Below are 70,631 nucleotides of genomic sequence, written 5' to 3' on the forward strand. Positions count from 1 at the left end.
TATCATGTAGCCGAATACAAGATGGGGAGGTATAAATGGAAGGAGTGAAGTACTCCTTTAACATCTTGGGTTGTTCTTCAGCCATCTTGTCAGGTGGAGCAGATCCTATAGTTCTATAGGTGCGGATTTCGACTCGAAGGGCCCTAATAGAACGCTCTATTTCAGGATCAAAAGGCACTAGTTCAGGAGATCTATAACGACATCCTTGCATACACTAAAACTCTTCTGATTAATTGAGTGCAATCAAGCATGCAATAAAAACACATCAAATCTTTGTGTCTGCCTCCTAACTAGTTTGAAGAGGGCACCTAAGCCTCCAATCAGGTCTAATGAATTAAGTTGACCAGGTAAGCTCCCAGATAAGTGGGGGGTCACGATGTGTTCGCAAAGGTCCCACTTAAAAACCACTTGCCTCGAACAGATGAATTGTCTCCCTTAGAGGGACAAAGCTTGCCTAGACATCAATTGAGCCATAGAGCGAAATTGGTGCAACTTTCGGTGATCTTCGTCCTATTGAGCTCGAATATCCCCAGGGGCCAACGTCTAATTGATTTTAATTAAAGTGATAGCTATGTGAGAATTGGTTCACCTAATTTGGGCAAGAATCTGGTGATGAAATCCAGTTCTTATCTTGTTGGGGTGATTGCCCTTACTATGTGCGTGATATATTAAGTGATATGTCAAGCAATCATACATGCCTTGCTCAAATTAAATCAAAGAATCACAACAAATATTCAAATGCATGAGCAACCTAAATAATATCTATTCGAGCACTCGTAGTTTAAAAGGGACGACAGACTAGACACACATATGCCGAGATGTATGTGCCGAGCTTTCCCACTACGTTTGCAAGTTGATGCACGAAAAATAGAGTCAAGGGAGGTTTAGAGGTTACCAAGCAAAAATTTCAGCAAGCTAATTGATCAAACCTCTTCAGTACTTGTCCTCTAGTCGTCCCGAATTCTTTCCTTCTTTCTTTTCTTTTTTCTGTTTTCGATAATCCTAACAAAACAAATAATGATTAGTAGATGTATCCAATCACTAAAAAGAAAGTAGATCTCAAAAATATGGCAATATAAGAAAGTAGATGTATCCAATCACTAAAAAGAAACAAATAAAAATAAATTAAAAAAAACAACCATGCTAGCAATCTCCGGCAACGGCGCCAAAAATTGATAATCAGTTTTAAGACCGCGCAATAGCACGTATCTTGTAGGACAGTGATTACGGGTATCGATCCACAAGGATTGGGGTACAATTGTTTTCGTAAAAATATTCGAAAAAGAAAGTTTGTGAAGACTATTGAACTAAATAATTTAAAAAAAATGCAATTAAAATGATATCAGTTGAGAGAGCCTAGGACAAGGAATTCACCACTAATATAGGAACAAAGATTAATTGTATTTTGATTTATTCTTGGATTAACATGCAAATTGGCTACAAGCCTAACAAGCATTCAAATAAAATTTCACAAAAGTAATTTAGGAACATCCATGTTCGGTTGGCATGAAATGTCTACCCTAAACTATTGTGGCAGGACACCGTATCTTCCCTAAGCATGGATGATCTTATGTTAACTTAGTGATCATGAAGAACAGTTGTATAAACGTCATACTTAAAATCACAGAAATTAAATATGAGATGAGAGGGATATTCATTAAAAACAATAAGTTCATACAACTTCAAGAATAGAAAATTAAATATACAAAACCCTTGTCCCTTTGTTAGGGCTGCATCCAGCCCTAGTGAAGAGCTTAGCCTTCCATACAGACGTGAACTGCTGCACTGCAGGGGGACTTCATGACGATTGGCTCTCCCTCCTTTCTCCCATCGTCTCTCTCTCCCTCTTCAAGTAGTATATTCCAAAGAGTTGCCTGGAAGGAAGCGGATCCGAAGAGAAGTGTCCCCCTCTATTTCACGCCTAGGTCTTTTATAGGCTGCAACCTCTCTCTCCTCTTCCCTATTCACATCGAGATAAGGATGGATCGAAGCTGGATGAAGCTGAGAGATTATTGCTTGATCTTCGGATGCATTGTAGATGCTGGCTGGGAGGAAATGATCTTGAAGAAGGGGAATTCGTCCACCGATCCATGAAGTTCGGGGTGCATGCGGAAATGATACTTGATCTGATCCACAGATGCAGGGACGAAGCTTGGACGGCTGGGAGCGAGCGGAAGAAGGGAAGGATCACATGCGGACGGTGGACGCGTTCTAGAAGAGGCTGACGCTGTTTCAACGTGGAGGAGACGTGGATGTAGGGGATTCATCCGTGGATGATGGAGTTAATCCGAATGGGAGGAAATCTGGAAGAAAATCTTGGAGGAGATCAAATCTGGAAGATGGTTTGATGCCATTTCACCACACAGAAGAGGCTAGAACTTATCTAAATGAGGGGAGTTTGGATTTGGCTAATGGCTGATCCGTAAGATAAGGATAAACTCGGAACAGGGGAACTGGGACGGCTGGGAAAATCTGGAAGGAGGTTGTTCGGGAGGAAACATACGCAAGAGAGGATGATGACGCTGGGTTCATGCAGACGGGAGGAATCCTGACGAAGAAGATCACGAACATGGTTGAGTGGATGTGATCGGCTGGGATCAAACGCGGATGGCCGAATCGTGGGATGCTGGGCGGAATCCGTGGACAATAGAATTCTGCTGAGATTTGGAATTAATCTGGAAGCTGATCTTGCGAACGAAAAGAAGCTTGGGGTTGGTTGGCAACGGGATAAGGATGATTACGAGCGGAATGAACGTGAAACAGGAGAGACATTGTGAGACTTTACATGTGGATGGTTGAATCACGGCATATCCGAACGCGAACGGGATGAAGGCTGAGATCAATTGGGATGAGGGAGTTGTTCGGTTTGAAGTTTTGAATTTGATTCAGCTGGGAAGAGGGCAACGGCTCTGTTCTTTGGACATGGGAGGATGTGGTCGTGGAAATGGGAATGGGGCTCACGGCTATGTGGGATGTCGAAAGATGGATGAATTTGGGATGGCCGCATGTTAGAGAAAAGAAATTGGAAAGTTTGGACACGTGGACAGACTTGTTCTTGATGGGTGAACGTGTGAAGAAAGGAAAAGAAATTGATGGAATGCAGTGTGGGTTTAAGCATTATTTAATTGGGTTTGACTCGACCTGCATATATAAGGCTCAATCAATAAATAATCAAATAATACTCGAATTACCTTTAATAATTTATTAAAATGCAATGATGAAGGTAACACATCTTTTATGGTTAAATTTACAAAATATGTGAATTAAAGGAATGATAAGTACTATGAGAAAGAGGTTAATTTATGTATTATTTAGCACTTATCAGTCTTTGGGTCTACTTTCGAGCTCCGAGACGGCTACTTATCAGATTTTAGGCTTCCGGGCTAGACCTTTCATTTTGTGGAATTTTCAAAATTTGTTCATCATCTAGGCAATATAATTCTTAAGAGGTTTACATGTGATATACCAAGCTAACCTGGACATCACTTCCGCATTTTCACAGGTATAATTGTCATGCAATTCAGAAGCACCCGCGTTTAAGCACAATGGTGCAATAAAAAATTCTAAATATGATGCACTACAAGCAATTAAGCCCATTTCACTTCAACTTTGCCTATGTTTTACTCTTATAATTTGTAGGACCGTAGCCCCTATTAGCAAGAAAAGCATGAGAAATAGATTTGGTTTTGAAGGTAGAACCAAGAATTAGCCATTAACATCTCCTTTACAAATTAGCCATGCAGCATCGCTCGCCAAAGTTTAGTTATGATCAGATTTCGAAAAACATGCCGACTGTAAAAGAGTTGGTTGATGCATTATGTAGCAAATATCTTAAGCATGAGGAGAGGAGAGGATGGTGGCCAGTGGAGATTTTTCATCGGAGGGCAAATTGATGGGCAAACAAGAGGAGAGGAGAGGATGGATTCTTTTTGTCCGATGGTGGGCAGATGAGAGAAGGCAAGAAGCTAATAACCGATGAGAGGTTGTTATGTTAACAGGTACGGGCCTCATTAGTGGAGGGTGGCCGATGGCCTAGTAAGGTGGAGAGTTGTCGGATTTAGGTGAGGAGGAGGAGCTAACCCTAAATGTTGGTATCTCCTTTCCTTAATTAGCAGTGAAATAAACTAGAAGTCTTTAAAAGTACTTAAGAGATATCAAGCAGCTCGATCTAATTCAAAAATTTTACTTAATTGGGCACGTCTAACATGGATCATCATAACTATATATAAATTATATATATATATATAATTGTTGCCCAGAAAGACAACCCAAGAGGGGGGTGAATTGGGTTTTAAAATAATTTTGCAATTAAAATGTTTGTGGATGACTAATTAATACTTTTGCAAGATGATTAATTAGTTGCTATGTGCTGTGAGTGAAATGAGAGTGAGAGAGAGAGACACAAGCAATCACAAACACAATGTTTATAGTGGTTCGGAGCTATCCCTTGCTCCTACGTCCACTCCCCAAGTCTCACTTGAGAATTCACTATAACCCCTTGGATTACAGCCGGTTGTTTTATAAGCTCACAACCCCACTTGTTGTTTTACGAGCTCACAACGAACTCGGTCGGTTTTTCCAGGTTCACCGACTAGAACCACCCCGATTGTTTTTCCAGGATCACAATCGAACCCTTACACGTTGGTTTTACCCTCGGCTCACCAACCAACCTCTACACTCTTGATTCAATCCCCTGATTGAATCAAGCAATGACAAGATGGAAAGAACAAAGACAAATAGAAAAACAGAGCTTCTAAAAAGCAGATATACGGCAATATAAACTAGAGAGAAGTTAAGAGCCCTCAAACACGTTTGAGTTGGAGTAGAGTAGGGCTTCTTGAACTGTGAGTCTCCTCTTGAATGTCTGGTCGACTTGAAGGCAGGAGGAGACTTCTTTAAATGCTGGGAAGAGGTAGCTGGATGGAGTTAATGGCGCTCTTCCTTCTTTTCTGTTGAAAACCAGTTGGCCGAGATAGGATGCTTGATTTCTTTGAGTGGAATGGTGCTTCTCTACCTTGCTACAGTCCTCTGTGGCTATTTAAGCTATCCCCCACGGAAACTAGCCGTTAGACACTTTTTTCTGCCCGTTCTGCACACTCTGCACATCCTGACAATATGTCCGTTGGGGTCGGAGTCAACTCGCGCGATCTGGAGTCGACTCGGCTGTAGCGGGAGTCGACTCATGCTTTTCTGGAGTCGGCTCGGCAACTGTTCCGGATTTGAATTAAAGTGACCTCCGCGACTGGGAGTCGACTCGACTTAACCCGGAGTCGACTCGCCAACTTCTGGAGCTGACTTGCCATTTTCGGAGTCGGCTCATCCCATGAAGTCCATGGAGCTAATTTTTCAACTTGGCCCACTCGAGTCGGCTCGACAATCCTGGGAGTCGACTCGGCGCTCAGAGCCCGAACTCCCGATCTTCTGTCTTTTGGCTCGTCCAGTCTTGGAGTCGACTCGAACTGTTCCGGAGTCGACTCGGCTCTCAGTTTTCGAAACACAGCCTTCTGCCTTTTTGATGTAGCGCTGCCTTGGAGTCGACTCGAGCTGTCTGGGAGTCGACTCGGCTCTCAGAGACAATAATTCGGTCTTCTGTCTTTTTGGGGTCGCGCTGTCTCGGAGTCGACTCGCGCATTGCGGGAGTCGACTCGGATCTCAGAGTCCGAAAACTGCTCTCTGACTTTTGCCTTGTGTACCACTGAGAGTCGACTCTACGCTTTCTTTGGAGTCGACCTGCCAACCATCGGAGTCGACTCGCGTTCCACAGGAGTCGACTCAAATCTCAGGGTCGAAAATCGCTCTCTGACTTTTCTGTCTGTAACTCCTTGGAGTCGACTCATACTACTCCGGAGTCGACTCGGTAATCATCGGAGTCGACTCGCGCACTTCAGGAGTCGACTCGCTGACAGGTTTTGAGTTGAGTCTTTCTGTTCGTCTGTCAGTTCTCAGTCGGAGTCGACTCGTAATGATCCGGAGTCGACTCGAGCCCGTGCCAGTGATTCTGATACGCTTGGAGTCGACTCGTAATATCCCGGAGTCGACTCGAGTCTCAGACTTTGGTTCAAACTGACTTCTTAACTTATCCAAAATATCTTGAACCAAGTCTAGAAATACTTAGACAAGATTTTCACTAAAACACTCAATTGAATTCATTAGTAAACAAAAGATATACTCAAATGCTTTGAGCTCATCAAAATCAAATAGGGTTTTAATCAATCACTCCACAATCTCCCTCTTTTTGATGATGACAAAATATTGAGTATATGTAAAGTGAATTGCTCAATAAACAAGAAAATGAAATCTATAAATGAATTCAAGTGTTTGTTTTTTTTAATTTATCCAAACTTGAAAGGTGTGAAACAATAAATTTTGGAATTAAAGCTCTCCCTTTCATTTGGAATTATATAAGCCTTCATGTCATGCACTCAATTGTTTGGCTTATATATATTTAATGATTTGACTTTCTTAAAAATTCAGATTCTCCCCCTCAACATATGCATTCTACTTTGTTTTGATTCTCTGAATTTCCTTTTAATGCATTGAAGTTTTTGAACTGAAATTTTTGGTTTTTAGAGGAAAAATCTGTCAATTTGTTCTTGAGTAGGATTCAACTAATCTCCGAATATCCCTTGAATAGATTCTGGAGATTACTCCATTAGGAGCCCCAACAGAGAGATAATGAGCCTCGAGGTATCAAATCCACTAAGAACAAATTATTGTGTGTTTTAAAAGTTTTTTTTTTATTGATTTTTATTTATTCCTTTTACATATCTATTACATATTTCTCCCCCTTTTTGTCATCGTATCAAAAAGGAAGTGAATAGAACACACAAGCAAGCAGAGATCAATTGGCACAGTATTGAAATGAATATGTCTACTCATTGTATTGATGTATATATAAATACATTTGTGAATACAATAAGTAAAGCAAAAGATACATGTCAAAATAAAACAAAAGCAGCTAGGGTCTCCTCGAGGATGTGGCTCCTCCTCTCAATCTGTTCTGTTCCATGAGGAGAGTGACCCCGTCTGTGACATTCCCAAGCTGGGAGATAATGGCCGAAGTGGCCCTGCTGTGTGTGGTAGAGAGCTCGGTCAGGGTCTCCTGCAGTGTGTCCAACTTGGCGATCAGTACATTAGCCAAGCGCTCTGCCCCCTGGGTAGTGGTGCCCATATCCTGTCGGACGTTATCGCGCATCTTCCGAGTAGTGCTCGTGACTTCGCTCATGCTGTGGAACTGGGCTTAGATCAGGAACCTTACATTGTCGATCTCTTCCCGCACATGGGCCGTCATCTCAGCCACGGCGGACAGGGAAGGGACCAACGCTGAAGAAGGTGCAGGAGAAGGAGCAGGCACTGAACCCCGGAGCTCCCTAAGTAGGTCGTCCCGGAGATCTCTAACTATCTCCTGCCGCAACTCCCGGAGCTGCTCAGGAGCGATCCGGACCTCTATGGGCTGAGTAGGTGGAGCTGAGGAGGAGGGTCCGGCTGAGGTGGTGGGAGCAGAAGTGGAGGGAAAGGTAGGATAGTCTGAGTCTGGGTCAGGACTGGGGGAATGTCTGGTGGTATGTGTGGAGGTGGATGATTTCCTAACCCAGGTTTCCTCGACCTTCCGAAACCCCATCCTGTGTAGGGTTCCCGGACGCATGCGATCTGTCCATCGCAATGCGCGAGAGGGTTCCCCCTCAGGAATGAGAATCTCGGCCTCCCTAAACAGAAGAGTGAACATCATGCCATAGGGGAGGGGGAGCCTAGGTCTATCTAGTGGCTCACATAGGTATCTATACATCATCTTGGGAAAGTTGATTGGGGTGTCCTAGAGGATGTAGAACATAAGAGCTAGGTCTCTCTCAGATACAAAATCGAAGCGGCCAGTCTTCGGGAAGAGGGACCTAGAGATGATACTCAAGAGGAGCCGCATCTCAACAGAAAGTGAGCTAGCGGACACCTCATCTAAGGGGGACTGAGGTGGATGTCCTAGAATGGCCGTAAGGGCCTCAGTCCTATCCTCGGGGTGTGTGGGAGCTACCCCTACTTGTGGAAGGTGGAGGATTTGGGCTATGAAATCCTCGGAAATAAACAATGGAACACCGGCTACAGTTCCCTCTATTCCTCCATTGCCCCTATGGACAGTACCATAAAACTCTCTAACTAGGCCAGGGTATGTGGGGAGATCTAAGGAACAAAAATACTCTAAACCCTGGGCCCGCAATCTCTCTCCTATGGTAAAGCCCTCCCGGGAGAGATAGTCAAAATCGACGTATCTCCCGGTGGAGACTGCCTTCCCGGCGCACGGCCTCGAGGGAACCTCCCTTGGCGGGGAACGAGCCGGAGGTTGTGGCCTCACGGGATCGTTCCGAGCTTTGGACCGTCGCTCGGTGCCGCTCGCGGGTTGGGGCCTCTTCCGGCTTGGGACAACGGCTTTACGAGGCATGGTCGACCTAGAATGGGGTAGAACGCTAATGGACGGAGGAAGGTCGACGGAAAAAGTCCTAAGGACGGTCGGAGACGATCTAGGAGACGGCTCTAGGGTTTTTTGAACAGTGGCGGCGGTGAATAGAAGTGTTGATAAAACGCTTGGATTAGGGTTAAAAACCCGGATCCCGACCTCGAGTCGACTCCACTGAGTCGCGAGTCGACTCGACCTCGAGTCGACTCCAAAGTATGCGCGAGTCGACTCCCCCTCATGAGCCATCGACTTAGAGTCGACTCCCGTCAATGTGCGAGTCGACTCCTCTTATGCTTCATCTTCCTCGAGTCGACTCCCGTCTGTGTGCGAGTCGACTCCTTCTTATGAGCCGACTCCGAAACTTACTCGAGTCGACTCAAACTCTGGCACGCACCTAAAAGTTATGCTATTTTCGTACCAAACCAGGGACACTCACTAAGTTATGATCTAATTTGATGATCATAGTTGAGAAACTCTATTTTTAATCATCAAAATCAATGAACTAGTGGAAAATACCACTAAGATGGATCAATCACTCCTAATCCCCTCCTAAGCACACTAAATCTCTCTTCACTTAAGGGTTTTGTAAAAATGTCAGCTAATTGATCATCAGTGCAAACAAATTGAAGTGTCACATCACCATTCAGTACATGATCTCTTATGAAGTGATGTCTTATCTCAATATGTTTAGTTCTTGAATGCTGAATTGGATTTTTAGTTAGGTTAATGGCACTTGTATTATCACAATTAATGGGAATTTTATCTTGTTTAATGCCATAATCTTCCAATTGTTGTTTGATCCACAAGATTTGAGCACAACAACTCCCGGCTGCAACATATTCAGCTTCAGCAGTAGATAATGCAACCGAGTTTTGTTTCTTGCTAAACCATGAGATTAAGTTTTCTCCTAGGAATTGACATGACCCGCTGGTGCTTTTTCTATCAAGTTTACATCCAGCAAAGTCTGAATCTGTGTATCCTATTAAGTTTAGGCTAGATTCTTTAGAATACCATAACCCTATATTCTTTGTTCCTATTAGGTATTTAAAGATTATCTTGACTGCAATTAGATGAGATTCCTTAGGATTAGACTGATATCTAGCACACATGCAAACACTAAACATGATATCAGGTCTACTTACAGTAAGATATAATAAAGATCCTATCATACCTCTATATAATTTCTGATCTACAGATTTACCTGATTCATCTTGGTCTAATTTGCATAATGAGCTCATGGGGGTGCTGATTGACTTGTTCCCCTCCATATCAAACTTCTTAAGCATCTCCTTGATGTACTTAGCTTGATTGATGAAGATGCCTTCTTCAGATTGTTTGATTTGAAGCCCGAGGAAATAATTCAGCTCTCCCATCATGCTCATTTCAAATTCACTCTGCATCAAGTCAGCAAATTCTTCGCAGAGGCGATTGTTAGTAGCACCGAAAATAATATCATCAACATAAATCTGTACTAACAACATATCTTTGTTTTTCTTCTTTAGAAACAATGTTGTATCTACATTACCCCTAGAAAACTCATGTTCTAATAGGAATTTGCTAAGCCTCTCATACCATGCTCTAGGTGCTTGTTTCAAACTATAAAGTGCCTTGTTCAATTTATATACATGATTAGGGTATTGATGATTTTCAAAACCAGGAGGTTGTTCTACATATACCTCCTCATTAATATACCCATTTAAGAATACACTTTTTACATCAATTTGAAATAATTTGAAGTCCTTAGAGCATGCAAATGCTAGTAAAAGTCTAATTGCTTCAAGTCTAGCTACAGGAGCAAAGGTTTCATCAAAATCTTCTTGATTATAACCCTTTGCTACTAGTCTAGCCTTATTCCTTATTACAATTCCATTTTCATCAAGTTTATTTTTATAGATCCATTTGGTACCTATAATTGAATATTCAGTAGGTCTTTCAACTAGATTCCATACTTTATTTCTAGTAAATTGGTTTAATTCTTCTTGCATTGCATTTATCCAATTTACATCTTTTTCAGCTTCTTCTATGTGTTTGGGCTCAAAATGTGAAACGAAAGCTAGATGATTGTTTAAGTTCCTAAGAGATGCTCTAGTCCTAACAGGTTGAGATGGATCATCTAGAATTAATTTCTTAGGATGCCCGTGAGCAAACCTCCAAGCCTTAGTCAGCCCATGATCCATAATAGCCTCTTGGCTTGATGATGCATTTCCAATTAATTTTTGATTATCATCTTGTAATGTCATCTCATCTATCTTCTCTTCAAGAATTTCACCATCATCATCAAAATTAACTCTCTTGCTAGAAGAGATATCACTAAAATCATCAAAAACAACATGTATGGATTCTTCTATAACTAGGGTTCTTTTATTAAAGATTCTATAGGCTTTACTAGTTGTGGAGTACCCCAAGAATATACCCTCATCAGATTTAGAGTCAAATTTTCCTAGATTATCTTTCCCATTATTATGAACAAAACACCTACATCCAAAAATATGAAAATAGTTCACTTTTGGTTTTCTGTTTTTCCAAAGTTCATAAGGTGTTTTCTTTATGATGGGTCTTAATAAAACTCTATTTAATATATGACAAGAAGTATTGACAGCTTCTCCCCAAAAGTACTTAGGGAGGTTACTTTCACACAACATAGTTCTAGCCATTTCCTCTAGAGTTCTATTTTTCCTCTCCACAACTCCATTTTGTTGTGGTGTCCTAGGTGCAGAAAAATTGTGTGTTATTCCCTTTTTACTACAAAACTCATCAAATAAATGATTTTCAAATTCGGTACCATGGTCACTTCTAATAGCTATTACAGAAGTATCTCTAGCATTTGTTACTTCTTTATGAAATTTCTTGAAAATTGAAAATGCTTGATCCTTATGGCCTAAGAACATGACCCAAGTATATCTAGAATAATCATCTACGATAACTAGACCATATTTATTTCCACCTAGACTTGTGGTTCTAGTTGGTCCGAATAGGTCCATGTGTAGTAGTTCTAGAGGTCTAGAGGTAGAGACACAATTTATAGATTTAAAGGAGTTCCTTGATCGTTTGCCAAATTGACATGCTTCACATATTTTATTCTTTTCAAACTTTAATTTTGGCAAACCTATCACAGAATCTCTTTTAACTAGTTTAGATATGGTGTCCATGCTTGCATGACCTAACTTACGGTGCCATAACCAACTAGCATCATTATCCTTAGTTTCATTAACAACTAAACATGGGTTGTGTTTGGCAAGATCCTCAAGGTCTACAACATACACATTTCCACGTCTTATTCCTTTAAAAACTAAACTATTGTCATTTGGGTTTGTTATGATGCATAGTGATGGTTTAAACATAACATTATAACCTCTATCACATAATTGACTAATGCTTAATAAATTATGCTTAAGACCATCAACATATCGAACATTATCAATAAAAGTTGAAGGAGTAATTTGTACTTTACCTATACCAATGATGTGACCTTGGTTATTATCTCCAAAAGTCACAACACTTCCCTTCTTAGCTTCAAGGGTGAAGAATTGATCCTTGTCACCCGTCATGTGTCTTGAGCAGCCACTATCCAAGTACCTAACAATTTTTGTCGACCTTGGCTGCAAGACACTCCTACACAAGCAAATCATATAATCTTAGGTACCCAAGTTTTCTTGGGTCCTTCATGGTTAGTAATGTTGGTTCCTTTTGGAACCCAAACCCTCTTAATTTTTCTTTTAGTTTTTCCTTTCCTATACTTACACACATTTGCTTTATGTCCTAAAATTCCACAACAAAAGCAGGTTATTTTCTTAGTTTTACTTTTTCCTGCTTTAACAAAGAAGTTACTAAGAAGTTTTTGCTTATGTTTAGGTTTATACCCTAAACCCGCTCTATTGAATACCGCTCGTTGACTATTAAGTATCATATTCAATTTTTCAGAACTATATGTAAATTTTTCAACCAAGAGTTTGTATTTTTCAAGTTCTTTAGTTAGTGTTTGTTTTTCTGCTTTTAGATCATTTAGTTCTTTTGTGAGACTCTCATTTATATGTTTATTGTTTTTGGGTTCTAATGTTTCTTTGTTCAGCCTTTCATTTTCTTTAGTTAAGGTATTATTCTTTTGTATCAAGATTTGGTTACTTGTTTTAAGTTCTGCATTTTCTTTGATAAGAACATCTTTATCCTTAACTAATGATCATACTTACGGAGATGAGTTTGGTTAGTTACTTTTAGTTCTTTGTTTTTAACGTTTATTGTTTTGTATTCATCCATTAATTCATTGAAAGTATCATATAATTCATCGAAAGTAAAATCTAAATGTGATGCGAATGTTACCTCATTTTCATTGGCCATGAAGCAGAAATTGGCCTTTTCTCCTTGTTCCTCATCCGATGATGATGATGATGTGTCGGAGTCTGATAGGGTGGTGACAAGGGCTTTCTTCTTCTTGTACTTGCTCCCCTTCTTCAGTAAAGGACACTCAGCTCTGATGTGTCCCGGCTTCTTGCACTCATAACATCCAATCCCCTCATTTTCCCTTTCCTTACCTTTATCCTTTCGATAGAAATTTGAGGGGCCTCTCCTTTGATGAAAGGACTTCTTTTGGTTGATGAATCTTCTGAACTTACGTACGAGAAGAGCCTCATCATCCTCTCCCTCGTGATCTTCTTCTTCACTGCTGCTACTGCAAAACAAGTCTTTGTTAGATGATGTAGATTTGAGAGCTATTACCTTTTTCTTATGGGAGGACTCTTCTTCGCTGTGTTGCTTCATTATTAGCTCGTGCGTCATTAGGGATCCAAGAAGCTCCTCAAGTGGTAGCTTGTTCAAGTCCTTGGCTTCTTGGATTGCCGTCATCTTGGCTTCTCATGACCTTGGTAGACAGCGAAGAATCTTCCTGACAAGATCACTGTTAGTATAGTTTTTGCCAAGGCTTTTTAGGCCGTTGACAATGTCAGTAAATCTAGTGAACATGCAAGTGATTGTTTCATTAGAATCCATCTTAAATAGTTCATACTTATGAACCAATATGTTTATTTTGGATTCTTTGACTTGATTCGTGCCCTCATGGGTCACTTCAAGTCTATCCCAAATCTCTTTTGCAGAATTGTAAGTAGAGACTCTATTGAATTCATTCCTATCTAATACACAGTAAAGCACATTCATTGCTTTGGAATTGAGTTGTGCCTTTCTCATGTCATGGTCATCCCAATCCTTTTCGAGTTTGGGTACAGTGACACCCTCTACATAGATGGATGGGATGTATGGTCCATTTACTACAATGGTCCACATCTCATAGTCTTGGGCTTGGATAAATATTCTCATCCTAGCCTTCCAATATGAGTAGTCGGATCCATTAAAGAATGGGGGTCTTTGGGTGGACTGACCCTCAATGTGGGAAGATCCAAATGGGGTTGTCATTTTGATCTTTTACTCTTAGGGTAGAAGAGTTTAGGCTCTGATACCACTTGTTGCCCAGAAAGACAACCCAAGAGGGGGGTGAATTGGGTTTTAAAATAATTTTGCAATTAAAACGTTTGTGGATGACTAATTAATACTTTTGCAAGATGATTAATTAGTTGCTATGTGCTGTGAGTGAAATGAGAGTGAGAGAGAGAGACACAAGCAATCACAAACACAATGTTTATAGTGATTCGGAGCTATCCCTTGCTCCTACGTCCACTCCCCAAGTCTCACTTGGGAATTCACTATAACTCCTTGGATTACAGCCGGTTGTTTTACAAGCTCACAACCCGATTTGTTATTTTACGAGCTCACAACAAACTCGGTCGGTTTTCCCAGGCTCACCGACTAGAACCACCCCGATTGTTTTTCCGGGATCACAATCGAACCCTTACACGTTGGTTTTACCCTCGGCTCACCAACCAACCTCTACACTCTTGATTCAATCCCCTGATTGAATCAAGCAACGACAAGATGGAAAGAACAAAGACAAATAGAAAAACAGAGCTTCTAAAAAGCAGATATACAGCAATATAAACTAGAGAGAAGTTAAGAGCCCTCAAACACGTTTGAGTTGGAGTAGAGTAGGGCTTCTTGAACTGTGAGTCTCCTCTTGAATGTCTGGTCGACTTGAAGGTAGGAGGAGACTTCTTTAAATGCTGGGAAGAGGTAGCTGGATGGAGTTAATGGCGCTCTTCCTTCTTTTCTGTTGAAAACCAGTTGGCCGAGATAGGATGCTTGATTTCTTTGAGTGGAATGGTGCTTCTCTACCTTGCTACAGTCCTCTGTGGCTATTTAAGCCATCCCCCACGGAAACTAGCCGTTAGACACTTTTTTCTGCCCGTTCTGCACACTCTGCACATCCTGACAATATGTCCGTTGGGGTCGGAGTCGACTCGCGCGATCTGGAGTCGACTCGGCTGTAGCGGGAGTCGACTCATGCTTTTCTGGAGTCGGCTCGGCAACTGTTCCGGATTTGAATTAAAGTGACCTCCGCGACTGGGAGTCGACTCGACTTAACCCGGAGTCGACTCGCCAACTTCTGGAGCTGACTTGCCATTTTCGGAGTCGGCTCATCCCATGAAGTCCATGGAGCTAATTTTTCAACTTGGCCCACTCGAGTCGACTCGACAATCCTGGGAGTCGACTCGGCGCTCAGAGCCCGAACTCCCGATCTTCTGTCTTTTGGCTCGTCCAGTCTTGGAGTCGACTCGAACTGTTCCGAAGTCGACTCGGCTCTCAGTTTCCGAAACACAGCCTTCTGTCTTTTTGATGTAGCGCTGCCTTGGAGTCGACTCGAGCTGTCTGGGAGTCGACTCGGCTCTCAGAGACAATAATTCGGTCTTCTGTCTTTTTGGGGTCGCGCTGTCTCGGAGTCGACTCGCGCATTGCGGGAGTCGACTCGGATCTCGGAGTCCGAAAACTGCTCTCTGACTTTTGCCTTGTGTACCACTGAGAGTCGACTCTACGCTTTCTTTGGAGTCGACCTGCCAACCATCGGAGTCGACTCGCGTTCCATAGGAGTCGACTCGAATCTCAGGGTCGAAAATCGCTCTCTGACTTTTCTGTCTGTAACTCCTTGGAGTCGACTCATACTACTCCGGAGTCGACTCGGTAATCATCGGAGTTGACTCGCGCACTTCAGGAGTCGACTCGCTGACAGGTTTTGAGTTGAGTCTTTCTGTTTGTCTGTCAGTTCTCAGTCGGAGTCGACTCATAATGATCCGAAGTCGACTCGAGCCCGTGCCAGTGATTCTGATATGCTTGGAGTCGACTCGTAATATCCCGGAGTCGACTCGAGTCTCAGACTTTGGTTCAAACTGACTTCTTAACTTATCCAAAATATCTTGAACCAAGTCTAGAAACACTTAGACAAGATTTTCACTGAAACACTCAATTGAATTCATTAGTAAACAAAAGATATACTCAAATGCTTTGAGCTCATCAAAATCAAATAGGGTTTTAATCAATCACTCCACAATAATTTATTAATTTAAAGAATTGGGGCTTCGGCCGGGTCAACGCAAACTCGAGCTTGAGATGAGCATAAATTTCTAACCCGGTCCGACCCACCAAGCTGAAAAATGAGGCCCAAACCAATCCAAAATTCATCTGGCTTGGATGGGCTGCCTCGTAGTTGGGCAGGTCTAAAGTTCCAGCACAATGATATTTCAGGCGAAAGCAGTCATAATTGGGTGGTGTTAAGGTGTTGGAGGGAGCGGGTGTGTGCGGGTGTGTGCTTTAAGATTCGTGATCCTAGCTGGAGCCACAGGGACGTTTTGTCGAACGGGTGCGGGGTGTGGGACATGGCGGATCCTGGAGCGGGGAAACCGGCTACGTCGGCGCCGGGGAAGGCTCCTACTTGGTCGGAGGTGGCGAAGGGAGCTCCGAGGCAGTCGGTCTGGACGAACTATCGGATCTCTTCACGGGAGCTACAGGCATTGCAGAGCGGGTTCCCGGAGATCCTGGAGGTGCCGGACCAAGAGCTGGAGGGGGCGAGGTCGGAGTGGCGGAGCACTACAGTGATTGTGCGAAGTATGGGAAGGAGTGTTCCGGCAGTGTGGGTCGCGAAGGAGATCCGCAGGGTGGGCAAGCTGCAGTATGATGTTGAATGTTTCTCTCTGGTGGATGGCTTCATCGTAGTGAGGTTTGCCAACGGAGACGATCGGGAGGCTGCTCTGTTGAATGGCCCATGGTCAATGGCTGGGCAGCTGCTAGCCATGGAACGGTGGCGCCCTAACTTCGTTCCGGGTGCCGGTGGGTTAGGCCGAGTGGTAGTGTGGCTTCGGCTTTCGGGGCTTCCTCTGGACTATTGGAAGGGGCCGACTCTATTCCGGATTGCCGCGAGGGCCGGTGAACCATTGGCAGTGGACAGCTTCACGGAACAGGGGGGTCGATTTGGCTTTGCAAGGGTCAAGATTGCGTTGGACTGCTCCGCCCCACTGAAGCCAGGGATCTTTTTGAAGGGGAGCTCGGAGGGAGTTGAGGATAAATTTTGGCAGGCGTTTATCTATGAAAATCTGCCGGCCCCCTGCTCCAAATGTGGCAGGATAGGCCATCCTACGAAGGAGTGTGGTTCCCTCTTCCCGGCTATGGGGGGGAGGGGGGAGATGGTGTCGAGGGGAGCTTGAACACAGGGAAGAAGATGGCTGGGGGGTGCCAGTCGGAGCCTTCGGTGGTGGCGGAGGGGGAGGTAGGCGATCCGGGGGAGCAGGGTGTCTTTGGTCCTGGATGGTCACGAACCGGCTCCGCGTCCATCGTCCGGCCAACTCCTCCAGGCGGGGGATGGAGACGTCCGAGCAAAGGGGGAGGCCGGACCCGGCTCCTTCTCCCACTCGCGCTGCCTCGAGGCCCACCGGAACTGTGCCGACTTCCAGCACCTCCCCAATCGATCTCGAGGGGTGGCAGAAGCCTTCCAAGTTCGTCCGGCGGCGGACTTTGGAGAAGGACATCTCGGCTGCCGGAGGAGTGGAGATCGGGGAAGGACCGAGTCAACCCGGCCATCTCTCTAAGTCGCGGGCTGAGTCGGGGAGTAAACCGGGCTCGAGTGGGGCCAGCATTGTGATGGGCCAGGCTGAAGGGCCCAAGCAGGCCTTTCGCCCCAGTGAGTCGGGCCCTAGTCATCTGAAGCGTTCGAGAGCACCCGCGGGAGGCCGGGCCCAGCTCGGCGGGGGGCAGCGACCATCGGCGGTGCTCTCTGGAAGGCTGGAGGGTGTCCGACGCTGGAGAAGCCGGAGCTCTCCTCCGCCTCAATCTGTGTTGCGCAAGCGGCCCCTGAGGGTGGTTCCGGAGCACCGGGGAGGTGGGGGGGCGTCTGGCATCGGTGGTGGGGTGTCGATCGAGCGGAAGCCGACGCAGACAGACAAGGTGTCGACGGCGAGCTTGGCGGAGACGGTGGTGGCGACGTCAACTGGTGCTTCCACGGTGCCGGCGGTGTCGGATAGGAGGATGGAAGTCGAGCATGTGGCTGGCTTGGGGGGAGCGACTGCTAATGGAATCGGGGAAGACACTGCTGGCACAGCGTGCCATTTGGCACGGGCCAACAGTGACCCTAATCTTGTGGCCAACCTCTTTCAGGGGGAGAATTTTGAGGGCGATGGTGGCCTATTGGGTGTTGGTGATCTGATGGGGATTGACACAGAGATTGGGTTGAGGGCTGTGGCTATGGCAGACAGGAAGGGGAAGCACAAGGAGGTGGTGTCCCAGTTGATGGCGTCTGTGAACGGGGTGAGTTCCGAGGTCTTGCGTGGGCAGCGGGATGCTGAGGCAGCCGGTTGTAGTGGTCCCGGGGAAGTGGGCCACGTCAATTCTGTCGGGTGATTTATGAAGATTCTCTTATGGAATTGCCGTGGAGCGGGGAAGCCATCATTTATTCCGGCATTTCGTAGGTTGATGCACCATCACAGTCCTGATATTTGTGTTCTTCTTGAGACCCGGTTATCCGGAAGGGGCCTTCAGAAGGCAAGAAGGGCAGTACCGAGAGGGTGGGGATTCTTTGCAGTCGATTCTCAAGGGTTATCCGGTGGTATCATTGTTACTTGGGCTCAGGGGTGCTGTCGATTGGATATTTTCAATGTTTGCAATCAAGAGGTGATTATGGTCATCTCGGAGGGGAATAGAAACCCGTGGGTTTTGGCAGCGGTGTATGCGAGCACAGACTATAGGGTGAGGAGGATCTTGTGGGAGGAGGCCACTCAGTTGATTAGTCAGGGACATCCTATGTTGTTGGCAGGTGATTTTAACTGCATAGTTGACCCTCATGAGAAGATGGGGGGGAAGCCTTTCTCTTGTGAAAGGAAGATTAGGGAATTCCAGGACTTCCTTATGGTGAATGGTTTGGTTGATTTAGGCTTTTCTGGCCCAAAGTTCACATGGTGTAATAATCAGCAGGGACAGGCCAGAGTTTGGGAGCGGCTAGACAGAGCCTGTGCCACTGCTGGGTGGATACAGTGTTTTTCCGATTACCAGGTCCGTCATCTGCCGAGGATTGCCTCGGACCACTGTCCACTTTTGGTCAGCACTGATGTACTTGCCCCAGCCCGTTCCCCTTTTAGGTTTGAGAAGATCTGGCTCAGTTATCCTCGTTCTTGGGAGATGGTGCGGGAGGCTTGGAGGGTGCCTGTTAGGGGAGATGCTATGTATCGAGTGAATCGCAGATTGGAGATGACGAGGAGACGGCTTCGGCGATGGAACCGTGAGGAGGTGGGGAACATCTTTAGGAGGGTGGAGGATCTAGAGGGGGTGATTACCAGTCTACAGCTTCAGGAGTCCCAGGGGGGGCTTATCAGAAGAGGAGGTGGGGGAGCTCAGATCCCACTTGGCACTGCACGATTCTCTACTTAGACAGCATGAGATATTCTGGAGACAGAAGTCTAGGATACAGTGGTTACTGAAGGGGGATCGGAATACCAGATATTTTCATCAGGCGACAGTTATCAGGAGACACCAGAATCGGGTCAGTGCTATCAGGGGCGAGGATGGGCTGTTGACGGAGGATCCCGTTCAGATTCGTCAGATTGTGGAGAGCTTTTTCAGGACACGGTGGACTGAGCAGTTAGGGGGTGGGAGCTCAGAGGACATTCCAGTGCCTTGGGTTGGGGTGTCGGAGGAGGAGACTGCAGCGTTGATCAGGCCGGTTTCGGAGAGGAAGGTTAGGGAGGCGGTCTGGTCCCTTGAGGGGGATAAGGCCCCGGGGCCAGATGGTTTTCCACCGTTATTTTTTCGGAGGTACTGGATGATAGTCGGGCATGATGTGACGGCCGCCATTCAGCAGTTCTTCTGCACGTCTGCGATGCCTTCCGAGTGACAGCGGACTTTCATCACATTGATACCGAAACGGCAGGACGCCACTGAGCCGGGCCATTTTCGCCCGATTAGCCTGTGTACGACCTTGTACAAGGCTACGGCGAAGATACTTGCCGCTAGGTTGAGGGATATTCTTCCGAGGCTGATCAGTCCGGAGCAGGGTGCTTTTTTGGGCGGGCAGAGTATTTCAGATAATGTGATGATTGCTCAGGAGTTTATGTTTGACTTGCATAGAGCCCCGATGAGGAGGAGCTTGATGGGGATCAAGCTTGATATGGAGAGGGCCTACGACAGGATGAGTTGGGATTTCCTTCGGCGTTCCATGCAGGGGTTCGGCTTTCATGCGACATGGATCAGCTGGGTTATGGGATGTGTGAGGGCTCCTTCATTTGCCATCTTGGTGAATGGCTCGCCGTCCCGCTTTTTTGAGTCTGCTGGAGGGCTTCGACAGGGATGCCCCCTCTCACCACTCTTGTTTATTATGTGTGCGGATGCGCTATCTAGAGCTCTCAGGCAGGCGATGGACACTGAGGAGATGGAGGTTTATAGACCGGTGGAGGGGGCCCCTTCGTTGTCTCACCTCCTTTATGCCGATGATTGTTTATTGCTTGCTCGGGCTACGAGACGGACCGCCGAGGTCCTTCGCAGGATCCTCCGGCACTATTGTGAGGTATCAGGATAGAGAGTCAACCTGGGAAAGTCTTCTGTATGTTTCAGCCCGAGGATCAGGTCGGCAGTGAGGATTTCTATTTTAGAGATTTTGGGGGTGAGCGAGCAGGAGGGTATGCTGAGGTACCTGGGGGTCCCGATTTCTGGTCGACGGCTGCGGAGCAGGGATTGCCTATCACTCGAGCTCAGTATCAGACACAGATTGGAGGGATGGCAGATGCATACTCTTTTCATGATGGGGAGGATCACATTGGTTCGGTCAGTCCTTTCTTCAATCCCCATCTATTTATTGTCTAATTCCTTTATCCCAGTGTCTCTTGTGAGAACTCTTGAGCAGACCTTTAGGAACTTTATCTGGGGGAGGAGTAGGGGCGGAGGAGGTGTCCATTTGGTGGCATGGGAGGTGGTGTGTCAGCCGACTAGGTTCGGCGGGCTGGGGGTGCAGTCTCTGATGGCTAGGCGGGAGGCGCTAGCGGCTCGACATGCGGCGAGATTTGTGTTAGAGCCGGATAGTATGTGGTCCTCGTTAATGAGGGCCAAGTATGGAGCTTTGATACCTGGGGTGCGTGGCGGCCGCTCCCATTCTCCGGTGTGGAGGGAGATGTGTGCTAGAGCTGCACTGGTGCTACCAGAGTTGAGATGGGCTATTGGAGATGGGCGGTCGATCGACGTGTTGGAGGATAGGTGGGTGACTGAGCAGCCGATCAGTCGACTCCCGACCATGGTGGACTCGGCGAGGATTGTTGGATTCAGGGTCAGTGATCTGATGGACCCAGAGGGAGGCCGATGGAGGGAGGGTCTGATTCGGGAGGTGTTTGGGGAGCAGTTGGCTGAGTTAGTCATGGATATTCCGATTCCCAGGCAGGAGGTGCCGGATAGGTTAGTCTGGTGGCCGACGGGCCGAGCGCAGGTGCGAGCTCAGGATCTCCATACCTTGATCAGTAGGGCACCAGATCGGTGGATTGAGGGTAGATGGATTTGGCGGTTGCGATGTCACCCGCGGGTGGCGCTCTTCTTCTGGAAGGTGGCATGGGGATGTCTACCGACCAGGAGCATGCTAGCTAGACGGGGCATGTTGATCTCTTATTGTTGTGAGCTGTGTTTGGGGATTGAGGAGACCATTGACCATGTTCTATTGCAGTGCCCCAGGGCTAGGGAGGTATGGAGTAGGTCCCCTGTTCCATTACCCCTTTCGGTGGAGACGGCTCAGGACCTGTTGCACGTATTGAGAGCCTCTATGCTGAGCCCGTGCTTTGTTCAGGCGGGCAGCATGCTGGCTCACATGACTTATCATATTTGGTTGGATAGGAATGCTCGCCTATTTGAGGGGAGGAGGTGGTCTTCGAGGATGGTGGTAGATCGAGCTGTGCTACATGCAGGGGAGATCGACGCGGCCTCTGCTTCTCTCACTTCTGGGATGGCCAGGGACATCTGGGGTACTCTTCCCGCTGTTATAGCGCCCAGGTTCGCCCTTGTTTCTTGGGTACCTCCACCCCTTGGTCATCTCAAGGTGAATTTCGATGGTAGTCGGTCAGTAGATGGTGTCTCTGGAGGTGTGGGATTTGTGATCAGAGACTGTGGGGGTAGACTGATAGCTGCTGGTGGTCATAGCATTTCAGGACCTACTGTTGTCGGAGCAGAGCTGCGTGCTGCTTGGGAGGGCTTATCCTTTGCGAGGAGGGTTCTCGGTGCTGCTCGGGTGCATCTCGAGGGAGACTCTTCGGTGGTGATCGACTGGATCCAGGGGGTGGATAGGTTCGGTGATGGTCATCCACTCATCCTTGAGACTAGGAGGCTGGCTCAGGAGATGGGTGACTTTCATGCTATACATGTGTATCGGGAGGCGAACAGAGCAGCTGACTGGGTCGCCTCTTATGTTGCCCGGCACTCGGGAGGGTTTCTTTGGACATCAGTAGCTGATAGTCCCACTCCGTTGTTCTCTTTACTTTCTTTTGATATGGCTGGATGTACTCAAGCTAGAGTTATATGAAATACCGTTTTCATCAAAAAAAAAAAAAAATTCATTTTATTTTTAGAAGATACATAAAGGGCTCTGTGCCGAATCCTATCTTTACATGAAACCGGTTCAGGCAGCGGCCCAGTTTCGTAGGATTACGGTCAGACCGGCCAAGCCGGTTCTGACAAGTATACACGTGATTTCCCGTTTGGCGCAGGGTTTGTTCAAACTCCTATAAAGAGGGGAAAGCGCAGCCCTTTTCTTGGCCTCCTATACTTCCCTTCTTGTTCTAGGGTTTTGCCCGGGCTTTAGGGTTCCGCCGGGCCGCCGTTTTCTCCCTCCAAACAACCCGATTTCTTGATTCGGCGCTTCTGATTCGAGTAAAGTTTTCATCTTTAATCTTTCTTTTTCTTTTCCTTTTTTTTTTCGTGTTCGAGGCATTGCATTTAAGAATGGAAGTAATTCTTAATGTTAGGACTTGAGAGATTTTAGGATCTTGATTCTTTGTAGAAGTCTTGCACGAAGCACCCCGGGCTTTGCTGAAGAACTCCGTGACGACGGAAGCCCCAATGCTGGTGACAGATAGATTCGCCGTTCCGTGTTGCAGTTCTGTTCACGAATTCCTACGACCGATCTGTGTCGATGTAACGGCTAAACTCTAGAATTTTTATGATGTTTCTTTCCATCTGTTTGTTATCTTTTGCCTCTCCACACCTTTAGCTTTTTGAGGTTTCGTTCCCCAATGAGCCTAGTCATGGAGGCATACAGCGAATACGGCGGGGTTTAACGTGGGGACTTACTCCTTTTTCCATGGTTTTGCCTCTAAAATCTCTTGCCACAACTAGATGCCGAACAAAAGCTTGAAAATTTGTATTTTTTCGCCAATATCACGTGATGAGCTAAAAAAGATCCGAAACCCTTTTTATTTTGTTGATGATATTTTTGCGATCAGGATGAGGGAAAAAATGGATTGAGCCTTCCTTTTTTTTGGAGGGGGTACCATATTTTTCCATAAAATGCTCTACTCTTGACTATGGATATAACCTACCTGCGCTTCTGATAATTGTGCATGAAGCATATGAAAAGTATGGTCGATTTCCTCAATTTGAGCTGATGCGACAAAATTATTTGCATCTCTTTTGAGGATTTATTTATAATTTTCTAGAAAAAATTCAAATGCTAGGATAATGAGGTATTCTATTCTTCTATTTGTTTTAGACTCATCGTGATGCATTGTCTGCGATGAGAATCTAGACAGCTTCAAAAACGCCAGTTCTGCTTCAGAATGATAGAGAAAGCTGTTCTGAGCCTTGGGACATTTTGGATTATCATTGTTTTTTCTAGTTTTTCATCTAGGATAGTTGATTTTTTGTTTTTCTCAGACCCATTTGTTTGAACTGACTTTAGCGGTCTCTGATAGCTGGAATTGTAATTTTCCCAGCTTCCTATGATGATATTTCCAAGTTAATGAGGTGTAGATAGCTTCAAGTCCCTGTTTTACAGGGAGAACCTACTTGGAGCTGCTACATTCAAATGACATCAGTGGACTTTTCTGAGGCATTGTTTCTTTTGATCATGATGTTATCTTAATTTGTATGAATTATAGTGATTAACAAAGTGCGTTTGGGCTGTTTCCAAACTCTTATTTCTTTTATGTATTTAATGTACGTTCTTTTTAATGAAAAATATTGAGTGATTTCAGCTGGACGTGATGGTAGAAGCATTAGCCTTTTTTGCTTTTTAAACACTCACTTTGAAGTGTATATCTTGTATATAAGTATTTGGTTGTTGAATGGTAAGCCTTTTTTGTGAAACACAAAACTTTTAGCTTTTTGCCCCTGCCAATGATGATTTGTCTGCAAAATGGATGTGTTGTGGAACCAAGTCCCTGCTTGCAGGGAGAACCTACTTGGGGAAGCGGCAGTTAACATGACGTCAACAGATATTTCTGAGGCATAGAGAATTATATCTTCACCCTTTGAATTTTCTTTGACTTTTCTTTCACTGTTAAGAAATTTTTGGTGATGCTACTTGCAGGCTATGTCTCTAATTCTTATGTACACTATCTATACAACATGGCATAGGGTACATCTTCAGAATGGAAGGTGAATATACTTTGTGCATAAAACAATCTGCAGCTCTACCTTTCCTCCTAAGGTAAAGGCCAACTTACCCTGAACTAAATCCCCAACTCAAAGTTTTAGCTTGGTCTGCATGTAATGAATGTAATTTCAAACGACAACTAGGTAAAAAATGAAAAAAATATTATAGCAATTAAATTATGTTATCTCCCTAACCTATTCTCTTTTGTGGCCTAAGCCCTTTTATAATATTGCGTCACCTGATTTATTTGTACCTACATGTGTATGTATCTGAGTTTAACTATCCTCTTGCTACACTGCACAATTGGCATGTAGGAACTGATGAACTCAGAAATGGAGTGTGGTCATCAGCTTCGTCTCTTATCATATGAGATTTGGGCTGAATAACAGCAGAACATTTTATATTTGTATATGTTCTTGCATGTTATAAGCCGCTGTGTAGTCATCCTTCCTCTTTATTCTGTGGAATACTGAAGTACTCTTTTCCATTCTTTAAGAGACTTGAGAAGTTAGAATGTTCTGCAAGTAACATGCTGACATCAATTATTGGCTCTATGGGGCATCATAATTCAGCTGTTTACAAGGTTACAATCTAAGTATTTTGGTTGAGATGTGATGGAAATAATCATGCAAGTATTGTTGAAAATTACAGGTGCTATCCTTTCCCAATCAGCTTGCTACAGTTGCAAGACATATGAGGATTGTATATGTGCATCTTATCATGATTGAACCCAAGTAAAAGCTTAGGCTACATGTTCCACAGCATTCTGTCTTTTACTGATATGTAACGTTTTAGATTATTTTAAACTCAATATCTTCAAATAATTGGGATTTTGCTGCTCCCTATGTAAAATTTATTTACAATAATTAGTGGTGCTACCAAGATTGATAAGGTTTTGAAACAATAATATTTGATAATTAATCTTTTTGCTTCTTGAGTTACAAAAATATAGCGATTATTCTTACTTGTATTTTGCGTTTAACTAATCATAGGACATGTTTCTTCTATTTGGCTATAGTTGATATTGGAGGTTCTATATTGTTCCCATGTCTTAAGTAAATCTTTTCATTCTGAGGTTATCATTGGACTAACATGTCGACACTTCAGCTTTTTTGCTTCTCATTTTTTTGGTGGAGCTCATTGATGGAATATGTGAACCTTATTGTTTTGTTGTACGCTTCATTGGTCTCGTTCTCTATGATGTTGAATTTGTATGCTTTATTGTACTCTCTCTCTCTCTCCCCCCCTTTCCGAATAGTTTATCCCTTCTTTTCCCTCTTGATTTTTGGGTTTTTCTTCATTTTCTCCTTATATTATGTGGTAGATTTTATAATGGTGGTTAGGATTTCCGCTACATGTACCAAGGTTAGGGCTTTGGGTTGCCCTTGTCTTGAAGTTGCTGGATCTGGCTGTAGCTATATGAATCAAGAGAAGAGGGAAGAAAACTGGTCGGCTTGTCCTCCTTATTGTTGGCAACCCGCTTACCAAGCTTCCCACATTAATCTGTTCTTAAAAAGTAGCTTCCTATTTTATTCTTTTTTATTTTTTGTGAGAAGGGCAGAAGAAGGAGATGGTGCATGTGTTAGCCATTTTTAGAGGACCTTCTCACACATCAAGAGCTATCCATTTTCTTTGAATTTTTAATGTTTTTATTAATTTTTTAAAGTGATGATAGCTCGGCCATTATCCAGGCAAGCTGCTTTTTAATTGCTGCAGATTGTGTCATCAATGCCTACATCCGAGTCTTATTTTCTTTTACTCAGTTGCTCTATTGTTCCATGCTGTTCTCTATAATCTGCAATTATATTTTTGCTCTTATTTTCACTCTATTTGTTTTTTGTGGAAATATTTGTACTTTTATATTGATTTATTAGTTTGTATGCTTTAATATCTCTAATTACTTTTTGGTTGGGTATTGCTATGAAACTTTTTGGTCCCCTATGATTTGGACTTCACACCTAAGTGCAACTAGTTTGATCTGAGATTATGGCTGATATGCCACCCAAACAATAATGAATATTTTTCAGCTGTTAATTTATGTCTCCAGAAAATCATTGGTAACTTAATATATTCAATTTTACCATCGAATCAGAATGAGGTTGCAGAGTGTAATTACTGTAGAAAGAGCTTTATAAAGATTTTAAGTAGGTGATAGATATGTCTTTACCCTGATGCTGATCATCAGAAAGATTGACAACATATGGACCTGGTATTTTGGATTGGGCTTTCAATGTCTGGATGGAAACGGCACAAAGTCTTGTACTGCAGCAAAGTTTTGAATTATCATGGACCAGAGTTTCATAGTATGTATTAGTCGTTATTAAAGTCTTGTAAGGACCCGTGATTATTGAAATAACTGTTGTTGCTGCATCACCGTTTGGGCAGATTTTACTTTGTAGATAGAGATGGTACTTTCAAGTTCATGTCTATGCTGCTGTCAACTTTGTTAGTGGTGTGGGCAGGCAATCATTAGGTGAAGTCCCTGCAAGAACAACTCTTTCAAAGATGTCTTGAATGATGGATCCAGTCCTGTGGCTGTCCTTGTGAACTGAAATGAATTGTTATCCAAAGGGAGTTGGTAGATGTCATGGATGCTTGTTTTTTATTTGAGCTTTTGCACTCTTCATCCAGCATAATCGGCACCATGGTAAGTGATTGCAGGAGGTGGTCATTCACCTTTGAATATCTCGGCATTTCTTATCGTTTGTACTCCCACGATACTAGAAGGAGACTGGTATCGTTTCTTGCAGCCCTGACAGCATACAATCTAGCTGCATAGCTGCCCTTCAGGGGTGCCTTCCCCTGTGTAGCAGACCCTGAGAGCAAAACTTTTATTTGATTAGTTTAAAATTCAACACACTTCCTTATGTTGTGATCTTCTATTGAGGTTGTGAATCCTTTGGGCTGAACTGACCCATTTTGGTGGTTTGGTCCACGGTTGACCCATTGACTTGTAACATCGTTAATAAAGTACATAAACATCTAAAAGTAATAGAAATGAAATTAATGAATATAAAAACAGACCCTATAATTAATTATAATGTCAATATATCATAAAAAGAGCTTACTTCATTTTTTTTAACTTGGCATGTTTATTTGATGACAATTTGCATCACAATTATATAATTATAAAGGTTAATCTGAATTTATCTAATTTATTTCAGTTAATTATATAATCTTGATCAAAATTTTTTTAACAAAGTTGTACCATGCATATTTGTTTAGAAACATTTGATTTTAAAATTATAAGTTACAAAAGTATGTAATAGTATTGTTAATTAATTTATTTGTTATTACCAAACATATAAAAGTTTTAGTGATTAAAATAATAATGCTGTTGTAGGTATGTAAAAATTGGATTAAGGCTTTTACTACCTTTCTATTGTAATAAAAATTGATTTAAATATACTTGGTGTAAAATACAGTTATTAATTTTGACGTGACCCTACCTAAAAATATTAGTAGGGGGTTCAGTGGGTCGGCTGTGGCCCACCATAAGTTTTAAAACATTGCTTGATATTAATTTCGTTAATTTAACTGGAAAAAATATTGTTATTTTCAAAGATTTCCATGCTTACTCTTCCGTCAACATGTTCATTTGGAATCCATGCTAGAAGGACCATCGCTTAGGAAGCATTTGGATACCCAAAAAAGAAAAAAAAGAAAAAAAAAGGAGGGAATGAGAAAAGCTAGTCAAGTACTGTAGAAGGAATGGATTTGTTTCGTAGGTTTCTATGAATAAGGTTATGTTCTAGATAAAAAAGATCGAGGTTGTAAGTGGGTCAGGTTGACCCATATCTTGATCTGACCCGCTTAGATCCGATCTAACCCATTTTAAAGGATATGTGAGGCTTGGTCGGGTTCTAAAATTAGACCCATTTCATTTTTGGGGCTGGGTCTAGGTTTTCTAAATTTTGACTCGATCCAATCCGATCTTTTTGAAATTTGGACAATTTTGAGTTTCCAACTCTACGACTCGACCTAACCCGAATGCGGTAAACCATTTGTGCCTGCGGGCCGCAAGGGTGCATCACATGTTTAAGTAGTTATTCACGAATATCCTGCAATAAGTTTTTACAAAAGCATCAGATGTTTGTTGCACTGGTTTTGTGTTCCGTTTGATGCATTTGTAATGCAGAAATGGTATCACTATCTTGCTACTTTCTAGTTTACCCGATTTTTTGAATTCAAATTGCTGCTTTGCTCCTAGTAAAGAGGAGGCCAGCCAACCCAATAGGTGAAAGGAATAGGAAAACTCATGTATCTCCATTTCGAAAGTTTTATGGTCACCTTTAGACCTTAATTACATCTTCAACAATTATTTTAGATCCATGTTTTTTGTTTTCAGAAAAGATTTTAGATCCATATTGAAAACACCGTATGCATTTGGTTTTGAAATTTGTACTCGTTCAATTTATTTCACTGTCCATAATTTTTCGACTTTGAGTTATATCAGACTATCAGGTATTGTTGAGCACTATTTATAGACTATTAACTTTTGTGGAAAGGCCCAATTACCATTTACCAATACTTGAATAAATCGTCGGAGTGTAATATTTATGAATCAGGTCCAAATGTTGCTTATGAAGTATCTGTTTGAAAATTGAGTCACTGCCTGGTGGAGTACTATGGCTTTGCGGAGGAGGACATCGCCGTCCTCATCGACACCGAAGAGTCCTACCCCCAGCCTATAGGAGCCAACATCCGTTGCGCCGTCGCCAAACTCGTCACCTCTGCCTGCCCCGGCGACTACCTCTTCTTCCACTACAAAGGCCACAACACCCGCCTCCCCACTGAGACCGGCGAAGACGACGACACCAGCTTACAACGAGTGCGTTGTCCCCTGCGACATGAAGCTCATCACCGATGATGATTTCAGAGAGTTCGTTGACAGTTTCGGAGGGCTGCCGGATCACCATCATGTCGGATTCCTGCTAGAGTGGTGGCCTGATTGATGGATCAAAGGAGCAATAGCTGGCTTTAGCTTCCAGGCCTTCTTGAAACAAGAAGTCCATGAGGCCTTCAAATCCATGGTCTCAGACGATGTCGTCTTCGTGGACTTGGACCCTTGCCACTCCTTCCAGGCCATCCGCGAGCAGATCTTCGACTTCCCCTAGCATGCCCCTCGATGGTAAACTTGGTAGGCGCGGTCCCGCTTCAAACCCAAAAAGGCCAGGTGAGCATGGAGCAGCACGCCATAGTGTACCGTCAGAAGCTTGGCGAAGGTAAACTTGGTAGGCGCGGTCTTGCTCAAAACCCTAGAGGACCAGGTGAGCATAGAGCAGCACGCCACACCGTACTGTCAAAAGCTTGGGGACAGGTGCGGTCCTGCTCCAAACCCAAGCAACACGTCACACCATCTCGTCAGAAGCTTGGCAAAGGTAAATTTGGCAGGCGCGGTCCCACTCCAAAAGCAGTGCGCCATACCGTCTCGTGAGAAGCTTGGCGAAGGTAAACTCGGCAGGCACGGTCTCGCTCCAAACTCCAGCAGCACGTCACACCGTTTCATTAGAAACTTAGCGAAGGTAAACTCGGCACGCACGGTCCTGCTCCAAACCCTAGCAGCAGCGCGTCACACCGTCTCGTCAGAAGCTTGGCGAAGGTAAACTCGGCAGGAACGGTTCCACTCTCAATCATGGAAGCGTACATCAACATGGCGCCGCCCCAGTCCTCAATCTTCGTTTTTATATGCTGCTCCTGACTCCATTCAGTTCGAGGTCTCTTGCTCTTCTTCTATGGTGCTTTCGTCTACGAGCATTGTTGAATTTCGATTGCCTTCTCTCTGAGATCTGTCCTCGCTGCGGACGTCTTCACCAAAGCTCATCCTCCTGGCATCTTTCGATCTCTTGTTTCCAAACTCAAGTTGGTGTCCACTTTACTACCTTGAGTTTGAGGAGGGATGTTAGAATTATTGTACGACCATTGATTGATTTGTGATTGATTGTGCCAAATATAGTCGGCCTTCATAAAGACTGATTGTATCAAACTTAGTCGGCCTTACCAAATTTCACCTTGATTGATTTGTGATTGATTATGCCAAACATAGTCGACCTAAGCAAACTTTGTCAGCCTCCTAGTACTATATAAAGGCTGCTCCTATACATTATAAAGACGGGCAAAAATACAATTCTCTTCTCCTATTTTTCTTTTTTCAACACCTGCAATATGAGCTTGGTGAGGTTCTGAGGGAATTCATTGCTGCTGGGTAGTTGTTGCCTCTTTGACAAAAGTCCATTTAGATGCGAAACATGAAGGTGCTCATGTCCTGATAAGGCCGGAATGATGCCGGTGGGGATAGGCTATCCTTTGAGTCTGAATGATGTCAGTGGCAACTCAGATATGCTTTTGCTTTTCCTTTTTCTTTTTCTTTTCTTTTTTGGAGGGGGTACTATACTTTTGTCACTTAAGGTACTCTACTATTGGCAATTGTTATAACCTACTTGTGCTTCTGATAATTATGCATGATGCATATGGAAAGAATGGTTGAATTTCCTGATGCAACAAAATTATGTGCATATCTTTTTAGGATTTGCTTATAATTTTCTAGAAAAAAAATTCAAATGCTAGGATAATGAGATGTTCTATTGTTCTATTTGATGAGAATCTAGACAGCTTCAAAAACGCCAGTTCTGCTTTAGAAAATTCATGACAGAAGAAGCTGATAAAAAAATCTGAGCCTCGGTACATTGTGGACTTATCACTTTTTTTTTGTAGTTCTTCACCTAGGATAGCTGTATTTTTGTGGACTTGTCACTGTTTTTTGTAGTTCTTCACCTAGGATAGCTGTTTTTTCTTTTCTTCACTTTAATTTATTTGAACTGACTTTAGCGGTCTCTGAGAACTGGAATATTTTTCCCAGCCGCCTATGATGATATCTTCAAGTTTATCAGGTGTAGGTAGCTTCAAGTCCCTGTTTTACAGGGAGAACCTACTTGGAGCTGCTACATTCAAATGGCATCAGTGGACTTTTCTGAGGCATTGTTTCTTTTTTGATAACGACGTTATCTTGCTATGTATGAATTGTAGTGATTAGCAAAGTACCTTCAGGCCGTTTCTAAACTCTTATTTCTTTTATGTGTTTAGTGTACGATTTTTTTAATGAAAAAGTTGAGGAGTGATTTCTTTTGTTTTGATTGTAAAAAATGTCGAGGGGCAATTTCAGCTGGTCATGATGGTAGAAGCATAACCCTTTTTTGCTTTATAAACGCTCACTTTGAAGTATATATCTTGTACATAAATATTTGGTTGTTGAATGGTAAGCCTTTTTCGTGAATACAAGAGTTTGTAGCCTTTCCCATATATAGAGCATTAGCTTTTTGCCACTGCCAATGATGATTTGTCTGCAAAATGGATGTGTTGCGGAACCAAGTTCCTGCTTGCAGGCTTGGGGAAGCAGCAGGTAGCATGACATCAACATGCAGATACTTCTGAGGCAAAGAGATCTATATATTCACACTTTGAATTTCCTTTGAATTTACTGTCACTGTTAAGAAATTTTTTGCAGATGCTTCTTGCTAGCTATGCCTGTATTTTTAAAGATGAATATTTAAATAATGAAATGGGGATGTTTGGGACAGGAAAGAGCCAATGAGGAGCCTCGTTGGTGATTCCATAGCTACTGGAACAATTGATGGTGCAAAACAAATGGAATATGCCTATGTGCGAGAGAAGTTTGCGGAACCTGATCCTGATGTGTGTCAAAGAAATGGTTTTGAGAACTGGCAGCAGTATGGAACCTTGCGCTCAAGGAATATGTCTTCAATCAAGGCAGCTGAAACTTTGAAGACCGAGCCTGATCCACATGACGACATGGGTGGCCGGCCAAGAAGTACAAAGAATCGAAGACGACGAAGAGCCTGTAGCTGCTATTTGTGCACGTCTTCAGAGGGCCGTTGACATTTTATTTACTTATTTATTTGTATTTTATTTGTATTTGTCTGCGATCTGCAGTCAGATTTGTTTGGTATAATATATGCTGATTTAATTTGCCGAATAAACATTGGAATTTCTCTTTCTTGTTGACTTCTCGAAGATGTCATAACAGGTGAACTTGGGCGAGCTGAAACTTACTGTGGCTTGCAAAACTTACATGGTGATCATTAAATTAAGGTCACATCAATTCTTAAACAAAACATATGCTGTGGACGCCAAGGCATGTCTGTGCACGTGCTGTGCTGGTAATTGCATGTATAAACTGATTCATTGGATTTGGAATTGGTATGAAAGTAACTTATGAAATTGAATATTTGCATTTGTTTTTTCACTATGTTATAACACAATCATGAAAATGAGCTTCACGGGAGCTGGTTGTTGTGTTCCCTTGTTGTTAATCGGGAATAATGTAGGTAGCAAAAATGTGCGAACAGTAATAGCCTTATTAATTTTTGAGATGGAAACTACATAAACAATTTCAAGTAGTAAATCTAGCAAGCAAATGAGCAGCTGCATTTGATGACATTTGATAGCAAAAATTTGTCTTGTTTACATGAGAAATGAGATTACTATGGTCCTCAACTGGATGATTCAATAGTTCTTGATGTTGGCGGAGCATAATTAATTAATACCAGATTTCCTCATTGGCCTGGCGACCTACTTATGCATATTTCTTGCAGCCGCTAAAGTTATCTGCCATGTTAGTTGCTCTCCTGGCCCTAAAACCTTCCAAAAAAAATTTACTTGGGAAATGAAGTATGTTGGAAAGTGTAAGGAGAGGCACAAATGTGTGTACGGAAAAAAAAATAACTGGAGAAAGTATGGTTGAGAGGGTTGAAGGCTTGAGAATTGTTTTTTTTTGTTTTTTTTGATGTAAAGGGGAGGCAAAAAGGAGCTACCCGGCTTTTATTAAAGATAAATCGTATTTACAACAGACATGAGGGGTAGAGATAAGTTACATTGTCAAGAGAGGAGATGAACAAATGCAAGAAAAAGAAGCTAAATAGTTCCAAAACAAGTGTCTGATAATCAGTGGAGGAAAGAACCTCATCTAGACCAATAAGCAGGAGCATTCATTGCCTGAAAGTTTCAAGCAATTTCACAAAGATTTTCAGAAAAAAAAGCATTAGAATCCAGAATGGCCACAAGCTCCAAATTTCACAGAAGCTTGAGAAAGCCTTTGAAACAAGAAAACAACCAATTTTCCACCACCAATTTTCATACCACGTTTAGTACCTCCTCTGAAGCATAATACAATCTGCTGGAAGGCATAAGATGACGAACATGAGTAGTAGCTAAAGGAGACAAAGTTGCAATCCTTTGGTCATTGAAAAGGCCGAATGCGGCTGAGGCACAGGTTGAAGGCGGGACTGATCTGTTCTGCAATGCCTTTCCTTTGCAGGACTGCATGATAGTTGAATGTAAGCAAGACATAATATGCTCCAATCATATTTGACTTCCAAGAGGATATCTCAGAGAAGATATAGCTGGCTGAAAACTCCATCATATGCAACCAATGACAGAACCATATTGAAAAGGAAGAACATGATTCTCTGCTCGAGCAATCTGAATGAGAGCATTCTCTGGTAAGGCAAAAAAAAAAAAAACTGATATAGTTCAACTGCCTTAGTCATCCACAAGCTTAGAGACAACATTCTTCACTTTAGACCAAATTCTTTCCAGCTCCATCTGCATAATAGGATCGTATAGCACCGCCCAGTCATTGAAAATTCTAAGTCCCTCTGCAGTAATCGGGGCAATTGAAGATATTTTATTTTAAAAAAAATTATAGAGTTCTGCTCCTTCCAACATGTCCAAAATATAGTAGCAATCAATATAAGAATGACAGGCTGAGCACATTTTGTAAAATGGTTCAACCTCTAATCAATGCATAGATTTTCAAAGTTTAGTTGAGGATGAAGCACCCCAAGAAACGAACAAATGATCTTCCATATAGTGAAAAAGAACTTACAGGTGCAGAAGAGATGATCAACAGTCTCATTTGTATCATGGCACAAAACGCAACCGCTAAGATTCTTACTCATTTTTTTTCCAAAGTTGTCTCTAGTGTTAAGCTTCTTTTTCCAACACCACCAAAGAAAGCATTAGATTTTAAGTGGCATTAAAAGATTCCACATTGAGTTAGCAAATCTACATTTGATACCCCTGGAGTTGTGGACGGCACAATTTTATATATGCCGCTATAAGACCAATCTACAACCCTAGTTTCTGACATTGGCAATAGATCTCTTTTTCTTGCAGTATTTATTATCTAATATACCAGGAATTCCATAAACCTGACTATTGAGTATCTCAAAAGATCAAGATCAACCTCACTGGTTAATTAGAAGTTAATTGAAAGAGAAATTGATCAAAGAATTATAATTACCTTTCTACAAGGTTTGTGAATTGTGAAACAAAGGGCAATCATATTGCCTACGAACATGCAAGAACAAGCACTTGCAGTTGGATACAATGATATCTGAAATTTTAATCTTTCACTAGCAAACGGCCAGATTAGCTCCTTTTTCATTTAAAAAAAAGAAGACGACATCTTGATTTTTTTTTTGGACACATCCAATAAAGTCAGAAAATAGACATCTTGATTTTTTAACAGGTTGTTTCATCACACATGGAAGAGAATCAATCTCATAGCATATAAAGAACAACTGTTTATTGCATACAGTAGTTTGTGGTTCGTCCAAGTTTCACGGCAAAGCTTCGAGTGGAAAGGGAACAATTTTATTTAACAGAAATTGCAGACCATCAACAAAATACATGAGCATTGGCAAGCTGCATCTACTGCTATCAAGAAAATCACATGAATACTATCTCACGACAAATCAAGAAATCGAAAACCACTCAAGAGGCTGAAACCAGCAAATGTAGTCACGCAAAGAAATTCTCCCAGCATTAGAAACTGAGTCAGATATCATTTTATGATGATGGAGGGAACATGGCTTATCGCAACCCAATCCTCGCCATCATTTTCCCGAACTCTATCCCGAAATGCGGCCGGCATATGCAGCAGCTCCAGCTCTTTAAGGGTAGTGACATATCTTAGTCCTTGTGGAAGCATCTTCAGTGCATTACAGTCAACAATAGACAGGTGGATGAGACCAGGCATCGCCCCCTCCTCCACCCTCCAATTTTCCAGTGCCCTCAGACCCTGGAGATGCAACCGTTGCAGCTGCAAGAAGCCACCTGCAAAGCAAACCATTTCTTTCCCTGCATATGCGTGAAACCCCAAGCTAAGAACCCTAAGGTTTTGCAGCTTCTCCAGCGTTGCCATTGGGTCCACTTCTAGATTAGATCCCTGCAATGTGAGCTTGGTGACTTTCTGAGGGAATTCATTGCTGTTGGGTAATTGCGGCCTCTTTGACATAGGTCCACTTAGATGCAAAACATGAAGGTGCTCATGTCCTGATAACGCCGGAATGATGTCAGCGGGGATCGGATTTCCTCCGAGTGCGAATGAAACTAGAGAACTCAGGTTCCTGAGTGAATTGGACAGCATCATTTCATCTAAATCTGAAACTTCGAGTATCGCGAGCTTCTGAAGGTTGGTCAGCTGTGGCAGCTGCTTCTTAATCCATGATCCACCACGTACTCCCTTCAAGGTCTGCAGATTCTTTGCAGCACAGATCTTTCGTGGGATCGGGATCGCGCAAGCCCGGCTAAAGACTACATGCCTTAGTGATGGAATCTTCCAAAATGCATCAGGCAAAGACCTGGCAGGTGTCCGCCTTACATCAAGAGTTTGTAGATAGCAAAGATCTCCGATGGATGGTGGAATCCGTGACACCCTGGTCCTTCTCAGGCCCAAATATCTCAAATGGATTAGGCTTTTGATTTCCTTGGGCAGCTCCTGAAGTGATGCCCCTTCCAGATCAATCACTCTTAGTAAGTTCAGATTCTGTAGCCTCAGCTCTACAGGACCAGTGCTTGCATACCAATTGAAGCCTACGAGAGTCCGCAGGAATTGAGAAGAATAAAGAGACTCCAGTACATCAGCACCGTTGTGGAATAAAGCCGCACGGCGTGAAGCACTTGAGGTTGTCCAAATTTTTTTCCAAGGTTGTCTCTAGTGTTAACTTTCTTTTTCCAACACCACCAAAGAAAGCATTTGATTTTAAGTGGTATTAAAAAATTCCTCAATGAGTTGGCATATCTACATTTGATACCTCTGGAGTTGTAGACAGCGCAATTTTATATATGCCGCTATAAGACCACTCTACAACCCTAGTTTCTGACATTGGCAATAGATCACTTTTTCCTGCAGTATTTATTATCTAATATACCAGGAATTCCATAAACCTGACTATTGAGTATCTCAAAAGATCAAGATCGACCTCACTGGGTAATTAGAAGTTAATTGAAAGAGGAATTGATCACAGAATTATAATTACCATTCTAGAAGGTTTGTGAATTGTGAAACAAAAGGCAATCATATTGCCTACGAACATGCAAGAACAAGCACTTGCAGTTGGATACAATGATATCTGAAATTTTAATCTCTCACTAGCAAACAGGCAGATTAGCTCCTATTTCATTTTTTTTGAAAAAAAGACATCTTGATTTTAATTTTTTTGGACACATCCAATAAAGTCAGAAAATAAACATCTTGATTTTTTTAACAGGTTGTTTCATCACACATGGAAGAGAATCAATCTCATAGCATGTAAAGGACAACTGTTTCATTGCATACAGTAGTTTGTGGTTCGTTGAAGTTTCATGGCAAAGCTTCGAGTGGAAAGGGAACAATTTTATTTAACAGAAATTGCAGACCATCAACAAAATACATGAGCATTGGCAAGCTGCATCTACTGCTATGAAGAAAATCACATGAATACTATCTCACGACAAATCAAGAAATCGAAAACTGCTCAAGAGGCTGAAACCACCAGATGCAGTCACGCAAAGAAATTCTCCCAGCATTAAACTGAGTCAGATATCATTTTATGATGATGGAGGGAACATGGCTTATCGCAACCCAATCCTCGCCATCATTTTCCCGAACTCTATCCCGAAATGCGGCCGGCATATGCAGCAGCTCCAGCTCTTTAAGGGTAGTGACATATCTTAGTCCTTGTGGAAGCATCTTCAGTGCATTACAGTCAACAATAGACAGGTGGATGAGACCAGGCATCGCCCCCTCCTCCACCCTCCAATTTTCCAGTGCCCTCAGACCATGGAGATGCAACCGTTTCAGCTGCAAGAAGCCACCTGCAAAGCAAACCATTTCTTTCCCTGCATATGCGTGAAGCCCCAAGCTAAGAACCCTAAGGTTTTGCAGCTTCCCCAGCGTTGCCATTGGGTCCACTTCTAGATTAGATCCCTGCAATGTGAGCTTGGTGACGTTCTGAGGGAATTCATTGCTGTTGGGTAATTGTGGCCTCTTTGACATAGGTCCACTTAGATGCAAAACATGAAGGTGCTCATGTCCTGATAACGCCGGAACGATGTCGGCGGGGATCGGATTTCCTCCGAGTGCGAATGAAACTAGAGAACTCAGGTTCCTGAGTGAATTGGACAGCATCATTTCATCTAAGTCTGAAACTTCGAGTATCGCGAGCTTCTGAAGGTTGGTCAGCTGTGGCAGCTGCTTCTCAATCCATGATCCACCACGTACTCCCTTCAAGGTCTGCAGATTCTTTGCAGCACAGATCTTTCGTGGGATCGGGATCGCGCAAGCCCGGCTAAAGACTACATGCCTTAGTGATGGAATCTTCCAAAATGCATCAGGCAAAGACCTGGCAGGTGTCCGCCTTACATCAAGAGTTCGTAGATAGCAAAGATCTCCGATGGATGGTGGAATCCGTGACACCCTGGTCCTTCTCAGGCCCAAATATCTCAAATGGATTAGGCTTTTGATTTCCTTGGGCAGCTCCTGAAGTGATGCCCCTTCCAGATCAATCACTCTTAGTAAGTTCAGATTCTGTAGCCTCAGCTCTACAGGACCAGTGCTTGCATACCAATTGAAGCCTACGAGAGTCCGCAGGAATTGAGAAGAATAAAGAGACTCCAGTACATCAGCACCGTTGTGGAATAAAGCCGCACGGCGTGAAGCACTTGAGGTTGTCCAATCTTCAGTGCTATAAACGTCGAGAAATCGAGCCTCTTTTGCTTCCAATATGCAAAATTCACGCAGGAGATCGTGAACTCGGAAGGTTTTAACAACCCCATCAGACCTCCTTTCCACAACTTGAACCATGCACCTCTGGACTAACTCTTCCAAGTAATCTGCTGCTGTTTCTTCTAAAGTTTCCCTCTCTCTTGCCGGAATGAAGCCTTCCGCAGTCCATAACCTAATCAGTTTAGCAGCACTGATCTCTGAGTCCTCAGGGAAACAACCTAGATAGAGAGAGCATGATTTCAGGTTGTAAGGTAAGTCTTCATAGCTCAAAGCCAATACATCTAAGCATTGTTTGACATCTTTGGTTGTCTCCCATTTCAAGCTCTTCTTCACTTTTGACCATTCGGTACGATTTTTATCTTTTTTCGATAGCATGCCTCCTAGCACAACAAGAGCAAGAGGTAAACCACCACATCTTTCCACGAGTTCTCGACCCAACGTCACCAAGTTGTCAGGGCAGCTCGTTTGAACTTCTTGAGTCGGAAAAACCTTCCTAAGAAAGAGTTCCCAGCTCTCCTGTCCATTTAGAAACCTTAACTCATAGGGTGGGGAATCTGGATCAGCAGATTTTGCAACATCTATCGAGCGTGAAGTGAAAATGATTCTGCTTCCATTCTTCGCATCTGGAAAGGCTGGCACAATTTTTTTCCATACTTCTGTACTCCATATATCATCCATCACGATCAGATATCTCTTGTCTTTCAAGAACTCATGCAGCTTCTCTTCCAAGTCATCTTCTTGGATCCTATCCAGTTCTTCCTCTGAAATTCCCATAATTTTCCTCATGATGTTCTTCAAAATCTTTGTCACATTATAGTCCTGAGAAACTGATATCCACGCATATTTCTCAAAGCTTCTCTTGATTTCGCCGGTATTGTAAACCTTTTTAGCAAGTGTAGTCTTGCCCTGACCACCCATTCCAACTATCGAGATCACGCAACGCCGTGTATTTCTTGGATCGAGTAATTGCTCTACAATTGCTTTCCTGTCATCCTCGAAACCTACAGTATCTGAGTCATCAACATGTGGTAATATCCGCCGCCGGGATTGCACACTCTCATCTGCATGGCTCCCCCCTTCTCCCCCAGTACTTTCATCTATATTGGCGATGCCATATCGAGCTCTACGATCGGAGATGTCAAGGATCCTTGACTTGATCTCTGAAATATTCAAGCCAATTCTATGGCAAGCTATTAATTCACCGAAGATAAGGGCATACCTAATGACGAGGCTCCCGAAGCCCCTCCACCTCTGCCGTCTCTCGATCTTGAGCACAAATGTTTCGACGATGTCCTCAGCGTCGTAAGCAATATCTCTGACATCTTTCACCCAATTCTTTACTCCCTCATCGTTCCCCTTCCGTTTGTTGTCAGCGTCCTTCAAGAAGCATTGAATTTGCCGCAATTCACCTTCTAGCCACTCGACTTGACCACGGACTCCATACAAGAATTTGGCTTCTTGGATTAGGAAGTCTCCGAGTTTCTCCACCACGAGAGAAACAACAGCCTCAGCCATTTCTGTTCTCAGTTATCCTTCCCAAGAGGAAGTGAGATCATAGCTTCAGAAGCACATCTAGATCTGCAAGATCTGCTTCAGAAACACATCTAGATCTGCTTGCTCTAAAGGCCTCCAGCCATGATTTCTGCTACAGTTCAGATGGGCCTCCCCTGGATCCCATTTGTCAAGTTGTACATAGAAGTCATAAGATTCCCATTTGTTTGGTACGCTAATGGCTGGCAAGCGTGCAAGTTGGTGCTATACTAACGTTTTTACGTGGAAGTGGTTAGAAACTGACAAAAAGATGGTGGGTGGGGCCTAAGTAATAAAAAAGGTAAGATATTTTTATATATTTGTTCCTTTACCTCTTATATATTGAAACAGTAGTGGTTTGGCCAGCACCAGTAATTATAAGTTGCAATTTAGTAAATTTCTTGCGTTCCTTTTCAATAAAATAACAAGCAATCCCAAGTTGCAATTTAGAAAATTTCTTATGTCCATTTTCAATCAAATCTAAGAGTCTATTCGTATTGTTCTTGTTCCTGTATTTTTATTTTTCTACAAGAGTCTATGAATCAAGATGAAGTGGTCCTTGATGACGAGAGAAGACATTCCCCTGCAATGAAGTATCATTATTGTTCCTTAATGAAAAATATATTAAGAACAGAAAAAAAATAAAAAGTTTTCAAAAAACGTGAAGGTCACAATAACTTTCAAATGTAATTAGAAGGAGATTTAATCCAAGTCCATAGTAAATTTACAAATACGGGAGTAACGTATCGAAGTCTTTTCTTAAAAAATATGAATGTACAAAAGTCATTACAACTTCCAACAAAGGTCACTAAATACTAAAACAAATTTTATAACTCCATTGTATAAAGTGTGGATCAAGATGTTCCTTGTTAATTTTATGCTATATTGTACAATGGTTGATTCAAACAAGGCTTGCTTATCTGGTAGGCCGAGCTAGATTCAGGCTCAGCTCCGCCTAAGATACTGCATCATTTGGTCAGAAGTGGATCTAGTCTCGCCTGGTCTTCGGGTCTACTTTCGAGCTCCAAGACAACTACTTATCAGATTTTAGGCTTCCGAGCTAGACATTTGGTTTTGTGGAGTTTTCCAAATTTGTTCATCATCTAGGCTTCTCTAGGCAATATAATTCTTAAGAGGTTTACATGTGATATACCAACCTAACCTGGACATCACTTCCGCATTTTCACGGGTATAATTGTCATGCATTCCAGAAGCACCAGCGTTTAAGCACAATGGTGCAATAAAAAAATCTAAATATGATGCGCTACAAGCAATTAAGCCCATTTCACTTCAATTTTGCCTATGTTTTCCTCTTATAATTTGTAGGATCGTAGCCCCTATTAGCAAGAAAGGCATGAAAAATAGATTTGGTTTAGAAGGTAAAACCAAGGATTAGCCATTAACATCCCCCCACTAATTAGCCATGTAGCATCGCTCACCAAGGTTTAGTTGTGATCAGATTTCGAAAAATAGGCAGACTGTAAAAGAGTTGGTTGATTTTTCACCGAAGGGCAAACCGATGGGCAAACAAGAGGAGAGGAGAGGATGAATTCTTTTTGTCCAATGGTGGAGATATGAGAGAAGGCAAGAAGCTGATAGCCGATGAGAGGTTGTTATGTTAAGGGGTATGGATCTCATTAGTGGATGGTGGCCGATGGCCTAGTAAGGTGGAGGGTTGTCGGATTGAGGCGAGGAGGAGGAGCTAACCCTAAATGTTTGTATCTCCTTTCCTTAATTAGCGATGAAATAAATTAGAAGCCTTTAAAGGTACTTAAGAGATATCAAGCAGCTCGATCTAATTCAAAACTTTTACCTAATTGGGCAAGTCTAACATGGATTATCATAACTATATATATATATATATATATATATATATATATATATATTAATTTAAAGAATTGGGGCTTTGGTGGGGTCAACACAAACTCAAGCTTGAGATGAGCATAAATTTCTGGCCCAATCTGACCCACCAAGCTGAAAAATGAGGCCCAAACCAATCCAAAATGCATCTGGCTTGGATGGGCTGCCTCGTAGTTGAGCAAGTCTAAAGTTCCAGCACAATGATATTTTTCAAAAAAATACAATATTTCATTTTATTTTTAGAAGATACATAAATGGCTCTGTGCCGGCTGCCGAGTCCCATCTTTACATGAAACCGGTTCAGGCAGCGGCCAGTTTTGTAGGATTACGGTCAGACCGGCCAAGCCAGTTCTGATAAGTATACAAGTGATTTCCCGTTTGGTGCAGGATTTGTTCAAACACCTATAGGGGGCATTTGGTATGGGGTGATCGTCCTAGGATCAAGGGTGATGTGGGTGGAGGTGATGAGATCACCGCGTTTGGTTGCACCACGGTGATCCTACGTGGTGGTGATCTTAAATCAGCTGCACTCCTCAAATCACCCCTTAACTCGGTGATGGGATACCCGTCCTTGAGGTCGGGAATTCAAGATCACCCCAGGGTAGTGATCCTAGGTTGAAAATTAAAGACAAAAATACCCTTCAAGTTAGCAGAAAAATTAATATATCAATATACCATTAATATATTATGTCAATGTTATATATATATATATATATATATATATATATATATATATATATTATTATGTTGATATTATATATTATATTAATGATATATATTATATTATAATATATTACTAATCATATTATTATCCTACTATTATTGAAGGATAATTTTAAATTCTAGTAAAAATATATTATTATATTTTATATTTATATAATAAAAATATTTAATATATTACTATATTACTCATATTTACCTTATTTTTCTAATCAAAATAATTATTAGTATTAAAAAAATCTATTATAAGTATAAATAAAATATTAATTCTATAATGAAAAATAACATATTTTTATAAGATTAATAATTTATAGGAATAATAAATATATTTTTATAGAATATATTAATAATTAATATATTGATAAATATATTAATATTTTATTATAATATATTTTATATGATTAATAAATATATGATAAGGGTTACTAAAAGTAGAATATGTGACAAAATTATGGAGCTATTATAGGAATTAGTATATTGACTTACATTTTTAATTCATTAGAATTAAAAATACATAAAAAATCCAGCTAAGATATATCAAAGGTATTTGTGGTATTATCTAAGATATATCCGTATCATGCCAAACAAGTTACTCATGGATATCCGAAGATTTTTAATCACTAGATCATGGCCTACCAAACACATTGATCTTAGATTACCAGGAATCAAATCATCCCAGCATTCGGATCATCGAAAATCTTAGATCACTGTGGTGATCCAGCTGGGGTTACCAAACGCCCCCATGAAGAGGGGAAAGCGCACCCCTCTTCTTAGCCTCCTATACCTCCTCCCCTTCTTGGTCTAGGGTTTTGCCTGGGCTTACGGTTCCGCTGGGCCGCTGTTTTCCCCCTCCAAACTACCCGATTTCTCGATTCGGCGCTTCTGATTCGAGTAAAGTTTTCATCTTTAATCTTTCTTTTTCTTTTCCTTTTTTTTTTTTCGTGTTCGAGGCATTGGATTTAAGAATGGAAGTAATTCTTAATGTTAGGACTTGAGAGATTTTAGGATCTTCATTCTTTTTAGAAGTCTTGCACGAAGCACCCCGGGATTTGCTGAAGAACTCCGTGACAACGGAAGCCCCAATGCTCGTGCCAGATAGATTCGCCGTTCCGTGTTGCAGTTCTGTTCACGAATTCCTACGACCGATCTTTGTCAATGTATCGGCTAAACTTTAGATTTTTTACGATGTTTCTTTCCATCTGTTTGTTATCTTTTGCCTCTCCACACCTTTAGTTTTTTGAGGTTTCGTTCCCCAATGAGCCTAGTCATGGAGGCATACAGCGAAAACGGCGGGGTTAACGTGGGGGCTTACTCCTTTTTCCATGGTTTTGCCTCTAAAATCTCTCGCCACAACTAGATGCCGAACAAAAGCTTGGAAATTTGTATTTTTTCGCCAATATCAAGTGATGAGCTAAACAAGATCCGAAACCCTTTTTATTTTTTTCCCTTCAAGTGGATATTGTTTGATGCCTCTATAATTTTCTCTAGTATCTAAATTAGCTGGTGATGATATTTTTGCGGTCAGGATGAGGGAAAAAATGGATTGAGTCTTCCTTTTTTTTTTTTTTTTTTAAATGCTCTACTCTTGGCTATGGATATAACCTACCTGCGCTTCTGATAATTGTGCATGAAGCATATGAAAAGAATGGACGGATTCCTCGATATGAGCTGATGCGACTGTTGGGGAAAATACAAGTCCCCCCAAGTACGTGGGCGCGTCGCTAGCACGTGATCGAAAGCGCCCTAATCCGGACGACTAATCCGGACGACCGACCTGGTCGCCCGAGCTCGGACGACCGACCTCGGACGACCGGCCTAGCGCCCGACCTCGGACGACCGACCTAACGCCTGACCTCAGACCACCTGACGCCCTACCAGGCGCCCAACCCTGAACTCTCAACCTCGGAACGCCCGACCTAGAAAGCACCCGATCTCGGAAGGCATCCGATCCTTATAAGTCAAACCTCACCAACTGCCCGCTACTCTCACATCCTCCTACGGCCCAGTTCGGAACCACGTCTTGGGCGGCTTACGCAACAATTAATGCGCATGGTCTCTACAGACCTCCAGCTTACGCAACAATTAATGTGCATGGTCTCTACAGACCTCCAGCTTACTCAACAATTAATGCGCATGGCTCCCGCTGTCTACGGATCTCCAATCCTCCACGATAAGTCAGCTCGGCCGCGTTTAGTCAGCCGCGACAACTTTCTGACCCCGACCTCATCCTCTACGGCGAGACATTAATTCACATGATCGTGTACTAATTAATGCGACGTGCTCAGCCATACGGCAATCTGGTCTCGTCGCATTATAGGTAACCCAGCACCCCACTATAAAAGGGGAACCCCTCTACCATAAAGGGGGCTGGAAAAAAAGACTCCGGAGATATTGCCTCTACTTATCTTTTCCCCTCTGACTTAAGCTTCGGAGAGTCGGCACCGAAAACCCCGGCCACCGGCTTGTTGCAGGTCACCCGGAGGACGCCGCCCGCCGACGGACCGCCGCCACCCGTAGTCCACCGATTCTCGCCGGAGCTCCGCTTTCTTAGCCCAGTGGTCGCCCCCGAGTCTAAATTCCAGCAACAGTTGGCGCTAGAGGAAGGGCCCGAGTCATGGCCATGAAGTTGAGAAGCAAAGGAGCTTCGAATACCTCCTGGCGTCCCCCACCAAGTCCTGGACACTCCGTCCAGAACTCACCGTCTCCGGCTGATCCAGTTCCTCAAGTTCAGCCAGAACAGTTCAACATCCTGGTGCAGCAGGTCCAGGCTTTGGCCGCAGCCGTCCAAGGCTTGCAGTGCGAGGGAGCCCTACCTGTGCCGCCCCCGCAGGCCCAGGTTCAACTAGCGCTCCCTCCGAACAGACCAGTGCCTCAGAGCCAAAATCTCCGTGGCTCCTCAAGGGCCAATAATGAAAAGCAGTGCTATCGCCAAAATTCGGCCCGAGCGTCTCCCCGGAGGGAGTTGCCAGGGAGAAGCATAGACCGAAGGCCGCAACTTTCGGAAGCCGAGTCAGCCCCAGACCGCCACGAGCCAGAACAAACTACCATGGCAATCCTCCAGGCCGGGGAGCTCGACAGAAAAGTCGAGAACCTTGAGCGCCAGATTGAGGTGCTTCACAGCAGGAAGGCGAGGCGCGAAGGAGACTTTGAATTCACCACCAAGTCCTCCTTCTCCCGCCAGATCGAGGACGAGCCGGTCCCACCGAGGTTCAAGATGCCCCAAGTGGAGCCCTACAACGGAACTACCGACCCTCTCGACCATGTGGAGAGTTACCGAGCTCTCATGGCACTGCAAGGGTCCTCGGAGGCCGTAGTCTGCAAGGCCTTCCCAGCGACTCTCCGAGGGACAGCTCAGCTTTGATTTTCTGGACTAAATCTGAGCACGGTATCCTCTTTCGAGCAGCTCGGCAGGCAGTTCGCCACCAATTTTGCTGCCAGCTGGCGCCAGCGGCGAACATCGGACTCCCTCCTGGATGTCAAGCAGAAGAAGGGGGAATCTCTCAGGAGTATCTCGACCGCTTCACCGCTGCAGCTTGGGAAGTCCGTGAGCTCGACCAGTCGATAGCCATGTCGGCACTAAAGACTGGGGCTCGCTCCTACAGATTTCTCTTCTCCATTGAAAAGAACTTCTCCGCTGACCTCACCGAAATGCTGGCCCAAGCTCGGAAATATGCAAAGGCTGAGGAAGCTATCGCCTCCAGGCGGGGTGCGACCGAGCAGGCTTCGAAGAAGCAGAAGAAGCGCCGCGAGGAGCGCGGCCGCCAGAGAAGCCGATCCCCCCGCCGAGAGAAGAATCTCCCTCGGCTGAGGAGTCCGCCCCAACAGCGGGGACAGCTTTGACCAAGGTCCCCGCCTCGGCCGAGGTCCCCACCACAACCTCGAATGCATTCGAGGAAGTACGAGAACTACACACCCATCAACGCACCCCGGACCGAGATTCTGATGGAGATTGAAGGTCGGGACTTTTTCCGACCTCCGCCTTCGATGCGGGATGTAGGAGTCCCACGCAACCCCAGAAAGTATTGCCGCTTCCACCGAGACCACGGAGGATTGTTTCCAGCTTCGAGACGAGATCGAGGTGCTTATTCGCCGCGGAGTACTCAACCGGTTTATAAGGAACCGACGTGAAGAAAGGAGGCCGGTGGAAAATGCCTGCCGCTCGAAAACCCAAATGACAACAGGCCCATCGCCGGCACCATCAATGTCATTGGAGGAGGAAGCTCGGCTGAAGAATTAGCCAAGGAAAGGACCCCCCTGAAGCGCCCGCGCACCTCCGAAGCCATCTCGTTCTCGGAGGAGGACTTAGAAGGAGTTGAGACTCCTCACGATGACGCTGTGGTCATAGCCATGGTTGTAAACAAGTTTCATGTAAAGCGGGTCTTAGTTGATAATGGAAGTTCAGCGAATATTTTGTATTACCAAGCCTACCAAAAAAGGGGTTAGCGGAAGGCCAACTTCGGAAAATAAATGCCCCGTTGGTCGGATTTACCGAGGACTCGATCCCGGTTGAGGGTGAGGTCAGCCTTCTAGTCACGGTTGGTCTCGCCCCCCGAGAAAGGACTGTGAGGGCGGACTTTCTCATGGTCCGCCTGCCTTTGGCCTACAACGCTATCCTCGGACGACCAGGGCTAAATGCCCTCCGAGCCATAGTCTCGACCTACCACCTGCTCCTGCAATTCCTTACCAACCAAGGAGTGGGCGAGGTCCGCGGAGATCAGATGGTGGCCAAGCGGTGCTACATGGCGATCTACAAAGCGACGCAATCGACCGAAGCATCAAGCCAGCAGGAGCTACTGGTTGAGGCGTCGACCCAAGCAACGGACCGCATGCTGCCTGTCGAAATCTTGGATGTACGGGACGACCCTTGGAAGAAACGAGTAGAGCCTGGTGAGCTTCTTACCCAAATCCCTTTACTAGAAAGTTCTCCGAAACTAACCGTACAGGTCGGCTCCGGCTTGAGTTTCTGCGAAAGAGGGCGTCTAATCGAATTCCTTCGAGCCAACATGGACGCCTTTGCCTGGTCGTCCGCTGACATGCCGGGAATCGACCCCAAGGTCATGATTCACCGACTCCAGGTGAAGCCGACCTGCAGACCCGTGAGGCAAAAGAAACGAGGCTCCGCCCCGAAGCGGCAGCGAGCGGCGGCCGAGGAAGTGGACAGACTCCTCGAAGTCGGCTTCATCCGGGAGGTCTCCTATCCAGGCTGGCTCGCCAATGTGGTCCTCGTGAAGAAAGCCAATAGAAAATGGCGTATGTGCGTAGACTACACCGACTTAAACAAGGCCTGCCCGAAAGATAATTTTTTTCTCCCCAGCATCGACCAGCTTGTCGACTCTACTTCGGGACATCAGCTGCTAACCTTCATGGACGCCTTCTCGGGGTATAACCAGATCTGAATGGCGCCCGAAGATGAGGAGAAGACGGCTTTCATCACCGACAAGGGCACTTATTGTTACAAGGTGATGCCGTTCGGGCTGAAGAATGCAGGAGCTACATACCAAAGGCTGGTCAGCCAAATCTTCAAAGACCAGATAGGCCGAAATATGGAAATCTATGTGGATGACATGCTGGTGAAGAGCCGAACGGCAGAGCACCATGTGGCTGACCTCGACAAAGCCTTCTCCAAGCTCAGAAAGTACCAAATGAAGCTCAATCCTGCAAAGTGCGCGTTCGGAGTCACCTCGGACAAATTCCTGGGCTTCGTGGTAATCCAGCGCGGAGTTGAAGCCAATCCCGAGAAGATCCGAGTGCTGCAAGATGTTAGGGATCAACCCTACGAATGCGGAATATAAAAGATAGTAGGAGAAAGAATAACACGGCAAAACCAATAGCAAAACGCACAAGACACTCAAGTTTATGTGGTTCGGAGTCTCTTGCTCCTACGTCCACAGCCGCACAGATCAATATTTCACTATATGATCAAAAGAAGTTACAGAGATTCAAGAGAAGAGAAACAAAACTCTCTTTCTCACAGCAAACAATCTCTCTCAAGACGAGCAACACGTCGTCTTCCTGATGCACACAAAGGATCTACTTTTGGAACCTCTCGTTGATGAGTTCTAGGGTTTCTCTAGGTTGCAACCACACCTCTAGTGTCCCTCAAGAAGTCTATATATACCTCCCAATCTCTTACTTTGATTAGGGCTCAAAAAACCTTGGCTTGGACCCGGTTCATAATTCAGCCTCGCGTGAAAACCGTGCTCGAGTCGACTCCCGCAATTCTGCGAGTCGACTCGGCAACAGTCCACAGAAAAATGTCTCTCTGTCTGCCTGTGGGAGTCGACTCCTGGAGTTCTCGAGTCGACTCCAACACTGGGGAGTCGACTCCAGGTCTGCTGGAGTCGACTCCAAAAACTGTGCCAAGACTACCTGCGTGCCAGAGTCGACTCCAAGTCTGCTGGAGTCGACTCCGGACCTTGCTGAAGGTTTCTTTCTTTGCTGATTCAACTCTGAATCTTCTCGAAACTCTTTCCGACTTGTCTTCCCTTGATCCTCCACCACCATAGTGCACATAGGGGTCTAGGAAAAGGGAATGGATCAGGCTCCACAACCCAACAACTCTCCCACTTGGAGACTGATACATCCAATCGTGCATCTATCTTAAAAATAAACAAACTTCCATATCTTGATAGGTATTCTTTGTGCGGCACCTCCATTCAACTATCTTTGGAGGCCAATTGAGGCCATGCATCGCCTCAATTTCTCTGTAGTGACTGTCTTAGTCAACATATCAGCTGAATTCTTTACTCCTTGAATCTTCTCAAGTAACAAACTGCCATCTTCTAGCAACTTTCTGATGAAGTGATATCTCAGCTGTATGTACTTCCTTCTCGCATGAAACATTGGGTTCTTAGCTAAGTGAATAGCACTCTGACTGTCGCAGAATAGTACACTACAGTTCTGTTCTCTGCCCAGCTCTTTCAGAAGATTTTGTAGCCAAATCATCTCCTTGCTGGCTTCTGTAATGGCAACATATTCTGCCTCAGTTGTCGAAAGAGCAACGATCTTTTGCAGTTGTGAGAACCAGCTCACTGCTGTCCCGCCTACGGTATAAACATACCCTGTGGTGCTTCTTCTAGTGTCAGTATCACCTCCTAGGTCTGCATCCACAAAACCTTGTAGTGTTTGACTGCCTTTTCTATAACACAAGCCTACATTTCTGGTACCTTTCAAATATCTTAGGATCCACTTGACAACCTCCCAATGTTGTCTACCCGGATTGGCCATGTATCTGCTCACAGCTCCCACTGCATGTGCAATGTCGGGTCTCGTGCATATCATAGCATACATCAAGTTGCCTACAGCTGAAGCATATGGTACCCTTGACATCTTCTTCAGCTCCTCATCATCCTTGGGTGATTGCTCTTTTGAAAGTTTGAAGTGGCTTGCCAAAGGTGTCTTCACAGGATCTGCATCTGTCATATTGAATCTATTCAACACCTTATCAATGTAGTTAGCTTGAGAAAGCTTCAGTGTTCCAGCCACCTTATCCCTTTCAATCCTTAGCCCAAGCATCTGTTTTGCTGCACCCATGTCTTTCATTGCAAACTTCCTTGATAGCTCTTTCTTCCATCTTTCAATCTCTTGTAGGTTCGGTCCGGCTATCAACATGTCGTCAACATACAAGAGTAAGATGATAAAACTGCCATCAAGTACCTTATGATAACAGCAATGATCTTCTTGACATCTTGCAAAACCATTGTTGATCATGAATCCATCGAACTTTTTGTACCACAACCTCGGGGCCTGTTTCAAACCATACAAACTTCTCTTCAGTTTGCATACAAGGTTCTCCTTGCTAGGGACTGCAAAGCCAATAGGTTGCTGCATGTAGATGTCTTCATCAATCTCTCCATGGAGAAATGCAGTTGTAACATCCAACTGCTCCAAATACAGATTTTCTGCTGCCACAATACTCAGAATCACTCTGATTGTTGAATATTTGACTACCGAAGAGAAAATCTCAGTGTAGTCGATACCTTCCTTCTGTTGGAAGCCTTTCACAACCAACCTTGCTTTGTACCTCTTGCTGCCATCATGTTCCTCTTTAACTTTGTAGACCCACTTGTTCTGTAAAGCCTTCTTGCCTTCTGGTAGTGAACTGAGCTCCCAAGTTTGATTTCTATCCAAGGACTTCATCTCGTCTTTCATGGCTAACTCCCACTTCACCGAATCTTTGCTTTCCATGGCTTCTTCATAACACTCGGGTTCACCTTCATCCGTCAATAGCAGATAATGTAAAGAGGATGAATATCTATCCGGTTGTCTGGAGATTCTTGTAGATCTTCTCAGCTGCGGTATACTTGGTTGAGGTTGTGCCGCAACAGTTTCTGAATTTTCAGGATTTCTCTGAACTCTTTTGGCAACGTCTTCTTTTGTAATCTCTTGCAACTCAACTTGCTGTTTTTCCTTGCTTTGCTCTCCTACATTCTCAAAATCTGAAGTATTCTTGTCCTTATAGAGAACTCGCTCATTGAATATCACATCCTTGCTTCTGATGACCTTCTGGTTCTGCGCATCCCAGAACTTGTAACCAAAATCATCTGTACAGTATCCAATGAAGAAACATTTTCTAGACTTTGCATCTAGCTTGTCCCTTTTCTCTGCATTGATGTGCACAAAGGAGACACACCCAAAGACCCTCAAGTGTGACAAATTTACTATTTTTCCTGTCCACTCTTCTTCAGGCAATTTGCAATCTAGGGGAACCGACGGGCCTCTGTTTATCAGATACGCTGCGGTGTTGACTGCCTCAGCCCAAAACATCTTGGGCAAACCAGCATGGATCCTCATACTATTGGCTCTCTCGTTCAGGGTTCTGTTCATTCGCTTAGCCACCCCATTTTGCTGCGGTGTGCTCGGTATTGTCTTCTCCATTCGGATTCCATTCTCTGCGCAGAATTTCTTGAACTCGCTGCTGTCATACTCACCGCCATTATCAGACCTTAGTCGTTTTATCTTTACACCAGATTTATTCTCCACTAGACTTTTTCACTTCTTAAAGGTGACAAATACCTCTGATTTGTGCTTCATGAAATAAATTCAAACCTTTCTGGTAGAGTCATCGATGAACGTGACATAATAGTGTGAGCCTCTAAGAGATGCAACCGGTGAAGGCCCCCACACATCTGTGTGTACAAGCTCTAACTTTTCTGTCTTTGGTGTTCTTCCACCCTTTGAGAAACTAACTCTTTTCTGCTTCCCAAATATGCAGTCTTCACAGAGACCTACATCAACAGTTTTCAGATCTGCTAGCTTGTTCTTTTTTACCATCATCTTCATACCTTTCTCACTCATATGTCCGAGTCTGCGATGCCAAAGACAACTATCTGCACCTCTTTCTACTAATGCCACCGTATCCTTGGTGTCATTGGTCATGTAGAGAGTTCCCAACTTGTACCCACGTGCTATCACCATAGCTCCTTTGGTAATTTTCCATGAACCACCTACGAAGGTGGTAACATACCCTTCGTTGTCAAGCTGCCCAACAGAAATCAAGTTTCTCTTCAAGCCCGGGACATGCCTCACATTCTTCAGTTTCCACACTGACTGATTCAGCATCCTGATATGAACTTCACCTTTCCCCACAATATCTAAAGGCTCATCATCAGCGAGATAAACCTTTCCGAAGTCTCCTGCAGTGTAATTCAGCATGCACTCCTTCCGTGAGGTAGAATGAAACGAAGCTCCAGAGTCTAGTATCCACGATTCCATAGGACTGTCCACGCTGAGAATCAAAGCATCGTTGGCTTCATCTGTGGTTGCATTCACGGACTCCTCATTCTGCCCCTTGCTTGGATTCTTCTTTCTGAGCCAACAATTCTTCCTCGTGTGGCCCATCTTGCCACAATGCCAGCAGCCATCGCCTTTCGATCTAGACTTGCTCCTCCTCTTAGACTTCGATCTGCCACGATTTTCACTGCGTTGCACAATTCTGCCTCTGCCTTCAGATGTGTTCAGAATCGAACCAGATTTCACACCAGACTCCCTCCTTCTGATATCTTCACTGAGTATCAGATTTCGGACCTCCTCAAACTTCAGTTTGTTTGAGCCGCAGGAACTGCTTACAGCTGTCACCGTTGCACTCCAACTTTCTGGTAAGGAGGATAGAAGAATTAGAGCACGAACTTCATCCTCAAAGCTGATTTCCACCGAACTCAACTGGCTCGTAATCAGATTGAACTCATTGATGTGATCCGTAACTGAGGAACCTTCACTCATCTTCAGATTGAATAAACGGCGCATCAGGTACACCTTGTTAGAGGCTGAGGGTTTTTCATACATATTCTACAGTGCTTTCAGCAAACCTGCTGTTGTCTTTTCTTCCAAAACGTTGAACGCAATATTTCGAGCCAACGTCAAGCGAACAACTCCCAAAGCCTGACGATCCATTAAATCCCAGTCGGTCTGTGACATATCTGTCGGTTTCATACCTTCAAGAGGTAGATGAAGTTTCTTCTGATATAAATAATCTTCGATCTGCATCTTCCAGAAACCAAAGTCTTTGCCGTCAAATCTGTCAATCTTGACCTTGCCTTCTTCAGCCGCCATTGCTCCCACTTTTTTTTTTCTTCGAACCAGATTGCTCTGATACCAGTTGTTAGGGATCAACCCTACGAATGCGGAATATAAAAGATAGTAGGAGAAAGAATAACACGGCAAAAACAATAGCAAAACGCACAAGACACTCAAGTTTATGTGGTTCGGAGTCTCTTGCTCCTACGTCCACAGCCGCACAGATCAATATTTCACTATATGATCAAAGGAAGTTACAGAGATTCAAGAGAAGAGAAACAAAACTCTCTTTCTCACAGCAAACAATCTCTCTCAAGACGAGCAACATGTCGTCTTCCTGATGCACACAAAGGATCTACTTTTGGAACCTCTCGTTGATGAGTTCTAGGGTTTCTCTAGGTTGCAACCACATCTCTCGTGTCCCTCAAGAAGTCTATATATACCTCCCAATCTCTTACTTTGATTAGGGCTCAAAAAACCTTGGCTTGGACCCGGTTCATAACTCAGCCTCGCGTGAAAACCGTGCTCGAGTCGACTCCCGCAATTTTGCGAGTCGACTCGGCAACAGTCCACAGAAAAATGCCTCTCTGTCTGCCTGTGGGAGTCGACTCCTGGAGTTCTCGAGTCGACTTCAACACTGGGGAGTCGACTCCAGGTCTGCTGGAGTCGACTCCAAAAACTGTGCCAAGACTACCTGCGTGCCAGAGTCGACTCCAAGTCTGCTGGAGTCGACTCCGGACCTTGCTGAAGGTTTCTTTCTTTGCTGATTCAACTCTGAATCTTCTCGAAACTCTTTCCGGCTTGTCTTTCCTTGATCCTCCACCACCATAGTGCACATAGGGGTCTAGGAAAAGGGAATGGATCAGGCTCCACAACCCAACACAAGACATGGTGCCACCAAAGACGGTCAAGGAGGTACAGCGACTTACTGGGCGGGTCGCAGCTCTGGGGAGATTTGTCTCCAGGTCGGCCGAGCGGTGCCTCCCATTCTTTAAAATCCTCAAGTGGCCGAAAGATTTTTTATGGTCGGAGGAATGCCAGCAAGCTTTCGAGGAGCTCAGACGCTTTCTCGCCTCCCCTCCCCTACTCACCAAACCTCAGCAAGGCGAAGTTCTTTACTTATACCTGGCCGTTTCTCCGGTTGCAGTAAGCTCGGCCCTGGTCCGGGAAGAGGACAAGCTCTAAAAGCCTATCTACTATACCAGCCGGGTCCTCAGGGATGCTGAGATCCGATATTCTAAGTTGGAGAAAACAATCTTCGCCCTGATCACTTCAGCTCGGAGACTCCGACCCTATTTTCAGGCCCACACCGTGGCCATACTGACTGACCAGCCTATCAAACAAATCTTGCAGAGGTCGGATCGCGCCGGAAGGATCGCCAAATGGGCAGTCGAGCTCAGAGAGTTTGACCTCGAATACCGTCCAAGGCCGGCAATCAAAGCTCAGACACTCGCCGACTTCATCGTAGAGTACACTTTGCCGGACGACCCCGAGCACCCATTCATGCCAACAAAGGAGACCCGAGGGCAGCCATGGGTCCTATATATGGACGGCTCCTTGACCTCAGAGGGTAGCGGGGCCGGTCTTATCCTTACAAGCCCAGATGGGGTGGTGGCAGAGCAGGCCCTACGCCTTGAGTTTCCGGCTTCAAAAAATGAGGCGGAGTATGAGGCGCTCGTTGCTGGGCTCAAACTGGCAAAGGAGCTAAAAGTCGGGAACCTGAAGGTCTTCAGTGACTCCCAACTGGTCGTGAGCCAGGTTTTGGAAAATTTTGAAGCAAAGGAGCCGTCGATGCAGAAATATCTCCAGAAGGTGCGAGACCTCACATCCGCCCTAGGCTCCTTCAATATTCACCATATCCCCAAGACGGAAAATTTCAGAGCTGATCAATTGTCGAAGCTGGTCACCTCCCGCATGAGCGAGCTCCCTAAGGCGATGGCGCTTGAATATCTCCAAACACCCAGTATAGAAGAGCCTGAGCCGGCCATGTGCATAGACACCGAGCCGAGCTCGATGGATGAGCTCGTCGGCTACCTACAAAGTGAAACCCTCCCCACTGACGGGCTCGAGGCTCGCCGAATCAGGCGTCTAGCCTTCCGATTCATATTATATGAAGGCAAGCTCTACCGAAAATCCTTCACCTCTCCTCTCCTCAGATGCCTCCATCCGTCAGAAGCAGACTATGCTATGCGAGAGGTCCATGAAGAAATATGCGGGAACCATCTGGGAGGCCGAGCGCTGGCTCATAAAATTTTGCGCCAAGGGTACTTTTGGCCTACTCTCCAAAAGGACGCAACAGACTTTGTCCGAAGGTGCGACCGATGCCAGCAGAATGCCAATATCCAGCGCCGACCCTCGACCCCGCTGACCTCGATTATCGCCCCCTGGCCATTCGCCCAATGGGGGATTGACATCCTGGGGCCCTTTTCCCTAGCTACCGGACAAAGAAAGTTTCTGGTCGTCTCCATCGACTATTTCACCAAATGGGTCAAAGCTAAGCCTGTAGTCCGGATCACTGAGAAGAAGATGCGGGACTTCGTTTGAAGTCAATAATCTGCAGATTCGGGCTCCCCCGCATCCTTATATCTAAGAACGGCCGCCAGTTTGACAACATCCATTTCAGAGTGTTCTGCTCCGAGCTCGGTATCGACCACCGTTTCACCTCTGTAGCCCATCCGCAGACAAACGGGGAGACCAAGGTAACAAATTACACCATTCTCCTGGGACTCTAGGGACTCAAGGCCAGGCTCGATCGGTCCAAAGGACAGTGGATTGAGGATTTGTACAACGTTCTCTGGGCCTACCGGACCACGTTCCGATTACCCACTGGTGAAATCCCCTTCAATCTGGCATACGGGACAGAGGCTGTTATCCCGCTGGAAATTGGCCTCCCTTTTCCGAGGGTGGAGCATTACAACGCCGACCCCAATTCTTCTCAGCTCAGGAACAACCTGAACCTCATCGAAGAAACAAGAGAGTTTGCCCGAGTCCGCATGGCAAGGTACCAGCAGAAAACGGCCCAGTACTACAACTCTAAAGTCAAGCCCAAGCTTTTCAAAGTGGGGGATCTTGTCCTCAGAAGAGCTGAAGCCTCTCAGCCGACCGAGCAGGGGAAGCTAGCCCCAAACTGGGAAGGACCTTACCGGATCGCACGAGTCCAGCGGCCCGGAGCATACAAGCTGAAACTCCGAGAACCTCCGGATGTACTATCAATAGAACCCCTAGGGGTCTCCAACATCCGGAAACGCGGTTTTCGCCCCCCTCCTCTCTGTGCTAATCTATTCATAGTTCCCTTTTGATTGTTCTGCACTTTTCCTGATGGTAAAATATTTGTGAACTCCAGAAAATTCGACTAAGTTCGGATGCCCGACCAAGCTCGGATGCCCCAGTTGAGGGGTTAACGCCATGCTACGTCAACGTCGAGCTCGGCCTCGATCTCCTTCAAAAATCTCGACTAAGGTCGGGATGCCCCGTGTGTCGACCGTAGAGTCCCAAACTCCCTCGACCTCGGGAAGCATCACCAGGTCGACAGCGAGCCCAAGCTCCCTCGACCTCGTGCTTGATACCTTGACTAAGGTCGGGATGCCCCGTGTGTCGACCGTAGAGTCTCAAACTTCCTCGACCTTGGGAAGCGTCATCAGGTCGACAGCGAGCCCAAGCTCCCTTGACCTCGTGCTCGATACCCCGACTAAGGTCGGGATGCCATGTGTGTCGACCGTAGAGTCCCAAAGTCCCTCGACCTCGGGAAGCGTCACCAGGTCGACAGCGAGTCCAAACTCCCTTGACCTCGTACTCGATACCTCGACTAAGATCGGGATGCCCCGTGTGTCGACCGTAGAGTCCCAAACTCCCTCGACCTTGGGAAGCGTCACCAGGTCGACAGCGAGCCCAAGCTCCATCAACCTCGTGCTCGATACCTCGACCAAGGTTGGGATGCCCCGTATGTCAACCTAGAGTCCCAAACTTTCTCGATCTCGGAAAGACGGGATAGTACCTTCGCGCCCCCCCCGTGACACTCGACAGCGACAACGAAGCAATACCCACGAAAATCTCCAACAGTGGCAACATCTTCCGGTCCGCCGGTGTTCCCGAAACAAACCCCGAGCCAAAGAATGCCTCCAAAAGATGACCAAGAAACAAAGCGGCCTGCTTCAACATGGAGCGCCCGATCTCGAAGGTGCAAGAGGTATCTCCCACTTGACACCTACTCCATTATATTTGTTTACTTACGCACCGCCGACAAGATCCCGAGTAAGCTCGGGATTTCCCCCGACCAAGGTCGGGATGCTCCTCTGAGTAAATCCGAGGACGAGGTCCCACCGACCTCGTGCACATTCTCTCCGTTGATGACCTCCGTGTTAATCTATACAGACCCCTCCGAGTGAGGGCCCGGCCAAGCCCAAATATCGAAAGGTCGCCGCCGGCCTGCGGCAACGACCTCGACCTTTAGTACTTTGGTTGAGCTCGGGAATGCCAAGGCACCCATCATGAATCTCTGCCCCACTTGTTGGTACCTCAACCGAGTTTGGGGCCAACTATCGCGAAGGCCCCAACAACAACACGGTTTCGATCTACAGTCTCCTCGGAGACTGACCCCGAAACCTTCCGAAAGCCCACAACCGGATAGCCGAATTCCAAGGCTTAGCTGAGTTTCTCGAAAGGCAGGCCAAAGGGCCTGACGAAACCCTTTCGAGGTCCAAGAGCCGAACTTAAGGGCTTGGTAAGGTGCGCATCCGAGCTTGAAGATTCGATGAACTCTTCTAAAGAACTAAGCTCGGAGCTTTCCCTAGCGATTGCAGTCGGAACCTAGGCCTGCGGGACTAAGGTTTGCGAACCTGACCGAGCTCAAGGACTTAGTGAATTCCCCTAAGGTCTGAGCTGGGCACCTAAAATGCTATCCTTATCAGGGCTAAGCCTGATAGCTTAGTGAAAATGTCTCGAACCTAAGTCTATGGAATTCGAGCCTGAGAGCTTAGCCGGGCTCAGAGACTTAGAAGAAATTATTGAGAAAAGTTCGACTCGAACAATTAAAGTAAAAGTTTACTTGTTGTGCGAAAGAGAAAAAGAAAGGCGGATACAAATTGGCGAAAAGTATTCTTTCATTAATAAAGAGCCCGAAGGCTGAAGTACAAAATTGAGGGTCGGCCGAACAACAAGACTGAAGGCCGACCTCGCTTACAAAAAAGAAGAGCAAAAAGGAAAACAAGTCCTAGGGGGCTGCCGCCTCCTCAGTGCCAGGATCGTCCACGACGATCACTTGGGGACCCTCGGCAGAACTTGGCTCAGGACCCTCCGCGGCCGGCTCGGATGAAGCTTCGCCTGTAGTCTCGGGAACTCCCCCGGCGGCCTCCCCAGTAAGAGCCCCTCCAACCAGTGGATTAGCCTCGGCAGCCTCGGGCTCAGCGACCTGTCCCCCGACCTCGGCCTTGGTCGCCTCCTCCTCGTCCTCGAGTCCGGAGGGTAGATCGAACTCGTCGCCGAATCCCGACTTCGGCCGGATCCCTGACATATCGTACTGGGGGCAATACCGAGCCATTTGTCTTCGAAAATTCTCGAAGCCCCGGAGGAACCCATCCACGGTCTCCTCCTCCAACATGTCGCGGAACTCCTCCGACTCTTTGAAGAGTTCCACGGCATTCTCGGCCTGTTCGAGCGCCCTCTTCTCTCAGGCCTCGAGTTGTTCGACCTTAAGGCGGAGAACCCCGCCCTCATATTTGTGGCCGGCAGCTTCGGAGCGAGCCTCGGCAAGATGCGCCTCAGAGGCGCGCAACTCCGATCTTGCCAAGGCATGCGCGGCCCGCTCCTCCTCGAGCTCGTCCACCATCGCTCGCCGCCCGGCCTCGGTGGCCTCTCTCCGCGCCACTGCCTCCGCCAGCGCGGCCTCCAGCTCGGTGATCCTTTTCTTGGCCGGCTCCAGTTGCCTGCAGAGCTGCCGAGACTCCTCCTGGCATTCCGAGGTGATGAATACCAGGGTATCAACTTCGTGGATATGCTACAGAGAAAGCAACTATAAGTAAAAATGAAGAAAATATTAATGACTAAGGGCAAGATGAGAGGGTGACTTACCCGAGCAGTGTTGCAGTAGGTTTGGTCGACGATCTCCTCCAGCATGAAGGTTCGAAATTCGGCCCGGTCAGCTGGAAGCATGGCGCGGCGGAACACTTCACGCACGATGTCACCGTCTCGGAAGGCCGAGCTCCCCTCGGGTTTTGGAGACTCCGGCTCGGCTCGGGCCCTGAGCGTCGCAGGCGGATGACCGGCCAACCCGCCCGCTGAGAAACGGGGGCGGGACAGGTTGGAGACGCCGAACCAGACGCCCCTGCAGAACCCGAGCTCGCATGCTCGGCAGCCGGAACTCGCCCCCGGGCAATCGCCGAAGCTCCGGCCTCAGAATCCCTCACCTCGACAGGGGTAGAAGTGGCGGCAGACTTGGACTTCTTCCGGGGCTGAGGAATAGCCCCGCCGGCCTCGGCTGCCCGCCTCTTCAGCCGAGAAAAGAGGGATGTGTTGCCGGTCGGCATGTGAGGAATGTCTGAAACAAAGGAAAAATTTTTCTAAGTGTCAAACCAACATCAGAAGAACAAAGGAAAGAAACAAACAAGGTAAAAACTAAAGAATGAAGGAGCAGTACAACTGCCCTTACCCTCGGGTTGCGCCGAGCTCAGGCCAACCTCCACCAGAGCTTCCTCGGTCAGAAACTCGGTCAGGAGGATGTCTCTCCCGAGACTTCACAGGGCATCAAAAGCCCTCTGCTCGTCCACCGAAAGACTGTTGAGCCTATTCAGGGCCTTCAGCCCGGGACGCCCCTATCTTGGATTGAACCCCCATGAGAGCTCGGAAGAAAGAAAGAAAAACCTCTCCTTCCACTCATGAATTGAGGAAGGGGCACCTCGAAAGAACGACATACCGCTCCTCCAGGCAAAGTACAAGCATTCTACGTCCGCCGGGTTCGTCTTTAACGTGAAACACTGGCGGAAGACGTTCACCGAGGTCGGGATCCCATGCGCCAGGCAGAGGGACACGAACCCGACGATAGTCCTCCATGAGTTTGGAGTGAGCTGCGCTGGGACGAGTTGGTACTCCACCAGCAGGTCATTCACAAACTCATGAAGGGGGAACCGCAGGTCGGCCCAGAGCGTATCAACGTACACCTCGATCCGACCTGGCGGAGGCCTAGTCACCCGGTCTTCCGACCCTACGAGCTCGAGACGAAATCCGGGTCAGAAGAAGAACCGGGAACGGACTAGCTCCAGTTCCTCCTCGGTTAGGGTAGACCCGACTTTACCGGGACCAAGACCCATCTCAAAAGAAAGAAGGAGGAAGGAAGGAGCAAAAAATGAAAACAAAGAAGAAGAAAGGTGCGGGAATTCAAAGAAAAATAGAAAAAAGAAAACTTCCGAGCTAATGTGGGAAGACGACCTACTATGGGGTCACCGGGAGTTGTCTCTGGTCACCGTCGGAAATCGCCCCTGAATGTCGTCGGGAAGGATCAGTTGCAACCGGGAGAGAAAATGGCAGCAATAACAAACAAGCAGGACCTTCCTAGGGCTAAGTCGGAGGGTTTATATAGACCTCCCCAACGGCCCAGATCGGCGGGGCTGAATTCCGTCTTCCGTTCGGATCGCGCTGCGTGTCGACTCCGAAAGCCGAAGCAGCGCATTTATTCCGAACGGGCGCCTCGGGTATAGAATCGAGGCGTCGTCCCGTCGGATCTTGGAGCCTCATCATGAGCCTGCTACACGAAAAGACCTTGAAGGACGCCAGGGCGCTCCCTGGCCCCCATCACCGCAATAAAAGGAAACTACTTCCCACATCCGAGCTCGTAAGCAGCCCGAACTCGGAAGTCGGGGGGTAGTGTTGAGGAAAATACAAGTCCCCCCAAGTACGTGGGCGCATCGCTAGCACGTGATCGGAAGCGCCCTAATCCGGACGACTAATCCGGACGACCGACCTGGTCGCCCGAGCTCGGACGACCGGCCTAGCGCCCGACCTCGGACCACCTGACGCCCTACCAGGCGCCCAACCCTGGACTCTCAACCTCGGAACGCCCGACCTAGAAAGCACCCGATCTCGGAAGGCATCCAATCCTTATAAGTTAAACCTCACCAACTGCCCGCTACTGTCACATCCTCCTACGGCCCAGTTCGGAACCACGCCTTGGGCGGCTTACGCAACAATTAATGCGCATGGTCTCTACAGACCTCCAGCTTACGCAACAATTAATGCGCATGGTCTCTGCAGACCTCCAGCTTACTCAACAATTAATGCGCACGGCTTCCGCTGTCTGCGGATCTCCAATCCTCCACGATAAGTCAGCTTGGCCGCGTTTCGTCAGCCGCGACAACTCCCTGACCCCGACCTCATCTTCTACGGCGAGACATTAATTCACATGATCGTGTACTAATTCATGCGACGTGCTCAGCCATACGGCAACCTGGTCCCGTCGCATCATAGGTAACCCAGCACCCCACTATAAAAGGGGAACCCCTCTACCATAAAGGGGGCTGGAAAAAAAGACTCTGGAGATATTGCCTCTACTTATCTTTTCCCCTCTGACTTAAGCTTCGGAGGGCCGGCGCTGGAAACCCCGGCCACCGGCTTGTTGCAGGTCACCCGGAGGACGCCGCCCGCCGACGGACCGCCGCCACCCGTAGTCCACCGATTCTCGCCGGAGCTCCGCCTTCTTAGCCCAGCGGTCGCCCCCGGGTCCAAATTCCAGCAACAGCGATAAAATTATTTGCATATCTTTTGAGGATTTCCTTATAATTTTCTAGAAAAAATTCAAATGCTAGGATAATGAGGTATTCTATTCTTCTATTTGTTTTAGACTCATCGTGATGCATTGTCTGCGATGAGAATCTAGACAGCTTCAAAAACGCCAGTTCTGCTTCAGAATGATAGAGGAAGCTGTTCTGAGCCTTGGGACATTTTGGATTATCATTGTTTTTTCTAATTTTTCACCTAGGATAGTTGATTTTTTGTTTTTCTCACAGCCATTTGTTTGAACTGACTTTAGCAGTCTCTGATAGCTGGAATTGTAATTTTCCAAGCTGCCTATGATGATATCTCCAAGTTTATGAGGTGTAGATAGCTTCAAGTCCCTGTTTTACAGGAAGAACCTACTTGGAGCTGCTACATTCAAATGACATCAGTGGACTTTTCTGAGGCATTGTTCTTTTATGATCATGATGTTATCTTGATATGTATGAATTATAGTGATTAACAAAGTACTTTCGGGCTGTTTCTAAACTCTTATTTCTTTTATGTATTTAATGTATGGTTTCTTTTTAATGAAAAATATTGAGGAGTGATTTCAGCTGGACGTGATGGTAGACGCATTAGCCTTTTTTGCTTTTTAAACACTCACTTTGAAGTGTATATCTTGTACATAAGTATTTGATTGTTGAATGGTAAGCCTTTTTTGTGAAACACAAAACTTTTAGCTTTTTCCCACTGCCAATGATGATTTGTCTGCAAAATGGATGTGTTGTGGAACCAAGTCCCTGCTTGCAGGGAGAACCTACTTGGGGAAGCAGCAGTTAACATGACATCAACAGATATTTCTGAGGCATAGAGAATTATATCTTCACCCTTTGAATTTTCTGACTTTTCTTTCACTGTTAAGAAATTTTTGGTGATGCGACTTGCAGGCTGTCTGGAATTCTTATGTACACTATCTATACAACACACTACATGGCATAGGGTACATCTTCAGAATGGAAGGCGAATATACTTTGTTTATAAAACAATCTGCAGCTCTACCTTTCCTCCTAAGGTAAAGGCCAACTTACCCTGAACTAAATCCCAAACTCAAGCTTTAGCTCGGTCTGCATGTAATGAATGTAATTTCAAACGACAACTAGGTAAAAAATGGAAAAAATATTATAGCAATTAAATTATGTTATCTCCCTTCCCTATTCTCTTTTGTGGCCTAAGCCCTTTTACAATATTACATCACCAGATTTATTTGTACCTACATGTGTATGTATCTGAGTTTAACTATCCTCTTGCTACACTGCACAATTGGCATGTAGGAACTGATGAACTCAGAAATGGAGTGTGGTCATCAGCTTCGTCTCTTATCATATGAGATTAGGGCTGAATAACAGCAGAACATTTTATATTTGTATATGTTATTGCATGTTATAAGCCGCTGTATAGTCATCCTTCCTCTTTATTCTGTGGTATGCTGAAGTACTCTTTTCCATTCTTTAAGAGACTTGAGAAGTTAGAATGTTCTGCAAGTAACATGCTGACATCAATTATTGGCTGTATGGGGCATCATAATTCAGCTGTTTGCAATGTTACAATCTAAGTATTTTGGTTGAGATGCAATGGAAATAACCATGCAAGTATTGTTGAAAATTACAGGTGCTATCCTTTCCCAATCAGCTTGCTACAGTTGCAAGACATATGAGGATTGCATATGCGCATCTTATCATGATTGAACCCAAGTAAAAGCTTAGGCTACATGTTCCACAGCATTCTGTCTTTTACTGATATGTAACGTTTTAGATTGTTTTAAACTCAATATCTTCAAATAATTGGGATTTTGCTGCTCCCTATGTAAAATTTATTTACAATAATTAGTGGTCCTACGGAGCTGTTCTCGAGGAGGCTACTCCGACAACAAGAGAAGGTTACTGCGACACGCATTATCCTCCGATTTCACCTTCTTGTACGGAAAGCGCTCTAAGGTAGCTCTGCATTCCGCTTTCTTATTGGCAGTGGAAGATTGATAAGGTTTTGAAACAATAATATTTGATAATTAATCTTTTTGCTTCTTGAGTTACAAAAATATAGCTATTATTCTTTCTTGTATTTTGCGTTTAACTAATCATAGGACATGTTTCTTCTATTTGGCTATAGTTGATATTGGAGGTTCTATATTGTTCCCATGTCTTAAGTAAATCTTTTCATTCTGAGGTTATCATTGGGCTAACATGTCAACACTTCAGCTTTTTTGCTTCTCTACATTTTTTTGGTGGAGCTCATTGATGGAATATGTGAACCTTATTATTTTGTTGTACGCTTCATTGGTCTCGTTCTCTATGATGTTGAATTTGTGTGCTTTATTGTACTCTCTCTCTCTCCCTCCTTCCTTTCAGAATAGTTTATCCCTTCTTTTCCCTCTTGATTTTTGGGTTTTTCTTCATTTTCTCCTTATATTATGTGGTAGATTTTATAATGGTGGTTAGGATTTCCGCTACATGTACCAGGGTTAGGGCTTTGGGTTGCCCTTGTCTTGAAGTTGCCGGGTCTGGCTGTAGCTATATGAATCAAGATAAGAGGGAAGAAAACTGGTCGGCTTGTCCTCCTTATTGTTGGCAACCCGCTTACCAAGCTTCCCACATTAATATGTTCTTAAAAAGTAGCTTCCTATTTTATTCTTTTTTATTTTTTGTGAGATGGGCAGAAGAAGGAGATGGTGCATGTGTTAGCCATTTTTAGAGGACCTTCTCACACATCAAGAGCTATCCATTTTCTTTGAATTTTTAATGTTTTTATTAATTTTTTAAAGTGATGATAGCTCAGCCATTATCCAAGCAAGCTGCTTTTTAATTGCTGCAGATTGTGTCATCAATGCCTACATCTGAGTTTTATTTTCTTTTACTCAGTTGCTCTATTGTTCCATGTTGTTCTCTATGTTGGAAAAATTAATGCGCACGCGGCCATATTCGGATCGTGTGCGCAATTGCTAGCGGGCACCCGCTGTGGTTCTTTTTTTTTTCTTGAATAAAAGCGGGCATTTGCCGTTGGGAATAACGTGAGCCAGTGCCCGCACTTAATTACCACGGAAATATCCGCAGAAGGCGCGGACGCATCTGCAAAAAGGCCCATTTGCCCCTGCACAATTATTCCTATAAATTTTGGAGAAAAGTTCTTCCTCTTTGCCACTTCTATTTTTTATTTTTACAATTTTATTCAGCTTATTTTATTCTTTTTATTTCATTCTTTGTTGGATCTGTAAGTCCGATCGGATTCGATTTGGCTTCTTTCGAGATGTACCGAAGAGAAAGTTTAGGGACGTCATATCTTTGAGGAGGATTATCGGAAGATCCGTACGTGAAAGCAAATACTTCTTTGGGACAGCGTCTACACGCTTCGACCTGCTTTCAATCAGATTTTTTTTCTTATTTTTGTTTTAAATTTAATATTAGTAGATTTGTAGGATTTGCTATTTTATGATTTGAATTTATTAAATGAATAGATTTATTTTGTGCTAGAATAAATTTCTTTTGTACCATAATAGATTTATTTTGACGCCAAATAATATATACATACACACACACACATATATATATATATTATTTCTTTTGTAATTTTCTATTAATTGTAATTATAGATTTATTTGTTTATTTAGGTGATATATTGCTAATAATCCAAAAAAGTGTTTGTTTATTTTTGTTAGTAATATAAAATTCATTTAATCCTTTATTATAATTACGACATATTAGATTTTAATTAAAATAATTGTTTTGCTATCATAAAAATTAATAATCAATTATTCTAAAAAGGTAATAATTTGCTTAACCTCCAAGAGGTTTATTATACCTCCATTTAGACTCCTCAAGGAGTAATTTTTAGATCCCATTCAAACGAAAAATTCGAAAATTGGTTAATACATAATAATTTAATTCATTAAATTGGCTTATTAGATCTCAATCAATTATTCTAATAAGATAATAAATTTTATAATGTATTGAATTGACATTTTAGATCTTAATTACAATAATTGATTTGATAGCACAAAATTAGTAATCAATTATTCTAATAAGGTAATAAATCTTATAATTCATTGAATTGACATTTTAGATCTCAATTACAATAATTGATTTGCTGGCACTAAATTAGTAATCAATTATTCTAATAAGGTAATAAATCAATTCTAATATATATAATTCGTTGAATTGATAAATTAGATCTTAATTACAATAATTGTTTTGCTAGCATTAAATTTAGTAATCAATTGTTACTAATTTAAAAAATTCAAACGAAAAATTTGAAAATTAGTTAATCCATAATAACAAATTTAAGTTTGCACTTAGGCTTCTCTAAAATTGAATTTGTGTGATTTCTAGTGATTATATCCACTAACTAATAATGTCAAAGAAAAGCTTGTCAAAAAGGCATACGTGCCTAAGAAAGGTTGGTACTTAAGTGAGCCTAGTGCTCTACCACCGAGCTGATCTGGCTATTATTTTTTTGGATATATCAACTAGACATTCAAAATTCAATACAAATTTTAGTACAATCTTTTGACATAAACTTTTTGCCTTCATTCAGGTTTCTGTCCCTTCTCTATAACCTTGAACCTATGGCCTCAAACATTAGTGACCATTTTAGTATCAAACCTGAAAAATTTAATGGCTATAACTTTAGGAGGTGGTAGAACCAAATGCTGTTCTGGCTCACCACATTAGGGTTGATCTCAGCCATAGGTGAAAGCACTACTGAAGTTGATAACGGGTCCAACCCAACTACTTCACGATATGCTACTCGCCAAAACTCAAATCGAAACTCAATCTCCTCCAACACTGAACCTTCTGCCTCCACTAGCACACCCTCTATGACACATTATGAGATAGACTATCATTGCATCCATAGAATCCTAGGGGCCCTTTCTGAGAGGCTGTATGATATCTATTACACAGCCAAGAGTGTCAAAGAACTCTAGGACACCCTAGATAGCAAACATGATTTTGATGATGCTGGGGTAAAGAGATTCAAGGCCTCTGACTTCAATAATTTTAGGATGGTGGACTCAAAGCCTATAAATAACCAAATCCATGACTTTGAAATCCTAATCCATCAGCTTAGGGCTAATGGGACCAATTTGGATAAATCATTCCAGGTAGCCTGTCTGATAGATAAACTACCTAATTCATGGTCTGATTTTGCTAAGACCCTGAGCCATACCCAAGGAGGTCTCATCCTAACCCAAGTCTTAAACTCCATTAGAATTGAAGAGCAGCATAGGCTCAGGAGTAAAACCTCTACTGGACACAAGAATAATGCTTATAATGTAGAGGCCCCACCTAGAAAAAATCAGAATCGACCTTTCGAAAATAAGCATTACAAAAAGAAACCTTATAACCCTAGAAACCCTAACCACCACAATGGAAAACCTATCCAATCCCAGGACTAGAAGAAGAAGAAAGAGGATGGTGGTGTTCGTTTTTGTTATGTATGTGGTCGGACCAATCATTTGTCTCTCCAGAGCTTTTATAAGAAGACTACACCTCTTCAATCCAAGAAGTAGGGTCCACACACAACCAGTGCTCAAGTCAACATGGTAACTTACGGTGCTTACTCCTCTGAGACAGCTTTCATGTCTGTTTTCTTCACTCCTGAAGTTAACATAACTTTACAAGCACTTGACTGGTGGATTGATACCGGAGCTGATATTCATATTTGTTCGGATCACTCTTGGTTTTTTTCTTACCAGGTCTCAAGTGGAGAAGCTGTGATCATGGTAAATAGCTCGGATATGCGTGTGCTAGGAGTGGAACGAGTGGACTTAAAGCTTACCTCTGAAAAAGTTCTGTCTCTGCACGACGTCCAACATGTTCCAGTTGTTAAGAAAAACCTCATTAGGGGTTCCTTACTTGTCCAGCAAGGCTATCGTCTTATTTTTGAGTACAACAAAGTTGTAATTTCTTATGGTGTAATGTTTATTGAAAAATGTTTCTATGTGAAGGATTGTTTAAGTTGAATGTAATAGCTCTTTCAATGAATGAAAATTCTTTGATTATGAATATAGAACCTTCTTCTATTTGGCATGGTAGATTAGGTCATGTATATTATAATTCAATTAAGCAACTTATGAATCTAAATCTAATTGAGGATGATAGTGGTATTTTGATGATTAACACAACCATTAAGGGAATATCTAATTAAATATTACAAGGTAATATGATACATCATTACTAAGTTCGTCACCCACGGTACATTAGAAGAATGAGATCAAGATGTACTTCAATGATTACCAATGAGATAAAATTTGCGATAGAAAGGGATAGTGAATTCTAAATTCCAATTCGGCAAAGTTTCAAGTGAAACGTACTCCTAAGGGGATAATAGTAATTTTCATTGTTTAGAGTATGTAGCACCACCATGACATATATTCAAAATTGCTTGAAGTATATTTCATTGATTATATGGATGAATCTAACCTTAAGTTGCAGCAAAGTGTGGAATGAGTCGACCTCAAGATTGGTGGAGTCGACCCCGGCACATCAAGAAACTATCAGGCACATTTCTGCAAAAATGGCACGGATGAACAGTACTTGGGCCAACCCAAGTGAAAGTTGAGTCGACCCCATCTTCAAGCCTCAAGAAAATAAGTCTCTAGAATCCCTGAGAGGGTCGACCCCAATGGAACTTGAGTCAACCCCACCTTGAGTCGACCCAAACTGAACATGAGTCAACCCAAAGGCTGTATCATTCGAAAACTGGTTCTCTGGAATCCCTGAGAGGGTCGATCCCAATGGAATTTGAGTCGACCCAACTGAACCTTGAGTCGACCCAGAAAAAGTTGAGTCGACCCAAGTGAAAAACGACTGAAATATAAGGTTCTGTATTTCCTGAGAGGGCCGACCCCAATGTAGCATGAGTCGACCCCATTGAAAGTTGGGTCGACCCCAGTGAAAGTTGAGTCGACCCCAAGTCTAATGAACAGTGGTTTGAGTCGACCCCAGAAAGTTTGGGTCGACCCAAGCACGGGCAGAAGCATAACGGCTAGTTCTGCAGAAGTACTTTTTGTCCTTCCAACAGTAAGTAACGGCTAGTTTTTGAAATCTAACCAATAGGAGGTGTCCAATGGATGAGGAAAACTATTTAAAAGGACACTATTCATCAGAGAAAACATCCTTTTGCAAAATATCAAAGCTTACACAAGAAAGACAAGAGCCCTAATTTTCTTCATCCAAGTGCTTCATTCAAAGAGTCAAAAGGAAGTGGCTGAGCAGATTCCAAGAGACATTAAGAGCTCCATCCATCCTTAAAGAGTGAAGCATTCTTGACAAAGAAGAGAGAAGTCTCATCAAGCGATAACTATATTCTAAACTCTTCTTTGTAGCTTATAATTGTTATATTTGCTCATCTAGGAGTTTCAACTTTCTTCTTCTTTTTAATCACCTTGTAAAGGTTTGTTGGTGAGCACGTAAAACCAACGGTGTAGGTTTGTTGGTGAGCCCGTAAAACCAATTGTGAAGGTTCGTTGGTGAGCCCGTAAAACCAACATAGGTTCTTGGTGATCCCGGAAAACCAATGTGTAAAGGTTTTTGGATTGTGAGCCCGGAAAACAATCCAACTGTAATCCATGAGATTATAATGAATTTCCAAGGGGTCGCTTGGGGAGTGGACGTAGGTGCTTAGAAGAGCACCGAACCACTATACTTCTTGTGTATTTGCATTGTGTATTGTTTTAACTTCACTCACTCATCGATTGACTAAATTAAGATAGTAAAAATTTAGAGAAACCAATTCACCCCACCCCCCCTCTTGGCTTGTCACCTTGGGCAACAAGTGGTATCAGAGCAAGGTGCTCACATAGTATTTGTTGATCTCGCAATCAAGAGACAAAGATCATGACAACCCAAGTAAGGTGTTCTATGAGTGAGGGGCAATCCATAAATAGACCTCCTCTGTTTAATGGCTCAAATTATACATACTGGAAAGCTAGGATGATGATATTCATTCAAGCTCTAGACTATGAATTGTGGAATATCATAACTAGAGGACCACACACACCCATAATTAGTATAGAGGGCACAATCATTCCCAAACCAGAAATGGATTGGAATGAGAGTGATAGAAGACTAGCACAACTAAATGCAAAAACAATAAATGTACTTTACTATTCACTAGATGTAAGTGAATTCAATAGAATATCTACATGTATCTCTGCGAAAGAAATTTGGGATAAACTGGAGGTCACACATGAAAAAACTACTCAAGTCAAGGAGTCAAAAATAAATATATTAGTTCATAAGTATGAGTTGTTTAAAATGGAGTTCACTGAGTCCATAACTGAAATGTTTACTCGATTCACAGAAATCATAAATAGGCTAAAAAGTTTAGAAAAGTCTTACACTAACTCTGATTTAGTGCAAAAAATTCTCAGGCCTCTACCAAGAGTTTGGGAGGCTAAAGTAATAGCAATTCAAGAAGCAAAGGACCTCAATACATTGCAATTGGAAGAACTTTTAGGATCACTCATGACCCATGAGTTGACCATGAGGCAAAATTCAGAAGATGAGGTCAAGAAAAGAAAGACCATTGCTTTGAAGTCTACTACTCCAAAACAGAAAACTGAATCAGAAGAATCTGATGATGAGGAAGAATATGATGAAGAAGGAATGGCTATGCTTGAAAGAAAATTCAGAAAGTTCATGAGAGGAAAGAAGAAATTTCATAAAAGGAAGCCCTTCTTCAAAGGTAGCTCAAGCAAAGAAAAGGGTAAGGACAAAGAAAAGAAAAAGAAAACGCCAATTTGCTATGAGTGTAAC

At 44.2% G+C, this 70,631-nt stretch overlaps 2 protein-coding genes, 1 long non-coding RNA gene and 14 other non-coding genes across 21 annotated transcripts; 16 read left to right on the plus strand and 1 right to left on the minus strand.

Moving 5' to 3' along the window:
* The first annotated feature begins 16,197 nt into the window (after positions 1-16,197).
* On the plus strand, positions 16,198-17,022 carry LOC103699249. The gene has a single exon (XM_008781291.1). It carries the CDS (start codon positions 16,198-16,200, stop codon positions 17,020-17,022), a length of 825 nt encoding a protein of 274 aa, XP_008779513.1.
* Positions 17,023-22,560: 5,538 nt separating this feature from the next.
* Positions 22,561-32,557, plus strand: LOC113461469. 5 transcript variants are annotated; one of them, XR_005508879.1, is made up of 6 exons: positions 22,561-22,702; positions 22,833-22,966; positions 24,360-24,479; positions 25,077-26,728; positions 26,811-27,072; positions 32,003-32,557. It is a non-coding gene; the product is annotated as an uncharacterized LOC113461469 (long non-coding RNA). The 5 variants fall into 5 exon arrangements; XR_005508877.1 differs by having other exon boundaries at positions 22,798-22,966; positions 25,077-27,072; XR_005508875.1 differs by having other exon boundaries at positions 22,562-22,702; positions 25,077-27,072.
* On the plus strand, positions 22,838-22,981 carry LOC120106890. The gene has a single exon (XR_005508884.1). It is a non-coding gene; the product is annotated as a small nucleolar RNA snoR134 (small nucleolar RNA).
* LOC120106889 lies at positions 23,351-23,435 on the plus strand. Its single transcript, XR_005508883.1, has one exon. It is a non-coding gene; the product is annotated as a small nucleolar RNA U36a (small nucleolar RNA).
* On the plus strand, positions 23,766-23,881 carry LOC120106894. Its single transcript, XR_005508888.1, has one exon. It is a non-coding gene; the product is annotated as a small nucleolar RNA Z278 (small nucleolar RNA).
* LOC120106887 lies at positions 24,163-24,277 on the plus strand. The gene has a single exon (XR_005508881.1). It is a non-coding gene; the product is annotated as a small nucleolar RNA Z278 (small nucleolar RNA).
* Positions 24,720-24,824, plus strand: LOC120106888. Its single transcript, XR_005508882.1, has one exon. It is a non-coding gene; the product is annotated as a small nucleolar RNA snoR97 (small nucleolar RNA).
* On the plus strand, positions 25,832-25,926 carry LOC113461478. The gene has a single exon (XR_003383753.1). It is a non-coding gene; the product is annotated as a small nucleolar RNA snoR109 (small nucleolar RNA).
* On the plus strand, positions 31,012-31,102 carry LOC120106892. Its single transcript, XR_005508886.1, has one exon. It is a non-coding gene; the product is annotated as a small nucleolar RNA Z223 (small nucleolar RNA).
* LOC120106893 lies at positions 31,287-31,402 on the plus strand. Its single transcript, XR_005508887.1, has one exon. It is a non-coding gene; the product is annotated as a small nucleolar RNA Z278 (small nucleolar RNA).
* Positions 32,558-35,280: 2,723 nt separating the features above from the next.
* Positions 35,281-40,140, minus strand: LOC103698277 (probable disease resistance RPP8-like protein 2). Its single transcript, XM_039119982.1, has 2 exons — positions 37,317-40,140; positions 35,281-36,320 (listed from the first exon to the last, which is right to left on the minus strand). The coding sequence occupies exons 1-2, from the start codon at positions 40,006-40,008 to the stop codon at positions 35,290-35,292; spliced, it is 3,723 nt and encodes a 1,240-aa protein (XP_038975910.1). The 5' UTR covers positions 40,009-40,140; the 3' UTR covers positions 35,281-35,289.
* Positions 40,141-43,631: 3,491 nt separating this feature from the next.
* On the plus strand, positions 43,632-43,775 carry LOC120106891. The gene has a single exon (XR_005508885.1). It is a non-coding gene; the product is annotated as a small nucleolar RNA snoR134 (small nucleolar RNA).
* A 414-nt stretch (positions 43,776-44,189) lies between these two features.
* Positions 44,190-44,274, plus strand: LOC113461472. Its single transcript, XR_003383746.1, has one exon. It is a non-coding gene; the product is annotated as a small nucleolar RNA U36a (small nucleolar RNA).
* Positions 44,275-62,170: 17,896 nt separating this feature from the next.
* Positions 62,171-62,286, plus strand: LOC113461557. Its single transcript, XR_003383824.1, has one exon. It is a non-coding gene; the product is annotated as a small nucleolar RNA Z278 (small nucleolar RNA).
* Positions 62,287-62,573: 287 nt separating this feature from the next.
* LOC113461558 lies at positions 62,574-62,688 on the plus strand. Its single transcript, XR_003383825.1, has one exon. It is a non-coding gene; the product is annotated as a small nucleolar RNA Z278 (small nucleolar RNA).
* Positions 62,689-63,132: 444 nt separating this feature from the next.
* LOC113461560 lies at positions 63,133-63,237 on the plus strand. The gene has a single exon (XR_003383827.1). It is a non-coding gene; the product is annotated as a small nucleolar RNA snoR97 (small nucleolar RNA).
* Positions 63,238-64,379: 1,142 nt separating this feature from the next.
* On the plus strand, positions 64,380-64,474 carry LOC113461559. The gene has a single exon (XR_003383826.1). It is a non-coding gene; the product is annotated as a small nucleolar RNA snoR109 (small nucleolar RNA).
* The last annotated feature ends 6,157 nt before the right edge of the window (positions 64,475-70,631 follow it).

The sequence above is a fragment of the Phoenix dactylifera genome, unplaced genomic scaffold (genome assembly GCF_009389715.1).
Source record: "Phoenix dactylifera cultivar Barhee BC4 unplaced genomic scaffold, palm_55x_up_171113_PBpolish2nd_filt_p 000674F, whole genome shotgun sequence".
Lineage (NCBI taxonomy): Eukaryota > Viridiplantae > Streptophyta > Magnoliopsida > Arecales > Arecaceae > Phoenix > Phoenix dactylifera.

Coding starts and splice junctions, on each gene's coding strand:
- LOC103699249 (XM_008781291.1), top strand. CDS start 16,198: ATGGCGGATCCTGGAGCGGGGAAACCGGCTACGTCGGCGCCGGGGAAG.
- LOC103698277 (XM_039119982.1), bottom strand. CDS start 40,008: ATGGCTGAGGCTGTTGTTTCTCTCGTGGTGGAGAAACTCGGAGACTTC. Junction 36,321..37,316: donor TGTTCCCTCCATCATCATAA/AATGATATCTGA, acceptor GGACTCTCGTAG/GCTTCAATTGGTATGCAAGC.